The sequence below is a fragment of the Nicotiana sylvestris genome, chromosome 11 (genome assembly GCF_000393655.2).
Source record: "Nicotiana sylvestris chromosome 11, ASM39365v2, whole genome shotgun sequence".
NCBI classification, from domain to species: Eukaryota; Viridiplantae; Streptophyta; class Magnoliopsida; order Solanales; family Solanaceae; genus Nicotiana; species Nicotiana sylvestris.
Window position 1 is genome coordinate 141327928 of NC_091067.1, and position 72089 is coordinate 141400016.

Here is a 72089-nt window from a genome sequence, read left to right on the forward strand (position 1 = left end):
GATGCCACAATTGTTTGGTCTAATTTGCTGAAAATGGGATGCGAGGTTGGGTTAAATAAAATCAATTCAATTGGAGTATGAGTTGAATTTTTCTCTTAGTTAGTTCTCTTTTGTTTATTCATTTATTATCTATTATGTCACCCGCTAGTAGCATGCTTAAGGACATCATGGGTAGGCAAACCTTTAGGCGCATTTTGAATTTATTATCGTGATTATGTACACGTTCGCATGACATGATTACGATTTCTAAAATGAATATTCATAGCTTGATTTAGGTGCGACTTAATCTATTATCGTGATTGTGTACACGTTCGAGGGACATAATTATGATTCTAAAAATAAATCGAGGTATGCATTAGTGCAACTTCGGTCAAACTTTCTTAATATTAATAAAGCGTGATTAATTGTGTACATGTACGCGTGACATGATTCTTGACGCGCCAAACAAAAAGAGTACACGTACGCGTGACTCGTTTCAAGATAATTTCATAAAATGCCCAATCAAAAGCGGTAAATTTTTTAAAGTACACGGGTTCTAAAACACGTAATTAAACAATTTAATTAAGTCAGGTAGGATTAAAAGCGACTGTGCTAAAACTACAGAACTCGGGAATGCCTAACACCTTCTCCCGGGTTAACAGAATTCCTTACCGAATCTTCTATGTTTGCAGACCATAAATAAGAGTCAAATTTCCTTGATTTGGGATTTTAAAATAAACCGGCGACTTGGGACACCATAAATAATTCAAGTGGCGACTCTGAAATAATTAAACAATCCCATTTCGATTATGTCACTTTAATTGAAAAAACTCCCTTATGCCCTCTTATGAAAAAGGAGGTGTGACAGCTCTGGCAACTCTGCTGGGGACTAGAACTTAGAATCTCTGGTTCAGGGTTCAAAAATTCGAGCTTGTTAATGTGATTTTTACTTAGCTTTGTTTATTTGTGATGACCCGGCCAGTCGTCTCATGAGTTACCACTCCGTTTCCCCCATTTTTGCTTCCTATTGCTTTGGTTATCGGTTTGATGAGTGCTCGGGTTTGTTGGCTCGGGTTCGGAAAGGATTTGGTAAGGTTTGAGACACTTAGTCTCTTTTGAGGAAGCTTAAGTTGGATGTGAGTTCCGATGGTTCGGATATCTTGGTAAGGTGATTTGGGACTTCGGAGCGTGATCAAAATGTGTATTGGAGGCCCGGAGATTGGCGAAAGTGGATTTTTGGCATTTTCCGGTTGATAGGTGAGATATTGATATAGGGGTCGTAATGGAATTTAGAGAGTTGCAGTAATCGTGTTGTGTCATTTGGGATGTGTGTGCAAAATTTTAGGTTATTCGGACGTGATTTGGTTGGGTTTTTGATCAAAAGCGAAATTCGGAAGATTTTGGAAACTTAGGCTTGAATCCGATGTGTTTTGGTTGATTCGATGTTGTTTGAGGTGTTTTGAAGATTGGTATAAGTTTGAATAAGGTTATGGGATATGTTTATGTTTTTAGTTGAGGTCCCGGGGGCCTCGGGGTAATTTCGGATGGTTGACGGAAGGAATGGAAGTTTGAATGGCAGCTGAAGTTGGAAATCTACTGTCATAACCGAATCTACGGTAGGGATGCGGAAAAGAGTCGCAGAAGCGGAAGCTGGTGAAGTTTGCAGGAACCACAGAAGTGGTAGAAGAACCACACCTGCGATGGCGCAGGTGCGGGCTAGGCATCGTAGATGCGGAGCTGGGCGACTTAAGTGAGGACCGCAAATGCGGTATCGCAGAAGTGAGAATTTTGCCGCAAATTCGAAATCAGGTTTTGAGCATTTTGGGCGATTTTTGAAGAGGAAAATCAAGGGAACTTCATTGAGGTAAGGATTTTGAAACTAAAACTCGTTCCTATGGTATTATTTCACGGATTAGAGCTGTAATTAATGGAATTTAAGGGTTAATATTGGGGAAACTAGGGCTTGTATTGGAGACCTAGACTTGAGGATTTGAGGGACCATTTGTGGTCGGATTTTGGTACTTTTGATATGTATGAACTCGTGGGGAGATAAGGAATCTATTGATATAAAATTTATCGAATTTCGAGATGTGGGCGTGGGGGTTGGGTTTTGGTAATTTCGGGATTTATGTTGTAAATTGACTATTTTCGCACGGGCTTCGTTCCCTTAGCATATTTTGACGTTGTGATTCTGATTTTGGTTAGATTTGACCCGAGTTGAGGCCGATTTTAGGGGCAAAGGCGTCGCGGGATAGATTTTGCACCGGTTTAAGGTGAGTAATGATTGTAAATGTTGTCCTGAGGGTATGAAACCCCGAATTTGCACATCATTGTGCTATATTGAGGTGACACACATGCTAGATAGAGAGCGTGGGGTCGTGCACTATTGGGGATTGTGACTTAGTCCATCTCGAATGACTATTTTACCGCGTATTTGATTGAAAACTATTTGCTATCATCATATTTTGGGCTGAATGCCATATTTGGGCCTTGTGCCAACTATTTGAACCCTTATGGGATCTTTACTTATATTTCCTCACTTTTTTTACTTTATACTTGAACTCAGTCATGCTACATTCTACTATTTTCATAACTCAGCCATGTTTACTCTATTTTAACACTTAAATGATATTTTAAATGATATTTTGGGCTGAGCATCATGTTTTACTATTGCCCGAGTGGCTTGTGAGATTCTGACTGAGTAAGGCCAAGGGCCTATGTTGTGAGGAAACACTGATTATGATAATGAGGCTGAGAGCCTGAGATTTGTACTCTACGAGGTGGCTTGTTGATATGAGGACGAAAGCCTTATAATGATGCCACGAGATGGCTTGATATTGTGCTTGGGTCGTAAGGGGACCCTCCAGGAGTTTGCACACCCCCAGTGAGTGCGAGTACCCATTGTGATGTTAGATATAGCCGTAGGGACTAGTTTTGTTTCTGAGATATTGCCCGAGGGGCGGATTTGTTGACATTGTACCCGAGGGGCGATCCTTTATGTGTTTATCTTTCCTATTTGCCTATCACTTGCTTGCTTAATCATTAAAAAGGCATTTCATGAAGTTTAAACTGAACTAAAATGACTTTACATATCTTATCTGATTTACTATTTTTTACTGGCTTTTACTGCTTCATTATAGTCTGTAATGTGCCTTACGTGATTTCATATTTTTCAGTCTTTATTTATGATTATTACTCACTGAGTTGGAGTACTCACTTTACTCCCTACACCCTGTGTGCACATTCAGGTGCTGTTGATCCTGCTTGCGAGGGTAGAGAGCTCATAGCAGATTTTGGAGTTCACGAGGTAGTTTCTCGGCGTTCGCAGCCCCGTGTTTCTCCCCCCTTTATCTCATTTCCTTTACCTTATTAGTGATTCTATAGTAGCTTTGTAGATTCTTCAGACTTGTATTAAATTGATGATGCTCATGACTGTTGACACCCTTGTATCGGACTGTGTTGGGCTTATTTTCCGCAACTTTACTATTTTATCTTATCTATCTGGGATAGTTAATGTGTTTAAGACTTACTTGCATTATATTAACTGTTTAAAAATGAATTGGGAATGTGTCGGCTGGCCGTGTCTTCACGAGAGGCGCCATCACGACTGGGTTCGAGTTTAGGGTCGTGACAAGTTGGTATCAGAGCCAAGGTTACATAGGTCGCATGAGTCATGAGCATGTTTAGTAGAGTCTCGCGGATAGGTACAGAGATGTCTGCATTTATCCTCGAGAGGCTACAGAACCTTTAGGAAAAACTTCATATTGTTGAACTTCTTGTTGTGCGAATCTGTTGATCCGAGTACTAAACTTCTGTTATTCTATTCTCTTACAGATGGTGAGGACACGCGCTACCGGTCAGGATGGACGACCACCAGTACCACCAGCTGTGGACACTAGAGGCCGAGGATGCGGTCATGGTCGCGGTAGGGGCAGAGGTGTGGCCTGCATAACAACTAGAGCAGCACCTGCAGATCCACCAATCGCCCCAATTCAGGATCAGGTTCCAGTTGTGGACACTCCAGCAGCACCAGCTCAGGCACCAGCTGTTGCCATTGTGATTCTGGGTCTTCAGAAGGCCTTGGCTCAAATTCTATCAGTTTGTACTGGCCTAGCTCAGGCGGTCTCAATTACTACCGCGCAGCTACTTCTTAAGATGGCGAGGGCGAGGGTGCCCAAGGTTTCTTGGATAAGTGTTAGAGGATTCTTTGTACAATGGGTATTCTGGAGACCAGCGGGGTCGCTTTCACTACTTATCAGTTTTCTGGAGCTGCCTTCACTTGGTGGGAGGCTTTTGAGAGGTGTAGGCCTATTGGTGCAGCACCCCTTACCTGGCAGCAGTTCTCCGTTCTCTTTTTGGAGAAATATGTGCCGTAGTCTCGCAGAGAGGAGCTGCGCAGGCAGTTCGAGTGGTTGCGTCAAGGAGCTGACTGTGACACAGTATGAAATGAGGTTCTCTGGGTTAGCTCGTCATGCGATTTGGTTAGTTCCGACAGATAGAGAGAGGATTATGAGGTTTGTTGATGGCCTCACTTATCAACTTCGTATTCTCATGACCAGGGAGAGGGTGACTGGTGCTACCTTTGAGGAGGTTGTACACATTTCTCGTGAGATTGAGTCTGTTCGTCACTAGGAGCGAGAGGAGAGGGAGACCAAGAGGCCTCGAGGATCTGGTAGTTATAGTGGTGCTCCTTCGAGAGGTGAGTTTCAGCACGGCAGAGGCCATCCATTCAGGCATGCTCAGCCAGCTCGCCCAGGTTATTGTGGGGCTTCATCGGGTCTTGGTTCTCATAGTTCTCATTAGGGCCAGTCATCACTCAGTGCCCTTCTAGCTCAGAGTTCGTCCCGTGCTCCATCAGTTCAGGGCTCTTCTATGCCAGGTGCATCTACTAGTCATTTCGGTACAAGGGGTTCCCTTTAGTCCCCTTCTCCAACACCTGGGAGTTGCTATGAGTGTGGAGAGATGGGTCATATGTGGAGGCAGTGTCCTCGTCGTCTTGCGGGTCCATCTCAATAGAGGTGTCAGTCATCGGCTTCAGCGCCGGTTACTTCATCATCACGCACCCAACCAGCTAAGGGTGGAGGTCAGTCAGCTAGGGGTCGCCCTAGAGGGGGAGGTCGATCAGGTGGCGGTCATCCCCGTTTCTATGCACTTCCAACTAGAACCGATGCTATTGCTTTTGATACTGTTATTACAGATATTGTTTCAGTATGCCACAAAGGTGTCTCTGTATTATTTGATCCCGGTTCCACCTTTTCTTATGTGTTATCATACTTTACTCATTATTTGGGTATGCCCCGCAAGTCTCTTGTTTCACCTGTTCATATATCTACCCCGGTGGGCGATACTGTTGTTGTAGACCGTGTGTATCAGTCGTGTGTGGTGACTATTGGGGGTTTGAAGACCCGAGTAGATCTTTTATTATTGTGTATGGTGGATTTCGATGTTATTTTGGGCATGGATTGACTATCTCTGTGTCGGGCTATTCTGGACTGTCATGCTAAGATAGTGACATTAGCTATGCCGGGTGTGCCATGGATTGAGTGGAGAGGTTTGACTGATTATGTTCCCAGTAGAGTTATCTCATTCTTGAAGGCCCAGCGTATAGTTAGGAAGGGTTGCCTTTCGTATCTAGCCTTTGTGAGGGATGTCAGAGCAGAGACTCCCAATATTGATTCTGCAGACCTACCGGGCATGCCACCTGACATGGATATTGATTTTGGTATTGACCTGATGTAGGGAACTCAGCCCATTTCTATTCCGCTGTATCGTATGGCACCAGCGGAGTTGAAGGAGTTAAAAGAGCAGCTTGAACTCTTTGATAAGGGGTTCATTTGTCCTAGTGTGTCACCTTGGGGTGCGCCGGTTCTATTTGTGAAGAAGAAGGATGGCACAATGGGGATGTACATTAATTATAGGCAATTGAACAAAGTAACAGTTAAGAACAAGTATCCTTTGCCTCGCATAGATGATTTATTCGACCAACTTCAGGGAGCGAGAGTGTTCTCCAAGATTGATCTCCGTTCAGGTTATCACCAGTTGAAGATCAGCGACTCAGATATTCTTAAGACAAATTTCAGGACCCAATATGGTCATTATGAGTTCTTGGTGATGTCTTTTAAGCTGACCAATGTCCCAACAACATTCATGTATTTGATGAATAGTGTGTTCCGGCCTTATCTTGACTCATTTTTCATAGTTTTCATTGATGATATTCTGGTGTATTCGCGTAGTCAAGAGGAGCACGCGGAGCATTTAAGAGTTGTGTTTTAGAGATTGAGGGAGGAGAAGCTTTATGCAAAATTCTCCAAGTGTGAGTTTTGGCTCATTTCAGTGGTTTTCTTGGGGCACGAGGTGTCTAGCGAGGGTATTCAGGTTGATCCGAAGAATATAGAGGCAGTTCAGAGTTGGCCCAGACCGTCCTCAGCCACAAAGATTCACAGCTTTCTTGGTTTGATAGGCTATTATTGCCGTTTTGTTCAGGGTTTCTCATCTATCGCATCGCCCTTGACCAAGTTGACTCAGAAGGGTGCTATATTTGTATGGTCGGATGAGTGTGATGAGATCTTTCAGAAGCTCAAGACAGCCTTGACCACGGCTCCAGTGTTAGTTTTCTCATCAGCTTCAGGTTCATATACTATGTATTATGATGCTTCGAGAGTTGGTATTGGGTGTGTATTGATGCAGGAAGGTAGAGTTATTACTTATGCTTCTCGTCAATTGAAGCCTCATGAGAAGAACTAACCTGTTCATGATTTGGAGTTGGCTGCCATAGATCACGCGTTGAAGATTTAGAGGCATTACTTGTATGGTGTGTATCGTAGCCTCTGGCACTTGTTCAAGTAGAAGGATCTTAATTTGAGGCAGCAGAGGTGGTTGGAGTTGCTAAAGGATTATGATATCACTATATTGTACCATCCGGGAAAGGCTAATGTGGTGGATAATGCTTTGAGCCGAAAGGCGGTGAGTATGGGGAGTTTAGCATATATTCCAGTTGGGGAGAGACCTCTTGTAGTTGATGTTCAGGCCTTGGCCAATCTGTTCGTGAGGTTAGATATTTCGGAGCCCAATCGGGTATTGGCTTGTGTGATTTCTCGGTCTTCCTTATATGATCGCATCAGAGAGTGCTAGTATGATGATCTACATTTGCTTGTCCACAAGGATAGAGTTCAGCATGATGATGCTAGAGATGTGACCATTGGTGATGATGGGGTGTTGAGGATGCAAGGCCGGATATGTGTGCCCAATGTAGATGGGTTTCGGGAGTTGATTTTGGAGGAGGCCCATAGCTCGCGGTATTCCATTCATCTGGGTGCCACAAAGATGTATCGGGATTTGAGGTAGCATTATTGGTGGAGAAGAATGAAGAAGGCTATTGTGGGATTTGTAGCTTGATGTCTCAATTGTCAGTAGGTGAAATATGAGCATCAGAGAGCGGGTGGATAACTTCAGCGGATGGATATTCCAGAGTGGAAGTTGGAGCGAATCACCATGGACTTTGTAGTTGGGCTCCCACGGACTTTGAAGAAGTTCGATGCTATTTGGGTAATTGTGGATCGGCTGACCAAGTCCGCGCACTTCATTCCTGTGTGTACTACCTATTCTTAAGAGCAGTTTGCAGATATCTATATCCGGGAAATTGTTCATTTGCATGGTGTCCCAGTTTCCATCATTTCAGAGGGCACTCAGTTTACTTCACAGTTTTGGAGGTCTGTGTAGCGAGAGTTAGGTACTTAGGTTGAGTTGAGCACAACTTTTCACCCTCCGATGGACGGGCAGTCCAAGCACACTATTCAGATATTGGAGGACATGTTGCGTGCTTGTCTCATTGATTTCAGAGGGTTATGGGATCAGTTTCTATCACTTGCAGAGTTTGCTTATAACAACAGCTACCAGTCGAGTATTCAGATCGCTCCATATGAGGCTTTGTATGGGAGGTGGTGTAGATTTCCAGTTAGTTTGTTCGAATAGGGTGAGGATAGGCTATTGGGGACAGACTTGGTGCAGGCTGCTTTAGAAAAAAGAAGGTGATTCAGGAGAGGCTTCGTACATCGCAGTTGAGACAAAAGAGTTATGCCGATAAGAAGGTTCGAGATGTGTCCTACATGGTTGGTGAGAAAGTTCTCTTGAAGGTTTCACCCATGAAAGGTGTTATGAGGTTTGGGAAGAAGGGTAAATTGAGTCCTCGGTTCATTGGGCCTTTTGAGGTGCTTCAGAGGATTGAGGAGGTGACTTATGATCTTGCTTTGCCACCCAGCTTGTCGAGTATGCATCCGATATTTTATGTTTCTATGCTCCGGAAATATATTGAGGATCTGTCTCATGTTCTGGATTTCAGCACGGTTCAGTTAGATGGTGATTTGACTTATGATGTGGAGCCAGTAGCTATTTTGGGACGTTAGGTTCAAAAGTTAAGGGCAAAGGATATAGCTTCAGTGAAAGTGCAGTGGAGAGGTTGGCCCGTGGAGGAGGCTACCTAGGAGACCGAGTGGGAGATTCAGAGCATATATCCTTACCTATTTGAGACTTCAGGTATGTTTCTTGACTCATTCGAGGATGAACGTTTGTTTAAGAGGGGGAGGATGTGACGACTCAGCCAGTCGTCTCATGAGTTACCGCTCCGTTTCCCCCATTTCTACTTTCTATTGCTTTGGTTATCGGTTCGATGAGTGCTCGGGTTGGTTGGCTCAGGTTCTGAAAGGATTTGGTAAGGTTTGAGACACTTAGTCTCTTTTGAGGAAGCTTAAGTTGGAAAAGTCAACCAGATGTTGACTTATGTGTTAGAGGGCTCGGATGTGAGTTCCGATGGTTCCGATTTGGGACTTAGGAGTGTGATTGGAATGTGTTTTGGAGGCCCAGAGTAGATTTAGGCTTGAATTGGCGAAAGTGAATTTTTGGCATTTTCCGGTTGATAGGTGAGATTTTGATATAGGGATCAGAATGGAATTCCAAGAGTTGCAGTAGTTTCGCTGTGTCATTTGGGATGTATGTGCAAAATTTCAGGTCATTCGGACGTGGTTTGGATGGATTTTTGATCAAAAGTATAATTCGGAAGATTTTGAAAACTTAGGCTTGAATCCGATGTGTTTTGGTTGATTCGATGTTATTTGAGGTGTTTTGAAGATTGGTATAAGTTTGAATGAGGTTATGGGATATGTTTGTGTTTTTGGTTGAGGTCCCGGGGGCCTCGGGGTGATTTCGGATGGTTGACGGAAGGAATGAAAGTTTGAATGGTAGCTGAAGTTGGAAATCTACTGTCATAACCGCATCTGCGGTTGGGAGGCCGCAGATGCGACCCCTGCAGATGCAGAAAAGAGTCGCAGAAGCGGAAGCTGGTGAAATTGGCAGGAAACACAGAAGTGGTAGAAGAACCGCACCTGCGATGGTACAGGTGCGGGCTAGGCATCACAGATGCGGAGCTGGGCGACTTAAGTGAGGACCACAAATGCGATACCACAAAAGCGGGAATTTTGCTGCAAATGCGAAATCCCTAGGCCAGAAGGTATAAATTGTTTCCTTCGTGATTTTTGAGTTATTCCACCATTTCTAAGTCGGTTTTGGAGCATTTTGGGCGATATGAAGAGGGAATTCAAGGGAACTTCATTGAGGTAAGGATTTTGAACCTAAAACTCGTTCCTATGGTATTATTTCACGGATTAGAGCTGTAATTAATGGAATTTAAGGGTTAAAATTGGGGAAACTAGAGCTTGGTATTGGAGACCTAGACTTGAGGATTTGAGGGACAATTTGTGGTTGAATTTTGGTACTTTTGATATGTATAAACTCGTGGGGAGATAAGGAATCTATTGATGTAAAATTTATCGAATTCCGTGACATGGGCCCAGGGGCCGGGTTTTGGTAATTTCGGGATTTATGTTGTAAATTGACTATTTTCGCATGAGCTTCGTTTCCTTAGCATATTTTGACATCGTGATTCTGATTTTGATTAGATTTGACCCGAGTTGAGGCCGATTTTAGGGGCAAAGGCATCACGGGCTAGATTTTGCACCGATTTGAGGTGAGTAATGATTGTAAATGTTGTCCTAAGGGTATGAAACCCCGGATTTGCACATCGTTGTGCTATATTGAGGTGACACACACGCTAGATGACGAGCGTGGGGTCGTGCACCGTTTGGGATTGTGACTTAGTCCATCCCGAATGACTATTTTACCGCGTATTTGACTGAAAACTATTTTTTGGGCTAAATGCCATATTTGGGCCTTGTGCCAACTATTTAAACCCTTAGGGGATCTTTACTGATATTTCCTCACTGTTTTGACTTTATACTTGAACTCAGTCATGCTACATTCTACTGTTTTCATAACTCAACTATGTTTACTCTATTTTAACACTTAAAAACTGATATTCTGGGCTGAGCATGATGTTTTACTATTGCTCAAGTGGCTTGTGAGATTCTGACTGAGTAAGGCCAAGGGCCTATGTTGTGAGGAAATACTGATTATGATTATGAGGCTGAGGGCCTGAGATTTGTATGCCACGATGTGTCTTGTTAATATGAGACCGAGAGCCTAGTGATGATGCCACAAATGGCTTAATATTGCGCTTGGGCCGTAAGGGGCCCCTCCAGGAGTCTGCCACCCCCAGTGAGTGCGGGTACCCATTGTGATGTGAGATATAGCCCGAGGGGCAGGTTTTTTTCTGAGATATTGACCGAGGGGCAGATTTGTTGACATTGTACCCGAGGGGAGATCCTTTATGTGTTTATCTTTCCTATTTTCCTGTCATTTGCTTGCTTAATCGTTAAAAAGGCATTTCATGAAGTTTAAACTGAACTAAAATGACTTTACATATCTTCTCTGATTTACTGTTTTTATTGGATTTTACTGCTTCATTATAGCCTGTAATGTGCCTTACGTGATTTCATATTTCTCAATCTTTATTTATGATTATTACTCACTAAGTTGTAGTACTCACTTTATTCCCTACAACCCGTGTGCAGATTCAGGTGCTGCTGATCCTGCTTGCGAGGGTTGAGAGCTCCCGGCAGATTTCGGAGTTCACGAGGTAGCTGCTCGGCGTCCGCACCCCCGTGCTTCTCCTCCCTTTATCTCATTTCCTTTCCGTTATTAGTGATTATGTAGTAGCTTTGTAGACTCTTCAGACTTGTATTAAATTGATAGATGCTCATGACTGGTGACACACAGTATCGGATGTGTTGGGCTTATTTTCCGCAAATTTACTGTTTCTTCTTATCTATCTGGGATAGTTAATGTGTTTAAGACTTACTTGAATTATCTTAACAATTTAAAAAATGAATTGGAAATGTGTCGGCTGGCTTTGTCTTCACGAGAGACGCCACGACCATGTTCAGGTTTAGGGTCATGACATTATTGTTGATATTATTGTATTTTGTGGGCCTAATATGCTAATTGCCGCTTATTTACCACTTTGATATTATTTGAACTGTATTAAACTGTCTTCTTACGCCTCTTTTATGAGTCTTCTAAAAATAGTACACACGTTCGCGTGGCCCGCTTTTCTGTTAAAGGTCGTACCAAATAGAACGAGGATGGATCAACCACTAGGTCGGGTAGACTTTTGTGCTCCCGGTACGTCGCTCCCACCTCGGCTCAAGTTGTCCTCTTGGGTAAGCCAGGTTTAGAATACAACCCTAGGTTTAAACCTAGAAAAACATAACCTCATGCTGGATCCCTAGTAGGAACGTTTGTTTGCATCAAGTGCATTTGACTTTGGGGACTTAACATAGGGGTTGGGTTCGTCTAGGACAGGTGTACCCGAATTGAAAGACCATCCTGATGCATCTTATGTGCTATTTGTACATTTATTTATTTCAGTTTGTATGTTGATCGGCTAAGGAAATAAAAACAACAAAAAAATCAAGAGTGGGGTAGGATAGAGAATTCACCCGGTTATGAAAACCCCGATATTTGAAAATGCCTCGAAACTCTGCCAAAATTTTTGAAAAAAAGAGGAAAATAAAATATATTTCAAAAAAAATTAAAGTGAGTCAATATCATGTTTTTTCAATTATATCAAAACTGACCGAACTACGCGGGTCTGATTTTCACTGGATGTGAGATACGTAGGCAAGCCTCATCAGTTCCGGCCCCCAATTTTCAAAAATCCAAAAATATTTTCCATTACTTCCTTCTTTAGAAAGTCTTTCTTTTAGACCCCAAATTTTAAAAATACAAAATATTTTCATTTTTCTTTCGAAAATTAAAAAAGAAAATTCAAGATTCAAAAAAATATTTTCTCTTTTCTTTAGAAGTATTTCTTTCATAAATTCAAATAAAAGTCCAAAATATTTCCTTTGAAGTTTTTCTTTTGAAATTCCAAAAAAAATATAGTCAAAATTCAAAAAAAATTCTTGTTTAAAAGTCTTTCTTTCCAAAAATTCTCCAAATAAAAACAAACAAATTTAAACCCAAAAATATTTTCTTTCTTCTTTATAAGTCTTTCTTTCGGCAATTAAAATAAATAAATAAATAAATAAAAATTCAAAAAAAAAGAGTTAGGTTATTCACTTTATTCCCGATCTTCCCGAACTACGCAAGATGTGATTCATGTTCCCATATGATACGTAGGCAACTCACATCAGGTTCGATCGAATGGTTAAAAAAAACAGAGAATGAAAGAAAAAGAAAAAGAGAAAAGGAAAAAAAGAAAGAGAGTGTTTATTATAACATTCTTATTGTTTTGGAATAAAAGATAGTCGAGGGTGGTCGGTTTATTGGTTTGCAATGGCATGTCACAAAAACAATCCAAGATCTCTCGGAAATAAAAGCATCTTCTCAACCAATGGAATAAGCACCATTGTTGTTGATCCAAGGTCACAAAAAGGCAAGCAGACAAGTTGGCGGTGAAAAATAAAAAATGGAGGCAAATGTGGGGTTGACTTTACCCGATTTGAGCAATAGGATATGTGCTACTCGGGATGATTGTCAAAATTTGAGTGTTGAATCCAAAGCAATTAAAATGGTCAAATACCGTAGTAATGCTAATGTGCGAATGTGTGGCTAAGATGTCACTTAGTAACTAGAAAGTCGCTCCTCCTTTAGCCATGGTAGCTTATTTTGTCGTCTTTTCTTCTTCTTTTTGTGTTATCGGACCCTGCTATCCTTTATTCAATAAAAAACAGTCAGTCATTTCATGCATAGTTCTTTTCACGCAAGTTTTAGTGACATGACATGCATGAAGAATTTTTGGCCAGATCTTAGAAAATTGATTTAAGCTTGAATTGGACAACTGAGGAAAAGACACTTTTGAGGATGAAAAAGAGTTGAAATACCTTGGAATTAAGCCTGAGTAAAATTAAAGTGGAATAGAATAGTCAGACCCATGGAGGTTAAGAATCTTTACATTCAAAATCATTGTGAAGATAAGATTGAGGAAGAATCAATTGAAGTCTGTTGGAAAGTTTGACATTAAGGGATGAAAAGTGTCTTGTGACCACGACATACCAAGAAGACAGACATGTTTGTCAATTTTGTGATCGCAAAAAGATAATATGTTTGGCGTTCTCGAGGCTGGGAGGCCCTTTTTCTGCTACCCAAAAACTTTATACCCTTTGTTACCCCTTTGTGCCTGTGTCATTTTCTTTGACCACCCTCTTTTGAAATCAAGTTTAGAGTTAAAAGTTAAAATAAAAAATAAAAAAATAATAACAATAAAGGTCCATTCCCTTAGAGTATAAATTAGGGCAGTTCTTTGAAAGTTCAAGTGAAAAAAAGAAGAAAAAGAAGAAGAAAAGAACGGTCGAAAGTCCATGCCCTTAGAAGATAGGAGCTGGGGCAAACAAAAAGGAAAAAAAGTGAAAAAAGAAAAAAAAGAGAAAAAGAAAAGGAAAAGAAATAGAGGAACATAAAAAAATTATAGTTAGGTCAGATGTTTGAACTACGTTAGACCTGATTCCTTAAAAAAAGGATACGTAGGCAGCCTTAAATGGTTCGGTCCAACCAAATAAGAATTCAAAAAAAATCCAAAAAAAAAATCCCCAGTATCTGAAACTAGGGCAAAGATTTTATTTCACTTTTGAAAGAGTCGATTTCAAGAGTTGTAAGTCTACGACCCTTCATTTTGAGTCTACTTTGAGCCTTCATGCTGACCCTTCTGTCCAACCCTATTCAAAACCTTCCAAATAAAGACCTCCCGATATGCCTTCAAGAATGCCATAAGAAGCATGCAATGAGCAACGGTTGTCACGCGACATAGAACACTGTCAAGTTGCTCACCAAAAAAAAGAAGGGGAAATAAAAGGAAAAGAAAAAATGAGAGAGTTTTACTAGTGAAAACCCTTAAGGGCACTGTAAGGCGATAGGAAGAAGAGATAAACAAATGAGAGAGATTTATTGGTGAAAATCCCCCGGGGCACCACTAGTAGAAAGTGAGTCGTGAAGCTGATACAAAGGATTGGCACGAACAAGCCCGACTTCAAAGTCATAAGAATGGTAAAAGGGAAGATTTGGTCAGTTTGATAGATCAGACGTTAAGTCCAAAATGCATGTCATGATCATTAAGGCTAGTTAAAAAAAAACTCCTCCTTCTGTCCTTTCCGACAGGGGCATTTCTTGTTAATACTGTTTCTTTCCATCATTGTGCCCTTCACTCTGAGTCAGTCCTTCTCAAAACAAGCAAGAAAAGATTTCAAAATCTGCAACCAGCCTTTCAGTTGCACACAGTAAATTTAGCCAGCACACTCAGGTGTTACAGTCAACATGACTTGAGGAATCATGCAAAGGCTTCCCCCCAAAAGACTCTTGTCAGCCTACTTGCACAAGCAAAGATAACTTGTGATTCTCTCTGACAGACAAATTGCTCAAAAGCAGGAAGTCATTGAAGACATCAGAAAAGGTCACCTGAGCAAAGATCTCCAGTCGGGATAAGGCTGATTGAGCCACTAAACACCAATGGCATTGGGAGTGAAAAATTAGGATTGATTCAGAAAGAAAAGGCCCCTTTGAAAGCAACAACAGAGTCTCCCATCAATGCAGCCAATTACCAATACAGTCAATTTTCTGAAAGCGAATGTGCACACAGCCAAGCTGCCAAAGATCAAGTCCACAAACCGACCACCACCTTTCAAAACTGACAAGTTTTTATTTGTTTGAAACAGGAACAAAGCAGTGCAAGGAAAGTGGTTAAAAAAAAGATGATGAAAAAAAAGAAAGAAGAAATGAAAAGAAGAAAAGAGCCGACAAAGGGAAGTTTCTCAAATCTTTGTCTTTATTTGTCTTGCTAGTGTGCATAAATTTTGCCATTGCTCTTCATATTTTTCTTTCTAGCATAAAAAGTCCTAGTCTGATGGATTTTCTCCCAATAAAAATCTTAGTGTGATGAATTTTTCTCCTAAGATAGAAAACCTAGTCTGATGAATTTTCTCCTAGGATAGAAATCTTAGCCTGATGAATCTTTCTCCTAAGATTAAAACCTAGTCTGATGTATTTTCTCTTAGGATCGAAATTTTAGTCTGATGAATCTTTCTCCTAAGATAAAAAAGAGACCTAGTCTGATGAACTTTCTCCTATGATCAAAATCTTAGTTTGATGAATCTTTCTCCTAAGATAGAAGACATAGTTTGATGAACTTTCTCCTAGGATAGAAATCTTAGTCTGATGAATCTTTCTCCTAAGATAACAAAAATGGACCTAGTCTGATGAATTTTCTCCTAGGATCGAAGTCTTAGTCTGATGAATCTTTCTCCTAAGATACAAGACCTAGTCTGACGAACTTCTCCTAGGATATAAATCTTAGTCTGATGAATCATTATCCTAAGATAAAAAAAATGGACCTAGTCTGATGAATTTTTTCCTAGGATAGAAATCTTAGTCTGATGAATCTTTCTCATAAGATAAAAAAAAAGCCTAGTCTGATGAAATTTTCTCCTAGGATAATTTTTTTTGTAAAAAAAAAGGAAGTCTGGATTTGAAAAAAAAAGGGTCAATATTTAGTTTTCTTAAGTTATTAATCTTTAGTTTTCTTGAAATCAGGGTCCCCGCCTGGAGAATAGGGTCAGTTTTTACTTTAGTCAAGCTTAGTTTATAGTTTTATGCAATCTCAATCTCAAATCTAGGAGACACATTTCCTAGATTGGGGTTTCCAGATTTTATTTCTTTAGGAGACGCACTTCCTAGTCTGGTTATTTTAGGTTACAGTTTTTGGAGACGCACTTCCTAGTTTGGGTTATTCAAGTTTCATCCCTAGGAGACGCACATCCTAGTCGAGTCATTAATTTTACTCTCATCATTCCATCCTTCATCAACAACGTAGGTGATTTACAGTTTAACTAACAACTCATAAATCTTCCTAGTACAAACTGGGGCATAAAAGTTTCTTTTGTTTTGTCTGTTTTGTTGTAGTAGCAGGCACCCACCTGGAGAACAAGGGAATTCGTTTTAGAATTGTTTCAAGTTTCAAGTCAGTAGCAGGCGCCCACCTAGAGAACAAGGGAAGTCATTTCAGAATTCAATTCAAGTTAGAAGTAGCAGAAGCTCGCGGCAAGAATGCGAGTCAACAATCCGAGATGACCAACAGAAGTAGTCTCAATCCAAAAAAAGAAAAAAAGAAGTGAATCCAAAATGCAGAAGCAGAAAAAAGATGTGAACTGCTCAAGACTAGTCACGAGTACTGCATGTCTGATCTTGACCCGAAGAAGCCGTGTAAGAATGAACTAACACATGTAGCTAACAAGCATCAAGATTCAGATTAGAGTCTGCATGAAGAACCAACCAAGACTCAAGATCAAGCTTCAGAAGACTCATAGATAGGAATCTTGTAACTCGTAGCTGATAGGCCTAGTTAGTCTTATAAATTTTTGATTTTGATGTAATAACAGGACAACGGACCAAAACCTCGACGGAACGGAACCTCACTCGACTCTCCACCTCGGTACATTCCATCACTGTTCCTACTTCTGAACTACACGTGGCCTGATTCCTTTTTAGCCAAGGATATGTAGGCAGCTCAGATACCAGGGCTCGGTCACATTCTCCTTTCTTTTAGTTTTTGGTCTCTCTAAATAAGGGTCAGGTCAAAAACTTGTCTCGTCGTTCTTTGTCTGAAAACTCTTTGTGTTTCCAGTCAAAGAAGGGCAGTTGTAGACATGTAATTTTTTATCCTCCCCAATATTTTACATATTTTAGCATTTAAATATTTAGTTTAGACCTAATATTGCTATTTCAACTAGTTTTGACTCTTTTACTTTATTTTGTCACAAAAATAAAAATTACAAAAATTATTTTTCTTTTATTTAGGTAATTGATATTTTATATTGTTAATTTTAGTTTACCTACCTTTCATAAAAGACAAAAATAGTTCTACTTCATTTTCAGGAATATTAGTAGTTTGCTAGGAATATTATTTTAATTTTGCAATGATTTTAATCTAATTCTATTTTAATCTTTTAGTATGATATTTGAAAAATACCAAAAATAGGTTTGTTTTAACGGTTAGTTTTATTTTAATAGTTATTTTTCTTAAGTTGAATTAGTTAGTAAATGGGGTAGTATTTTTAGTCTTGTTCAATGAGAAAGAATAAAATTTGGGCCTAAACAACCCATTTTAGGCCCAATTTTCGGACCCTTAGCCCATAAATCCAAGCCCAATACCCAATATCCACTAAGCTAACCCTAGAGACCCTTCTGGACTCTTCTTCTTAAAAATAAAAACAGATCCCAACCCTAGTCTTGAAGACCCCAGCCGTTGCTTCTTCTTTATCAAAGAGACAAAACAAAGAAGCCTAGAGACCTAGAACCCCTCCCAGCCGTCCCCTCTTCTTCTTCAACCAAGACAACACACACAAAAAAATCCTAATTCTTCTTCAGAGCTCCAGCCGTCATCCTCTCCAAGCAGCAGCCGCCATCGCTCTTTGAAAGCCAACAGTCGCCGTCGCTCTTAGAACCAGAAGAGTCGCTGCCGCCCCCTCATCTCCGCCAAAAAATCCGCCGGACCTCCTCACTATCCACATCACCCACCCCCTTCTCTCTTTCACACCCCTTCCAACGCCAGCGACAGAACCCTTGCCAACCACACACCTACACACCCGCTCATCTCCTAACCCCTCTGTCGCCAGCCACCACTGATATCGCCAAAAACCAGCCCCTCCCCTCCCCTCCCCCCGTCGCCGTCTCTCATCCTTAACCACACCTCCTTCTAACAGCCGAGCACTCTTCACCTATAGATTCCCTTCTGTCGCTCTTGTTCAAGAAAGGAAATACCTCCAACCTATCTGCATACACAAAACAGCCGCACAAAGAGTCGAGTGAATTGCTTGGTTTCGTTTTTGAAGTCGAACATATCATTATAAACACAAAGAGTCGAGTCAAGGCATTCGTTGTAGCCGAGGTCTTGTTCGATCTAGTTGCTATCCTTGTTTGTTTTCTCATATAGTAGATTGGGCTTCATTATTTGTGGAATCAATTTAATCAAATCAGAAAGGGAAAGTTTACTCAGGTCCATCTTGTCCCTTTCTCTTCTATTTGTGCTGATTATTTTCTTATGTTATGATGGAATGATATGATGTTGCCTTCTTGATTATTTGTATGTGTTAAGTACAAGTATGAATAAGAGTATTTAGATACCATAATTGTTTGGTCTAATTTGCCGAAAATGGGACGTAGGGTTGGGTTAAATAGAATCAATTCAATTGGAGTATGAGTTGAATTTTTCTCTTAGTTAGTTCTCTTTTGTTTATTCATTTATTATCTATTACGTCACCCGCTAGTAGCATGCTTAAGGCCGTCATGGGTAGGAAAACCTTTAGGCGCGTTTTGAATTTATTATCGTAATTATGTACACGTTTACGTGACATGATTATAGTTTCTAAAATGAATATTCGTAGCTTTCTTTAGGCGCGACTTAATCTATCATCCTGATTGTGTACACGTTCGCGTGACATAATTATGATTCTAAAAATAAATCGAGGTATGCGTTCGCACAACTTCGGCCAAACTTTCTTAATATTAATAAAGCCTGATTAATTGTATACACGTACGCGTGACATGATTCTTGACGCACCAAACAAAATGAGTACATGTACGCGTGACTCGTTTCAAGATAATTCCATAAAACGCCCAATCAAAAGCGATAAAAAGTTAAAAGTACATAGGTTCTAAAACACGTAATTAAACAATTTAATTAAGTCAGGTAGGATTAAAAGCGACTGTGCTAAAACCACGGAACTCGGGATGCCTAACACCTTCTTCCGGGTTAATAGAATTTCTTACCCGGTTTTCTGCGTTCGCAGACCATAAATAAGAGTCAAATTTTCTCAATTTGAAATTTTAAAATAAACCGGTGACTTGGGACACCATAAATATTCTAAGTGGCGACTTTGAAATAATTAAACAATCCCATTTCGATTATTGTTACTTTAGTTGGGAAAACTCCCTTATGCCCTCTCGGTAAAAAGGAGGTGTGACAGATATCCCCTATTAAAGGGTTGAATCTAGAGATAGTAAGACCCGACTTAAGCATTTATCACTTGTTTTGTGCAATACCCATTTAGATTTGAGAAAGCCAAATTGGGCAAAATCATTCAAACTACCGAGAGGTATAGAGTGAGTAATCGAGTATGATTGCTATATTACAATGCCGACCAATCAAACTTGCCCTAGAGTTTACAACCTATTAGGTAACCACCTAGGTGGAAGTCACGACCCTAGACCTTTTATCAACTTGAAAAACAACAAAACCAAAAATATTGTCTCTTAACTTTTCACTTGCAAACATTAGCATAATTAATAGAAGTAGAAAGAAACAACCAAATATGTGAAAGTGTAATCTTGGGCACATCATACACCTAGTCTAGACATATACCTAATCTCATATCTAACTCCCTGTGGATTCAACCCCGACTTGCGTTAGGTTTTTATTATTGCTTCGACTGCCTCACAACCTATATTTGTGGTGTGAGTTTGGGCGACATCAATGTGGCACGTCAGTTCGTCCATCACCAGAGCAAATTAAAAAGGGCTGAGTGCCGACCCCTAATGCAACCCTATTACCACTGAAAAATGGTCTGAGTCCCCACCCACCATCTTCACTCAGATCATTACTCCATCATACATGTCCTTAATCAACCCAACTTAGGTAGCAGGTACACCTCTAGTCGCCAAACATCTCCACAAAACCTCAATCGGAACTTTATCGTACGCCTTTTCCAAGTCGATGAACACCATATGCAATTTCTTCTTTCTCTCCCTATATTGCTCCATCAATCTCCTAACAAGTTGGATGGCTTCTGTTGTCGAACACCCCGGCATAAACCCAAACTGGTTCTTAGAAATAGATACACTCCTCCTTACCCTTAGCTCTACCACACTCTCCCAGACTTTCATAGTATAAACCCTTGGATATCACCCTTATTCTTGTATACAGGAACCATCGTGCTCCACCTCCACTTTTCGGGCATCTTCTTCGTTCTGCAGACAAGAAAGTAAATTTTTAAAAATTGAAAAAAAGTCCTTTTACTCACTTATTTATCAATTTAGTCATTACTAACCATTACATTTATATATGTTTATTTTTGCTAAAGGACAACTTATTTTAGAAGAGATACAGTTAGAAGTTATAATATTAGTACCTGCTATGAAATATGTTGGCTAGAGCTCTACTTATGAAAATTACCAAAGTCAAAGAAAACATCTTTAATATTAATGCAAGATGGTGTACTCTCCTCAAACACTATAACATTTCATAGCAGGTGCTAATTTACTCCACCTAATCTCTGCACATATATTTATACACATATGTTCAGGCGCGGACCTAAGATTTGAGAGTGGCCGGGTACACTAGTAAACCGTTCATCTAGTACCTTCATCGGACTTTTAATTTTAAAGATTTTTGATAAAAATTGAATATATATATATATTCAGAATTTTTGTTGAAAGCATAGGTCCTCCATCTGCATATGTTTGAATTTTGAAGGGTAGATCGTCATGATAAGCAATTTTGATATACTCGAGTGTGTATTTACAAAGGTCTGAACATGTTGGCAGGTACGGCAAAACTCCTATTATGCTCTATGCCCCCAGCTACATGTCATTAATATTCGGGGAGGAGCTAGAAGCCCGTATTCGGATTCGGGCGAATCCAGTACTCTTCTTAAATATTATATTTGTGTTAAAAAGTTCATTAAATATATACAAATATTGAATTTAGAACTCAGTTAATAGCACTTAAAGTCCTCGTTTTAAAATTTTGAACCGATAAAGCTGAAATCCTAGTTCCGCTTCTAATAATATTATACCGACTTTCGTAAGAGTTTTTACACCATCGTTATACTTTAATTAATGCAATAAATTATCATTGTTATTACTATTTATATTGAATTATTAATTAATATTTATTATAAAAATTTATCTATAATTACATTATAAATATTGTAGCCGTATAAATATATTTATAATGTCAATGCATAGAACTTAACAAAAAAAATAAAGATCTAATACCCACCTCCCCAAGTTCCTTTTCAACTTCAAAAATCAACAAGTTGGCAGTATAGAGAACCTACCTAAGTATTATAGCTCATTATTTTCTGGGTTACATGTTTATTTTGTGCTCATATACGATAGATATATAGCATTATGGGTAACCTACTAGTACGAGACAATTAATAAGGCACCTACTTCTTTCTTTTTCAGTACCTAAAGTCTCTCTGCTATGTTCATCAACTAAACAGGCTTATAGTTTGTTCCAAATTTAGTGAAAAGCGAAAAACAAAGACAGTATTTGAAAAATAAGAAAGAAAAAAGAGAATCTAATTTGGAAAAAAAAGATTTTGTGATGAAAACAATAAAAAAAGAAGAACAATATTGCAGAAAAAGAGAGGAAATTCTTATTGAATTTTGGGATGAATTACAATGGAATAGAACCCTCTATTTATAGGGAGAGAGTGACTTAGCCACCAAGTAATAAACCCTAGAATCTCTCTAAATATAGACATTCACCATAAATAAAATTCTATTTATAACACTCCCCCTTGAATGTCTATTCAACAGATAATGTGCCTCGTTAAAACTTTAACTAAAATAAAACCTAATGGAAAAAAAATTCTAGAAAAGGAAAAAGAGCACATATCTAATAATACGCCTTTTGATTGTCTCGTTAAAAACCTTGCAAGGAAAATCCAGTGAGACAAAACCTTGTAAGGGAAAAAGAGTGCAACACATAGTAACTCCCCCTGATAAGAGCATCAGTTCACATCCTTGAGCCTTCATATCCCAATCTTGTACACTAGCTTCTTAAAGGTTGACGTCGGTAGAGACTTGGTGAACAAATCAGCCATATTATCACTTGAACGAATTTGTTGCACATTAATATCACCATTCTTTTGAAGATCATGTGTGAAAAATAACTTTGGTGAAATGTGCTTTGTCCTATCTCCTTTTATGAATCCTCCCTTCAATTGGGCTATGCATGTTGCATTGTCTTCATACAAAATCGTGGGTAGTTTGTCACATTTCAAACCACATTTGTCTCGAATAAGATGTATTATAGACCTCAACCACACACACTCTCGACTTGCTTCATGAATAGCAATTATCTCAGCATGATTAGATGAAGTAGCCACAATTGATTGCTTAGTCGGTCGCCAAGATATGACAGTGCCTCCACATGTAAACACATAACCTGTTTGAGATCGAGCCTTGTGTGGGTCTAATAAATACCCAGCATCAGCATAACCAACAAGATCGGGATTGCAATTATTGCCATAAAATAAGCCCATATCGGTAGTTCCTTTTAGATACCGCAATATGTGTTTGATTCCATTCCAGTGTCTCATTATAGGAGCAGAGCTATATCTTGCTAAGACATTAACTGAAAAGGTTATATCAGACCTTGTAGTATTGGAAAGATACATTAGTGCACTAATTGCACTAAGATATGGTACTTCAGGACCAAGTAGCTCTTCGTTCTTTTCTTTAGGCCGGAATGGATCCTTATTCACATCAAGTGATCGAACAAACATCGTAGTACTTAATGGATGTGCTCCATCCATGTAAAATCGTTTCAATACCTTTTCTATGTAGGCAGATTGATGAACAAAAATTCCGTTTGCCAAATATTCAATTTGCAAACCAAGACATAATTTTGTTTTTCCGAGATCTTTCATCTCGAATTCCTTCTTTAAATAATCAATTGCCTTTTGGAGTTCTATAGGAGTTCCAATAAGGTTTATGTCATCAACATATACGGCAAATACAACATCCGATGTTGTTTTCTTTATAAAAACACATGGACAAATGACATCATTTATATAACCTTCCTTTAATAAATACTCACTAAGACGATTATACCATATTCGTCCTGATTGCTTTAGACTATACAAAGATCTTTGCAATTTGATTGAAAATATTTCCCGGGACTTTGAATTATGTGCGTTAGGCATTTTAAACCCCTCAGAAATTTTCATGTATATCTCATTATCAAGTGAGCCATAAAGGTAGGCTGTAACCATATCCACTAAATTCATGTCAAACCTTTCATGGACAACAAAACTAATGAGATAACGGAACGTTATAGCATCCATAACGGGTGAATATGTCTCTTCATAATCGACACCAGGTCTTTGTGCAAATCCTTGTGCAACAAGGTGTGCGTTATATCTTTGTACCTCATTTTTCTCATTCCTCTTGCGTACAAAGACCCATTTATAGCCAACAGGTTTAACACCATTAGGTGTTTGGACTACAGGACCAAAAACTTCACGTTTTGCAAGTGAATTCAACTCTGATTAGATTGCTTCTTGCCATTTTGGCCAATCACGTCTTTGTCGACATTCTCCAACATATTGAGGTTCAAGATCCTTACTATCTTGCATAATGCTAGATGCAATATTATATGCAAAGACACTATCCACCACTATATCCAATCGATTCAAATTTGTCTCAATATCGATTGGATTTATTGATAGTTCCTTATTTTCTTGAGTCTCGGGCTCAGTAGTTTCCTCATGAATCTCAGAATTTGTTAAATTGGGATTTCTTCATGAGATTCTTTCGTAGTATCATTTTGATTATTTGTTTTCCTTTTTCTAGGATTTAGATCTTTGGAACCCAATGGTCTGCCACGTTTCAGGCATGCTTTTGACTCATTAGCTATGACACTTGAAAATTGTCCAATAGGGACAACAATACAGATTGAAACATTCTCTGCAGGGATATATGATTTTGTTATCCTTTTCAAATCCGTAAATGCGTCTGATATTTGATTTGCTATTCTCTACAAATGGATAATCTTTTGAACCTCTTTTTCACAAATAGAGGCACGTGGATCAAGATGAGACAATGATGGATTTTTCCACAAAATTTCCTGTTTGGTTTCACCATTTTCTCCCTCTAATTTTGGGAAAAGTGTCTCATCGAATCAACAGTCTGCAAATCGAGCAGTGAATAAATCCCCCGTTAATGTTTCAAGATAGTGAATAATGGAGGACGATTCAAACCCAACATATATTCCTAAACTTTTTTGGGGACTTATTTTGGTGCGATATGGCGGTGCTACAGGTACATATATTGCGCATTCAAAAATTCTTAAATGGGGTATATTAGGTTCATGACCCAAAACTAATTGCAACGGGGAATATTTATGATAATTTATTGGTCTGAGACGAACTAGTATTGCTGCATGTAAAATGGCCTGACCCCAACCACAAGTGGGCAACCTCATTTTTATGAGTAACGGTCTTGCTATCAATTGCATACGTTTAATTAGGGACTCTGAAGGCCATTTTGAGTGTGAACATGAGCTACAGGATGTTCCACTTTTATCCCAATTGATAAGCAATAATCATTAAATGCTTGGCTTAAAAACTCAGCAGCATTATCAAGTCTACTAGACTTAATTGGATTATCGGGGAATTGCGCCTGTAATCGAATTATCTGTTCCATTAATTTTGCAAATGCGAGGTTGCGAGATGACAATAGACACACATGAGACTATCTAGAGGATGCATCTATTAAGACCATAAAATATCTAAACGACCCACTAGGTGAGTAAATAGATCAACAAATGTCCCCTTGTATACGTTCTAAAAACGCAGGGGACTCAATCCCAACCTTTGTTGGTGATGGTCTTATAATTAACTTGCCTTGATAACAAGAAGTGCAAGAAAAATCATTATTTAAAAGAATCTTTAAATTCTTTAATGGATGTTCATTTGAGTTTTTTATAATTCGTCTCATCATAATTGATCCAGAGTGTCCCAATCGATCATGCCAAAGTACAAAAGTATTGGAATCAGTAACCTTTTGGTTTACGGTAGAATGTGCCTCAATTGCACTAATTCTTGTCCAATACAGGCCACAAGACAAAGATGAGAACTTCTCAATAACCCTCTTTTGGACAGAGACATTCTTGGTAATGATGAGATATTCAAGATTATTCTCATCTATTGTCTCAATATAATATCCATTTCGGTGGATATCTTTAAAACTCAACAAGTTCCTCTTGGACTTGGAGGAGAACATTGCATTCTCTATGATAAGTATTGTTCCTTTAGGCAGAGTTATAGTAGCTCTTCCAGAGCATTCAATTAATTTACTACTACCAGAAATTGTAGTAACATCCGCCTTACACATACTTAAATGAGAGAAATATTTCTTCTCTTTGAATATTGTATGTGTCGTACATGAATCAACTAAACAAATATTTTTATAATTGAACTTTGATCCAAGTTTGCTTTGTGAGATATCTATATCTGCTTCCCATTATTTGACATACAAAAGAAATATATAAACAAATATTAATATTTTTAGATATAAAGGGAAAGAAACAAAAATAAATTGTTGATTCAATAATGACTCTAATGCAATTTCGGGCAAATTCTCATTATGATTCAAACCATTATGTAGCTAAAAATGCAATCGTACTTTATTTACACTTATCACTTTCTTAAATATTTCCATCATGCTAGTAATAGAAAAGTGGTATTTTCACTTTCAAAGTTAGCTCAAACTCAAATGAACAGTAAAAGAGCAAGGCAATCAATGATTCACTTGGTGCAGCAATAAAGAAATAATTTACATTCCATTCAAATCCTATAATCGGCAATTGGGCACTAATAACGTGATTCACTTGCAAATATGCTCGCATTAATTTGACGTCATTCTCTAATTACGTGAAATTTTTCAAAGTTAATCCTTTTGTTTTCAACTCAAGTAACTAAATATTCTTTTCACATCACAACCTTAATTTAGAAAAGAATATGTTAATCCTTGAAAAAACTAAGCAAACTGAAACATTGTTTAAAACGAATACTATAATTATATTTAATCAAAATTAACTAACATTATCCTATAAAATAAATAGTACTAATGACTACTATTCATGTAAAGAACTATGATTACATGATGTTTATTAGCTACTACGAATATGTAAAAATAAAAAATAAAACTACTCAATCATCTTTAACCACGGATCCATCACCAATCAAGTGGTCTATTTTTTCATCAGGATGCTCAAAGAAGTCTGCCACATCCAAGTGGGTGATGTCAAAATCATTGTCAAAGACAAAATTGGCTTCAGGAACTTTATTCTTTAGATATGCTTGATAAAGCTCAACCAAATGTCTTGGTACACGATAAATATTTGCCCAATGCCCTTTTCCACCGCAATGACAACATTCAGTTTATGAATCATTTGCTTTTGGCTTCTCATCTTTCCCTTTCCACTTTTGGTGGTTGTTTCTCTTTGTGGGATGATTAACACCAGAAAAATTTCTTCCTTGTCTACGGCCACGACCACGACCACGAATAGAGTCTCGGCCTTTTCCATGCTTAGTATAATGGGAATACACCTCATCCACTTCAGGCAATGGTGTAGACCTAGTGGGTCGATTTTCGTGATTTCTCATGAGCAAATCGTTGTTTCGTTCAACGACAAGGAGAAGAGAAATCAACTCAGAGTACTTCTTGAAACCTTTTTCTCTGTATTGCTGTTGCAAGACCATATTGGAGGCATGAAACGTTGTGAATGTTTTTTAAGCATATCATAATCAGTGATAGTATCTCCACAGAGTTTTAATTTAGAAGTAATTCTGAACATTGCAGAATTATATTCAGAAACAGACTTAAAGTCTTGGAGCCTCAGATGAGCCCAATCATATCGTGCTTGTGGAAGAGTGACCAACTTTAAGTTGTCATATCTTTCCTTTAAGTCATTCCACAAAATAAGTGGATCATTGACTGTGAGATATTCTATTTTCAACCTGTGAGCACATGATTTTTACCCTATAGGAATTACTCTCATTGATTCAAAACAAAATAATTTCTTTTCGTTATTTGCAATTTTGCGGATTTTGTGGTATTTTATGTTTGCATTTGTCTGCGGATATTTATTTTATTTAATTAATGAAAAGTACAAAAATATGTTGCATTTACATTTAGGATTTAATTGTACACCTTTTTAGATTAATTAATAATTTAGTGTTTTATAAAAATGAGAAAATCACAAAATAGTTCATTTTTCGCACTTTAATTTTAATTTTTCGAATTTTGGTTAGTTTTCTTTAATTTGGCATTTAATTAGTAGATGTGAGCATTATTTAGAGTTAGCTTATTAAATTTGATAGGATAATTTGATTAGGAATTAATTTAGGTCTTATTTTAATTTTTAATTTTTAATTTGATTTTTAAAAGAAATTAGAAAAAACAAATCAATCAAAAAAATCAAAAGAAAGGAAAAGAAAAAGAGTTGGATTTAGAAGACCCTGATTTGGGCCATTTGTATTCGAAATTCCCCAGGCCCAAGTCGTTCATCCCCGTACTCGTCTAAACCCCCTCACCCGGCCCAAACCATCTTAACCCGGTCCGGTCTTCCCCCTTTAATCAAAATGACCCCGTTTTGTTGGCAACAGATCAGGACCGTCGAGGTTTCTTGATCGGACGGTCCTGAAGCTTGGGTCAGTTTGATATATCAGTGTCCAAACAGCCCCCCTTACCCCTCTCATCTCCTTCACCAGAGCCTCATCACCCCCGCCGGAACCGCCTACCGGAAATTGTCTCCGTCGGTGGCGGTACTCCAATCGACCCCAAATTTACACCCTTGATTCCCCTCCATCTCCCCATTCCAAAACCCCAAACCATCTCCCTCGAATCTCAGCCAAACCCTTTGAATATTAGATCGAAGATCGGACCCAAAACATAACTCCTCCCAAATCACTCCAAAAATACACCACAGAACCACCACGTCTTCCCCATCCCAAATATCCAACCCATTACCCTCGAATCTTAATGGAACTCCCCGAATCTTGAATATAAGTTGAGCCCTAAAATCCTAATCAAGATTCTGCAGATGTTTTGGCTCTAGTGTGATTTTATTCGTTTGTTCTCTATGAGAACATGCGATTAATATCACATTTGACCGGAAATCCGAAGGTTTGATGACTCAAGACTATCTTCTCTTGATCTGAACTGTAGTAAGTATTCACTCTTCTGCCTCTGGTCTATTCTTTCCTCCTTTTTTTAGTCTCTGTTCTTTCCTTTCTTCTTGTGTGGTTTTTCATTTTTTTTCCGTCCCAGAGTTCTTCAATTCATGCATGAGTAGGTGGAGTTCTGGCCTAAAATTGTTAGTTTGGTTAATGTTGAATTAGTAAATTACTTAGGCTAATTTCTTAAGTTGATAAAACAAGTTGGCATGTGCTATTTTGGGTTGGAATTTGATAATGGGGCAAGTGATAATTGGAGCTGTTTGGGTTTCTGATCTTGCGGGGTGAGTTTGGGTTAAAATCCAATTCATTTTTGTTTCAAAAAATTGGGTCATTGACCCATGGCCCATACCCACAGGTTTTAGGGGTAATAAACAGGGATATGGAGGGTAGTTTGGGTAGTCTTAGTAAGGGAATCTATTTGCAATAGAATTGGGAAGCTTCTAGGAAGCTGGGATGGGGGCTATTTTGGAATTCTGAAGTTTACACCAGGGTTTGCTAAGCTAAAGTGAAAACTTCAGAAGGTTTTAAGGGCAATTTCGAATTCTTTAAGGGAGCCCTAGTAGCTTGCCTATAAAGGCATTGTTACTTAGAACTCAAGGCAGATTGGAGAGGGCTAAAAAAAATAAAAAACAGAGAAACGGCTAGAGGGGAGAAAAAATCTGAAAACTAAAATGGCTGGGAATTTTTTGGGGAGTGCATTCTGAAATAACACTTGATGTTCTGGGCTCTTTTGTTGAAGCTGCTTGAATTACATTAAAATTCAGCTTCTGGATTTCCGATGTTGGTTAAAAAATTTGCTGAAAATGTTATTTTCATGTCATAGCTCGGATTAGAAAGATCTTGAATCTGGGACTTCAAGAGTTGGTTTAGAGCTGTTTTTTTTTGGGATTTTTTTCCTAATGTTCCATTGACATTCATGAGCTAATTTCATTATTCAATTGGTTGAATCTGGGGCTGTCTTTTGCTGCTGTTTACTGTTGAGTGTTCACTTCTTTTCCTTGTCAATTTCCAGGTACACGCTCTACAACTTGTATAAGGTGAATGCTTGACTTGAAGGGTGAAATGAAAAATGGAATTGTAGCGCTTAGCATTAGTTTGTTATTCATAATTTAGTTCATCTCCTTCCTTTTTTCTGAATCTTTATTCTCTGAACCTATAGTAGCAAATCTGTTTTTGTAGTGATAAATAAACTATGAACTCTAGCTATTTAGTTTTCTTCTAATGAGTTCGAGTGTGTGCTGGGTAAAGGAGTTGTTAAGGCTTTGTCACAGAGGTTTAATTTAATGCTTTGGGGGTTGTATACCTTTGTTTAGTTTATGCTGAAGATCAATGTAGTTTTAGGTGTGATGACCATTTGAATTCATTGAAATGCTAAGTATTGGCTTGTATGTATATCAATTTACCCAGACTCTATTTTGTAAGCATGTTCACTCTCGAAGTCAAGGTTCAGATTCATGTTGAAACTAGTTAAAAACTGGTTTCAAGCGTAATGATCAGATGATTGCTTGATTTGGAAATTTGTGGTCAGAATGTTTATTTGGTCATTTCATGTTGTAATAGTTAAGATTAGAAAGCTAGATAGGTAATTGGTGTTTGATATTTCAAAATTGGAGTTTAAGTTTGCTAAGTCAATTTCACGTTCCAAATTAATATCATTAATTTTCATTCCTTGATTGGCATAAAAATTTGGGGTATAAAACTAGGGCCTAACGCAGGCCCAGCTGAATGGTATGTCGAATACAGACCCCTAGGCGCCTTTGCTTCATCAAATATTGGGCTGGGTTTGAGCCCAATTTCTAAAGACATTTTAAAAGGGGTCTGTTCAATGGTGTTTGAAATAGTTTCCCTTTGGGTCTTTAATTCTCTAATACAATGCGTTTAGTAACTTGTAGGGTAGAACCCTTAGTTTAAACAAGTAGAAGTTTCCGCAAATTTTCCTTAGTTAATTAATTGGGCTTTTCAAATATAGATCGGAGGTGCGCCGTGCCAAATAAAATCTTAAAATACATGGCCCTCTACTAATTTCTTATGTTTTAGATATAAAATAACAAAGGTTCGTAGTTTGCTTTAGGTCCGTTTAATATACCAACGTGATTGTGGACACATTCGCGTGACATGATTACGATTTCTAAAAACAAAACCGGAGTATGCGTTCGCACAACTTCGGTTAAACTTTCTTAATAATAATAGTGCGTTATTAATTGTGGACACGTTCGCGTGACATGATTTTGACGCGCCAAACAGATGGGTACACGTACGCGTGACTCATTTCACGATAATTTTTCTTCAAGCTGTAAAAGGTAAAAGCACATAGGTTCTAAAATCGAGTAATTGGACAATTTAGTAAGCCAAGTATGATCAAAGCGACCGTGCTAGAACCACGGAACTCGGGAGTGCCTAACACCTTCTTCCGGGTTAACACAATTCCTTACTCAGATTTCTGGTTCGCGGACTATAATACAGAGTCAACTTTTCCTCGATTCGGGATTTAAACCGGTGACTTGGGACACCATAAATCTCCCAAGTGGCGACTCTGAATCTTTTAATAATAAATCCCGTTTCGATTGTCCTTTAATTGGAAAAACTCCATTATACACCCTTTACGGGGTGTAGTAAAAAAGGAGGTGTGACACAACCCTTCATCAATGTGATGGCGCAAGAAAATCAAGGCCTTAGCACAGTCTTGAGTGGATACTTTATTTCTGTCTTTAATAGCGTCTCCAAGACCCATGACATCTAAATGGATTTCAACATCCAACACCCATGTCATATAGTTCTTGCTAGAAATTTTAAGGGCAACAAACTTTCTTTTCATAATGTCAGTCATAATTAAAAAGAGGTGAAAAGTTGTACCTTAATTTTCTCAAAGAGATTCTTGAGACGGTAGAGTCTTGTGCTGATAACGTGTGATGAAAACAATAAAAAAAAAGAACAATATTGCAGAGAAAGAGAGAGAGAGAGGGGAAATTCGTATTGAATTTTGGGATGAATTATAATGGAATAAAACCCTCTATTTATAGGGAGAGAGTGACTTAGCCACCAAGTAATAAACCCTAGAATATCTCTAAATATAGACATTCACCATAAATAAAATTCTATCTATAACAGATTTCTTATATTCTCTAGTTATCACCTCCTATCAGGGGTGGCTCAAGTATGCGCGGGGCCTAAAATCAAAGTTTAATATGAGGCCTAAATTTTTTTAAAAAAGTTATGTGATATTTTTTGATTTAAAGTCTATTTTTAGCCTTTTGAAATACAAAGTTATTAACAATCCTTTTTATAATCTATTAATAATATAACCAACTCATTTAATCTTTCTTGAGATACTGTTAATTTTAGATAAGATTTTATAAAGCAATAGAAGTATAGAATAATTGGAAGCTTATGTTTCTTGGAGAAAGAAGATGAGTAGGAATATTAAAGAGAAATATGTAGGGGTTTATGAAATATAAAGATATCTGGGGAAAGAAAAACTGACTTGGACAAATTAAGAAAAGGTAGAGTAAAATATTTACACGTTATCTAATGAAGGAGTAAGAAATGAAAATTTGAAACTATATTGGTGCTGAAAAAGAGCTACACGTGGAATATTAGACTGCTGACATGACATAATATGTGGAATAATAATATAACAATAAGTGGCAGTCTTATTTGATAGAGTGAGAAAGGGCACGGGAAGAAATACCCATAAGACAGTATCGGGCCTAACAACTGGCAAAGAATGAATATAGCAAAAAGAAGGAAAGATATTTGGACAGGAAGGAAATAAAGAAGGGGAATCTGAACAGATATAAGGCACTTATAGCAATAGATGCGTCAATTATAAAAATCCAAAATAATTGGCGATCAATATCATTAATGCCCATAATTAGCTCAAATTATGAGGGAAAATCGTTACTATTGTATATTCCTATAAAATGACGCAAAATACTATTTATAAGGACATCTGAGACAATATTGAAATATACACTTTACTTTTCTACTTTCTCGAAATTCTCTGCTTTGACCTTGCAATCAATTATTTCCTTAGTTACTCTTGTTATTTTCCTTCAATCTCATTTTCTTCTAAAATTATACTTTGATCGAAAGACATATTTTTGGTTAAACAAATTGGTTCCGTTACCGGAAATCTGATAATCTTTTCACTTTCCAAATTCATTTTTCTGTCAAACAATCATGTCGATTTCTAGACAACAACCAACTGAACCAACAGAACCAATAGGAGGGAGGAACTCCAATCCCTTCACCTCAAAATTCTCCTCGACAGTCCCGGGAAGGGACACCTCAAAGATCAACATCACACACGAATGATCAACAAGGGGACGAACAAACAACTGAGGACGCATTAAAACAACTAATTGCGGAACACGTCAACAATGTTCTTCAAGCTTTTGTCAGTGGATTTCCAACTGCGTCACCAAATCCACCTACAAACAACACTGCAACTATAGAAAATCCACGCTCGGGACTTGCTAATTTGGAAAGCGGAGGAACTCCCAGTGAATCTCGCGATGGAAGGTCTGGTACACCCAATAATTCTAATTTACAAAGTTTAGTGCTAACTTTGCAGAAGCAGCTCAAGGAGTAGAATGATCGCATATAGCAAATACCTGGTGTACCACCCGTGATTAAAGGAGTGGATATTGACAAATATTCACAACAGCCCTGAAAGCCAAGTACAGCTCCCTTGCCGATTTCAAAGAAGTTTAAAATGCCCGATATTCTAAAGTATGATAGAATAACCTACCCATGAGATCATGTAACTGCGTTTACAACTGGCGTGAAAGGCAATAATTTAACCAAGCAAGAATTTGAGTTAGTGCTGGTCAAAACATTTAGCGAAACACTCACGAAAGTAGCACTAACATGGTATTCTCTTTTACCAGAAATTCTATTGATTCTTTTGCTGAGCTTGCAGATTCATTTATAAAAGCACATTCGGGAGCTCAAAATTTTGAGAAGAGGATGTAAGACATCTTCAAAATATAACAGGGAGATACGGAGCTACTCAGGAAATTTGTGGATAGATTTCAACGTGAAAGAATAATATTACCGCGGGTACCTGATAGTTGGGTGGCCATGGCGTTTTCAAGTAACTTAAATGAAAAAAGCTCAGAAGTCGCGAGGAGACTTAAGGAAAGCTTATGAGAATTCCCTGCTACAACTTGGAATGATGTTTACAATAGGTACAGTACGAAGCTGCAAATAGAAGAAGACACTATCACTCGGTCATAGGGTGATGAAAGAACAAGTTCGAGGCGACTAGAAACCGAAAAAGGTCAGGTAAGAACAAGTACGAACCTTACATGGGACTAGCAGGACAGGATTCACGCTCTAAATAAGAAAATCCAAGGTATAGTTCTAGATCAAGAGACAGAGATGCGGGTTCATTATCCATGTTCGGTAAAGAGCGAGATGCGCGGGATAGCAATGTTAATACAAAGGCAAAGATTGGTGATTATAGTTTCAACATTAGCATTTCTGAGTTGGTAGTTGTTTTAAGAAGTATGGGAGATAAGGTGTGGTGGCCAAAAGAAATGAGATCGAACCCTAGCAGGAGAAATCCAAATTTTGGGTGCGAATTTCATAACTACCACGGTCATAAAACAACATATTATAGATTGCTATAAGGTGAAATAGAGAATTTGTTAAAAGAAGGTTATTCAACAGATTTGTTCAATTAAAAGGGTAATCAAACATATATGAAGAATAGACAAGAGCCTCCAAAACCTCCATCACCAAAAAGGATGGTTAATGTAATAAGCGAAAGTGAGGAGGTCAATGGTGTGACATATACGGCTGGAAAAAAAGACATCGAATGTCACAATTACCCACGGAAAGCGAGTTCTCCAAGTTTTGGAAGAACACAGTATAACGTTTGATGATGCAGATGGCATGATGATCCCTCACGGCGATGCATTGTAATATCTTTACTTTTACATGATACTAATGTGAAACGAGTTTTGATTGATCCATGTAGCTCCATGAATATTATTTTTGAGAGTGGCAAACGAGATGCAAGCTGATGACAAAATGGTGCCGAAAACACGTACCTTATCAGGATTCAATAATTCAAGCATTGTTAAGAAAGGGGAAATAGTGCTTACCACAGTTGCAGAAGGAGTCGTCAAAAATACGAAATTCCAAGTGATAGATACGGACATGGCGTTTAAAATGATTCTTGGCAGGCCTTGGATTCAAGATATGGGTGATGTTCCATCTACTTTACATCAAGTTATTAAGTTCCCTTCACAATGGGGGATTAGACAAATCTGTCGATATCAACAGGCTCCTAGATATATCAATTCTGTGGTGGATTCGAGCATAGCAAATGATGGTGCAAATAAAAAATAGCAACTACAGAATTCAGTGTAGGATTTAGTGATAATTAGGGATTATGGTTCGTTTTACACTCTTTCTTACTTGAGTTTTAATTAAAAATGCATACAAAATAGTCCCAAAGGCTTACATATTGTACTTGTTTGCAGGGTTTGGTCAAAAAGGTGACAATTAGTCAAAACCAGCTCAAAAAGGAGTGAAACGTGCACAAGTACCAAGAACAAGTCCAAGCACAGTGCAACAGTTCCACTGCGGCCACATTCTATTTAGTGCGGTCCGTAGTGAGGAGATTCAGAGAGTGCATATTTTGGAAACTCAAGGACTACGGCTGCAAAGCATTTTGTGCGGACCACAGTGGCCTCTTTGCGACCGCAACCCATTTTGTGCGGTCCGCAAAGATAGGGTTCAGAGAGCTGGGAGTTGTCATGACCCCAAACTGGACCCGGTCGTGATGACGCCTCTCGTGAACACAAGGTCAGTCGACACAATTCCCAAATCAACCATTTTTCAGTAAAAGTTATTTTATACCATTTATAAACCGATAATCTCATAATGAACATCAAAAAGAAAAGTGCAGAATAATTACACAAGCCCGACATCGGGGTGTCACTAGTCATGACATCTACCAAGGTATGAATATAACAAGGGTCTAAAATGTACTAAATACAGTAATAAAAATGAGAGGGAGGAAGCCGTGCTGCGAACGTCGTACAACCACCTTGCTAACTCTGATGACTCCGCGTCTGAGCAATCAACACCCGCTACCGGGTTCCGAAATGCCTGAATCTGCAAACGAGGTGCAGGGAGTAATATGAGTACTCCAACTCAGTAAGTAATAAGAGTAAATAAAGACTGAGCAGTAGGAAACAATGAATCCACATTTATGATAACTCAATAAACACAACGGGCTTGCAAATCCGAAGACGAGTCAATCGTCTCATTTTAAAATCCAGATTTTGGTAAAAATCATTTGAAAATGCTTTCCAACAGTTCCAATAGGGGTTCAATACCATTTATAATAAAAGAGATGAAAACTATAATAGGCCCCTCGGGCAAAACCTAGTTCGTATATAGCCCCTCGGGCAAAAACAAAATTTGTACCCATTTCATAACTTAAAATTTTTAGTTTGAATGAAAGATTATTTAAAATGTTTGTTCAACATTTTCAATAGAGGCTCGATCTAAAGATGAGTGAAAGCAATAATTAAATCCACATATTCGATAAAAGCTCCCTTTAAGGAGTGAAAAACAGTAAGTTCATAACCAGGCCCCTCAGGCAAAATATCACTCATGTACCTGTATATATATATATATATATATATATAGCCCCTCGGGCAAGCCTCTCAGTCACTCGTGACTCAACTCTTACCAATCAACGCTCATACTCAGCACTCACACTCAATAGGTACCATATAGTAACCGCTGCAGCGTGCAGCCCGATACATATATATAGTCGACTGTACTCACTAGGGGTGTGCAGACTCCGGAGGGGCTCCTACAGCCCAAGCGCTATATCGCTGCGGCGTGCAACCCAATCTATATATATATATATATATATATATATATATATATATTGTTGCGGCGTACAACCAGATCCATAAATATATAATCCTCACAATTAGGTCCTCGGCCTCTCTTAGTCATTAACCTCACAATCAGACTCTCGGTCTTTCTCAGTCATCGACCTCACGATCACTCGGACCATCAGTAAAACAGGGAACTCAGTCCAAACAGTTTTCACATTTTTAAGAAATAAAGTGATAAAACCAGATTTAAACGATAAACAGGTAAAACATGACTGAGGATATGCTTTCAAAACAAATAGAGTGAGGAAAAATAGTGAAAGTGCCCCTAAGGGTCTCAGCAGGTCGGTACAAGGCCCCAAACATGGCATACAACCCAAAATATAACATAAATCTCTAGAACATGGAATATCATAAGATTTCAAATAAAATACGCGACTTAACAGTCATACGGGATGGACCAAGTCACAATCCCCAATGGTGCACAACTCCACGCTCATCATCTAGCATGTGCGTCACCTCAAAGTAACACTACGATGTGTAATCCGGGGTTTCAAACCCTCATGACAGTATTTACAATCATTACTTACCATCCGGTCCAAACTCTAGCCCATGATGCCTTTGCCCACACGAATCGACCTCCAGATGCTCCAAATCTAGCCACAATCAGTACATAACTATTAAAATATGCTAAGGGAACAAAGCCCACTCGAAAATAACCAATTTGCATCAAATATCACGAAATTGATCCAACCCGGCCCCCGAGTCCACGTCTCAAAATCTGACAAAATTAACATCAATGGAATTCTCATCCTCTCACGAGTCTATACATACCAAGAACATCAAAATCGAACCTCAAATGGCCCCTCAAATCCCCAATTTAACTCTCCAATTTCAAGCCATGATTTTCCCAATTTTTGCTACTGATTTTCCATAGATTTCAAGTTCAAAATGTTAAAATTCATCATAGAAACAAGTTTAGGGTCCAAAAATCTTACCTCCACGAAATCCTCTTGAATTCCCTCTTCAAATAGCTCTCTCAAGCTTTCTCCCAAATGAAATATGGTGAAAACCCTCACAAAATCACGAAGGGTAAAATATATACATTCTGACCCAGGCATTTTCGCACCTGCGGTCAATGCACTACATCTGTGGTACCGCATTTGCGGTCAATTAGCCGTTTCTGCGGCTTTCACTCAAAATCCAAAAATCGCATCTGCGACCACGTAGCCGCACTTGTGCCATCGCAGGTGCGGTCATCCAACCGCATCCGCGGCTTCTGCACTTCTCTTCCTTGACTGCTTCTGCGGTCATTTCCTCGCATATGCGGCGTCACACCTGCGGTTCCCAATCCGCAGGTGCGGAAATACTAGAACAGAAAAATCTGCAGCTTCTCAAATTTCCCAGACTCTCCGACATCCATCCGAAATTACCCCGAGGCTCCCGAGACCTCAACCATAAGCACAAACATATCCCATAACCCCCGAGACCGAAACCAAAAGAACAAACATATCCCATAACCTTATTCAAACTCGTCCCAACCTTTGGAATGCTCATAACAACATTGAAACACCAAAAACACATCAAATTCAAGCCTAGGATTCCAAAATCTTCCGAATTCCGTTTTTGATCAAAAACCCAACCAAACCACGTCCGAATGACCTGAAATTTTGCACACACGTCATAAATGACACAACGGAGCTACTGCAACTTCCGAAATTCCATTCCAACCCCTATATTTAAATCTCACCTATCAACCGAAAAATGTCAAAATCTCAATTTCGCCAATTCAAGCCTAAACCTTCCACGGGCTTCCAAAATGCATTCCGATCACGCTCCTAAGTACCAAATCAAGTAACGGAGCTAACCAAATCATAAAAATTCTAGTCTAAAATCATATACTGACAAGTCAAATCTTAGTCAAACTTTTCAAATTGAGAACTGTTCTTCCAAATTCATTTTGATTACCCTGAAAACCAAAACCAATGATTTGCATAAGTCATAATCCATCACACGGGGCAAGTCATGTGCGAGAACTGACGAGCAAGGTGTAAAATCTCAAAACGACCAGTCGGGTCGTTACAAGAGTTTGGAGGATAATGCTATTGCGGTCAGCGGTCCTTTTTGTGCGGACCAGAGAAGAAGCCACCACAGCCGTGGTGCATTTTATGTGGCCCATGGTGGCCGAGTTCAGAGAGCAGATATCTAAATCCAAGAAGCCTCACCGCAGCTGCACTCGATTTTGTGCAGACCGCACTACCCCCACAGGGGTATTTTTGTCCAGAAAATTTGGCCTAGTATAAATACTTTATTTTCCCATTTTTAGGTCATCAGTTGTAATCTAACTTTGAGCTGCGCTCATGAACGGTGGTTTTTGACCATTTTGAGTAATTTGTAGCTACTTTAACACTGAAGTTTCTTTATCTTAGTTTGTAATTAAATCTTATGGGTTGTTCTTCATCTATTTCTTTGTTTTCTTCCATTATTATGAGTATCTAGGACCATTAGCTAGGGTTGTGCATCAACCCTAGTGTGAGTATTTGATGGGTCTTGAGTTTTAAGGCTTGAATATCTATGGGTGTTTGATATTTGGACTAATTTGTATTTTCTATGTTGAATTAGTGGTTGCAAACACTAATTTGTGCCTTTTTGACTTGGGCTCTTCTTGAGAAAGAGAGCTTGAGTCTAGGAAAATTAGTCCAACAAAGAATTGGGGTGTATTCAAGAGATTGCTAGCCCCAATTAGACGGGTTAAACCTAGAGATAGTAATACCTGACCTGAACCTAAATTGCTTGTACAAATTATCATACCCAATTGGTCTTGAGAAAATCAATTAGGGCAAAATCACTCAAACTACCGAGAGGTATAGAGTGAGAAGTTTCGTGCATCGGTTATATCATAATCCCCAACATGACAACCTTGCCTTAGATTCGAGAACCCATCAAGTATTCACCTAGGAGAAAGTCACTTCCCTGGTGCCTCTTTAGCTAATTAGAACACCCTACAAGCAATCATTCTTAGTGTAATTTAGCATACTATTAGCATAAATATTAGAAGTAAAAACCAACCAAAAGATGACTAGAAGAGTAATTAAGAGCAATACACATCTCTAGTTTAGATATGAATCCAATTCCCACTTCTAGCTCCCTGTGGATTCGATCCCGACCATCTCGGGTAAAAGCTGTTTTGACCGCTCTCGCCACTTTATAGTGGTGTAGGGTTGGTTCTGATCACTTTTTGGCACCGTTGCCGGGGAGCTAACGGTTCTGGCTATCTATCTAAATAGTTTTGTGTATTGTTCTTCTTTCCTTTTGCATTACTAATTTATGTGTGTCACAACTTCAGGACAAAAGGAGAGGCCATCAAAATGTTGATGATGAGGTTCCTATTGTACCTCAAGGACAAAGGAGAGGCCGTCAGGCCAATGATAATATTCCAGACCCTCCCCAGCTACCTCCAAGAGTGGCTCCTCGAATGCTCCCCAACCAAGGATATGCAAGTGCAATTGTCCCACCCCGGATCCAGGCAGACAATTTTAAAATTACAAATGTGATGCTGACATTGTTGGAGCAACGAAGGTATTTCACGGGCGCTACCAATCAGAATGCTTACAAACATCTCAGGGGTTTCATGGATACCTGTTGGGGGAGCAAGCAAACTAATGTGTCAAAGGATGCACTTCGGTTGAGACTATTCCCTTTCTCACTTAGAGGGAAGGCATTGGATTAGCTTGAACGACTTCCCAACCATTCCATCACTACTTGGGATGAGTTGGCGGATAAATTCATTGCAAAGTTTTTCTCGCCGGGGCACATGGCAGTATTGAGAGATGAGATCTTAGCTTTCAAGCAGGAGCCCATCGAACCATTTCATGAGATATGGGAGCGATATAGAACCATGGTAAAGGAATGTCCTAACAATTATATGACTGAGGAAATGATATAACAGACATTTTACCGGGGCATTAACACAACAAATCAGTGCATAGTGAACCAACTTGCTATGGGTAATTTTATGAAGTTGTCTTATGATGAGGCTTGTGACATTCTTAACGAGATGGCTGACATGTCCTCCACTTGGCAAAGTATAGCCAATATGCCACAGGCTGACCCCACAGTCACTCACTTGCACAAAGAGCTACATGATCATGGGCAGGCTATAGTAGAGCTTACAACAACAATTAACCAGCTAGCAAAGGCACAATTACAGCAGGTTCAAAATCCGTGCCAAGTAAATGCTATGGAGGGTGTCAACATGTTTGTGAACAAAAGAAGACAAAGAGGTCAACAGAATCAAGGAAGTTTGGATCAATATGACAGTGATTGTGGTGGATTCCAAGATGATGGTTATGATGGGCAGAATGAAGAGGTGCAAGATATGAATAACTATCAAGGACAAATGGCAATTCTTCCAACCAACAACAATGGAGACCCCAAGTCAATTGGGGCAATCAACAACAATAAGGGAATAGTAATTGGGGAAAAAACAACCAAAATTCCAATTGGGGCAATCAAAACAATTAGGGCAATTGGAATGGCAACAACAACAACTGGGGTGGTAACAACAATCAGGGTGGTTGGAACAATGGCAATCAAGGAAATCGGGGGCAAGGCTTTCAAAGGCCCCAATGTATTAACAATCGAACAATCCACCCCCATTTGCATCCCAATGTCCTAGTTCTTCCAACAACGAATTGGGGAGAATTGAAATGATGTTTGAACAGATGATAAAAAAGAGTGCGGACTCTAATGCTCAGTTGGCTTCCCACAATACTTCAATCAGAAACTTGGAGGTTCAATTAGGCCAAATCTCACAATCCTTGAATAATCGCCCTAAGGGGGCTCTACCAAGTGATATGGTAGTTAACCCGAAGGGTGGGAACAATCATGTTATGGTGGTAACTACAAGAAGTGGACGAGGCAGTGATGTGCATGCCTCCAAACAAAATGAAATTTTGAGTGATGAAGTTGAGTTGCAAGAAGATGGGATTCCTTTGGCGGTTGAAAATGTGATTGATGGGAACGTGAATGAGGAAGTGAGGATTGATATTCAAGATGCCGAGGTGGAGACTCAGAATGACGTGAACCCATCTAGGGAACACGTAATAGACATGCCGGAAACGGTTGTGCCTAAAGCCAAGGCTCATTTGCCAAGTGCACCTCCACCTTATCCTCAAAGGCTCGCAAAGCAGAAAAATGAGAATCAATTTAAAATTTTTATTGACATGATGAAGAACTTATCCATTAATGTGCTTTTGGTGGAGGCTCTAGAACAAATGCCGGGCTATGCTAAATTCATGGAGGACTTGGTGATAAAGAAAAGATTCATGGATTGTGAAACTATCAAGATGACCCACCAAGTTAGTGCAATAGTGCACTCAATGGCCCCGAAGCTAGAAGATCTCGGTGTTTTCACCATTCCTTGCACTATTGGGAGTGCGGACTTTGCTAAAGCTCTATGTGACTTAGGGGCGAGTATCAATTTGATACCCTGCTCAGTTTTCAATACTTTGGGTATTGGGCAACCGAGGCCAACTTCCATGAGACTGTAAATGGCGGATAGAACTATGAAGAGACCATTGGGTATTATTGATGATGTCCTTGTCCGGGTGAACAAACTTATCTTGCCAGTTGATTTTGTGATCTTGGATTGTGAGGTAGATTATGAGGTTCCAATCATATTAGGAAGACCTTTCCTTGCTACTGGGAAGGCCTTAGTTGATGTGAAAGCAGGGGGAAATCACCTTCCGGGTGGGTGAGGAGAAAGTGGTCTTTCATGTCTGTAAGTCAATGAAACAGCCCAGCAGTTCAAAGGTGTGTTCTTTTGTGGACCTTGTCACGGTAGTGATAGTTGATGATACAAGTGCAATGATCAATGTGGAGGACCCTCTAGAGGCAGTATTATTGAATCTTGATGTAAATGAGGATGAATGCCGAGTGGAGTGCGTGAATGCTTTACATGGAATAAGCTCTTACTCTTATGAGCCTAGGAAACTCTCTTTGTATCTTGAGAATAGGAAGACTCCACTAACAAAACTTTCAATCAAGGAACCTCCGGTGTTAGAGTTGAAGCTGTTGCCTCCACACCTTAGGTTGATGCCACATTGGTGGTGCTTCAAAAGCGGAAGAAGGCAATTGGATGGACCTTAGCTAATATTTGGGTGATAATCCCCGCATTCTATATGCACAAGATTATTCTAGAAGATGATGTAAAGCCCTCCTTGGAACATCAAAGAGGTTGAACGAGGCAATGCAAGAAGTTGTGAAAAAGGAGGTTATCAAGTGGTTGGATGTCGGGGTGGTGTACCCCCCTCTGATAGCTCTTGGACTTCGCCTGTGCAATGTGTGCCGAAGAAAGGTAGCATGACCATGATTGCAAATTCGCAAAATGAGTTGATTCCTACCAGGACCGTCACTGAATGGAGGGTATGCATGGATACCGCAAGTTGAATAAAGTGACCCTCAAGGATCACTTTCCATTTCCTTTTCTTGATCAGATGTTAGATCGACTTGCTAGGCGTGCCTTCTACTGTTTCTTGGATGGGTATTTTGGGTACAACCAAATTTTGATTACTTAGGAAGATCGGGAGAAGACCACCTTCACTTGTCCATATGACACATTTGCCTTTTCTAGGATACCTTTTGGGTTGTGTAATGCACCGGCTACATTTCAGTGGTGTATGATGGCCATTTTCACCGATATGGTGGAAGATATTTTGGAGGTATTCATGGATAACTTTATTGTTATGGGTGATTCATTTGATGAATGCTTGAAAAATCTTGATAGAGTGTTGGCCCGTTGTGAAGAAACCAATCTTGTTCTTAATTGGGAAAATGCCACTTCATGATTGAGGAGGGCATAGTTCTTGGGCATAAAATTTCAAAGCATGGTATAGAGGTGGACAAAGCAAAAATTAATGTGATTTCAAGGCTCCTCCCCCTACCTCTGTCAAGGGAGTTAGAAGTTTTCTTGGGCAGGCAGGGTTCTACCGAAGATTTATCAAAGACTTTTCGAAGGTAGTGAATCCCTTATGTAAGTTATTGGAAAAAGATGCCAAGTTCGTGTTCGATGAGAGATATATGCAAGCCTTTGAACTTCTCAAGCACAAGTTGACCACCACTCCTATTATCACCGAACCCAATTAGAGCTTGCCTTTTGAGCTCATGCGTGATGCAAGTGATGTTGCTGTTGGGGTAGTTTTGGGTCAAAGAGTGAATAAAATGTTTCATCCAGTGTACTACACGAGCAAGATAATAAATTATGCTCAAGTGAACTACACGGTGACTAAGAAAGAGCTTTTGGCTATTGTGTTCGCGATAGAGAATTTTCGGCCGTATCTCACGGGTGCCAAGGTCATAGTTCATACTGATCATGCCACACTCCAGTACTTGATGACGAAGAAGGATTCCAAAGCTAGACTGATGCAATGGGTCTTTTTGCTTCAAGAGTTTGATTTGGAGATTGTGGACCGGAAGGGTAGTGAAAACCAAGTGGCGGACAACTTGTCCCGCTTGGAGGATAAGGGAAGGCCTCGTGATGACCTAGAGATCAATGATTCATGGTTTGTGGATGTTGCTAATTTCCTTGTGACTGGTATAATCCTGTGTGAGCTCTCTTCTAACCAAAGGAAGAAGCTCAAACAGGATAGTTTGGATTTCTATTGGGATGAGCCATACTTGTTCAAGATCTGCACGGATGGTGTGATCCAAAGGTGTGTCCTGGAGGAGGAACAATTGAGTATCTTAGAGACTTGTCATTCCTCTCCCTATGGTGGCCATCATGGCAGGGCAAGGATGGCTTCAAAAGTTCTTAGTTGTGGGTTTTATTGGCCAACTTTGTACAAAGATGCAAGTGAACTTGTGAAGAGATGTGACGAATGTCAAAGAGTGGGTGGAACTTTGAAGAAAGATGAGATGCCTCTCAATACCATTCTTGAAGTTGATATTTTTGATGTATGGGACATTGATTTTATAGGCCCATTTGTTAGTTCGTGTGGGAACACATACATTTTTGTGGCGGTTGAATATGTTTCAAAGTGGATTAAAGCCGTGGCTTTACCCAACAATGAGGCCCGGAGTGTTGTTACGTTTCTCAAGAAGAGCATTTTTACAAGGTTTGGCACTCCTCGTGCAATCATAAGTGATGGGGGGTCTCATTTTTGTAATAGAACTTTTGACACTTTACTTGCAAAGAGTGGTGTCAATCACAAAGTTTCTACTCTTTATCATCCTCAACCGAGTGGCCAAGTTGAAGTCTCAAACAAGGAAATCAAGAGTATATTGTCAAAGAAGGTCAATGCAAATAGGACCGATTGGTCAAAGAAGTTGGATGATCCTCTATGGGCTTATAGGACTGCTTACAAGACTCCGATTGCTATGTCCCCATATCGGTTGGTGTTTGGGAAAGCTTGCCATCTGCCGGTTGAGTTAGAGCATAAGGCCATATGGGCTTTGAGGAAGCTGAATCTTGAATGGGATGTGGTAGCAAATCTTCATGTGGAGCAGCTTAATGAACTTGATGAATTCTGATTCCATGCCTACTCCAGTTCGTCCTTGTACAAGGACAAGATGAAGTACCTTCATGATAAATATACTCGTGGTAATGAGTTCAAAGTGGGTGATTAGTTTTCTTGTTCAATTCTCGGTTACATCTGTTTCTGGGAAAGCTTAAGTCGAAATGGAGTGGACCTTTTGAGGTGGTGTTTGTGACTCCGTTTGATGAAAATGGGGAGATTTTCAGAGATAATGGGCATAGGGTCAAGCACTACTTGGGCAAGATTGATGACAGCCACATGGTGGCATTGCTCCATCTAAAGTGATTTGATGGTAACTTGCGTCGTGCCGCGACGTTAAATCAGGCGCTTCTTGGAAGGCAACCCATGTGTCTTTCTTTTTGTTTTTCTTTGATTTTATTTGTAGTATAGGATTTGCTTTTGGACTAACTAGTTGTGAGATGTTGTAGGATTGTTTTGATGTAGTGCAGGACCAAGTTGAGAAAAATGCATACTCTCTGAAGTTTGCACTACGGCCGCAATGCATTTTGTGCGGCCGCAAAGGCCTTAGTGTGGGAGAAACAATTCAATGCGGACCGCAGAGTTAATTGGTCAAAAATGAGGAGTCTCTGAAGTTTGCCACCGCGGCCACAATGCATTTTGTCCGGTCCGCGGTGGACCACTGCGGCCGCATTGCATTTCTTGCGGTCCGCAGTGGACATCTCCCAGTGCCTCTTGATTCTGAGTACCGCAGACCACGGTGCCATTTTGTGCAGTACGCGGTGGGTAGGTGAAGTGGGCCCCAGGTCCTTTTTCTATAAATAGGGCTCGAGGGCTTCATTTTGAACTTTTCGCTCTTTTGTGCACTAAATAGAAAACAAATCACTGTTCTTCACCGATACCTGCTTGAATTTAACTGCTAAGTCTCATTAATCTACATTGCATCTCACTTCTGGTAATTTTAATTTTTTTCTTAGTTGTTTAACTTTGTTATTTTCTTTTAACTTTTATTTTTCTTAGTTTTTCTTCGTTTTCTTCCCGTTTTCTTTCAATTTTGTATCGTAGTGTTGTTTAATCATGTTGGGATTAGGGTTAATTAGTGACAACTAATGATTAAACACATGGGGAATTAATGATATATGATTTTAGGATTAAATTGAGAAAAACAAATTTGAAAAACCTAGGTTGGTATTACTGTTCCTGGCTTACCGCGGTCCGTGATGGTATTTTGTGCGGTCCGCGGTGCTTCTCCGTGGTCTGCGATACCATTTTGTACGGACCACAATGGTATAACTTCAGAAAGTGGAGAGTTAAGGACCGTGACCGCGGTAGATTTTGTGCGGTCCGCGATGCCTTAATGCGAACCGCAATACCATTTTGTGCGGTCTGTGGAGGCCTTTATCAGAGAGTGGGTAGTCTGACCCCCACCTCAGTGCGGACCGCAGTGCATTTTGTGCGGTCCACAGTAGCTTCTTTGTGGCCGCACTTCATTTTGTGGGGTCCGCGGTCTGCAATTCTGCTTTTCATTTTCAACTGCCTGCAATCTTATTTTGCCTGCTTCATCTAATACTGGGATACTAACAAGAACAGAATGCATTCTCCTTGCAGATAATAGTGAAATCACGAGGCAGAGGCGATAAACAGACAGGGAAAGGAGAGTTCTCCCGGGGTAGGGGACGAGGCATGATTTGATTGACCCCTCAAGCCCGACAAGCTATCAAGGATACTAGAAGAATCATAAGGGCTGCTAATAGAGCTGCTTCCTAGTCGGGAAGTGAGTATATGTCCTCTTGGGAGGCATCCGACTCCGACTCCGTGCCAGAATATGTTCCTGACTGGCCAGAGAGGCCTAGATTGAGGGATACACCTCTGGGCACCCCTATTGTCCAAGCATTATTGCACATTTCTTCTGAGTCGTCTAAGGGCTCAGCTGCGAGCAATATCAATGCATATTCTACCCCACCTACAGCTTCACTATCCGGTGATCCCATAGAAGAAGAATGAGGGGGTGAGCCCCAAGTAGGAGGAGTGGAGAGAACCAGGAACCTAGAAGTATGGCAAAATAGACTTGTGAGTGAAGTGGCCTACCAGAAGTTCAGAGAATGGTTTGCCCGAGAGGAAGTTGATACCTGAGCGTAAATTCATCACAAAGGACCTTTTGCCTCATAACCCCAATGTGCTGAGGCAGTTCAGAGAGAGAGCAGGCTGGGACTATTTAATAGGCCACATGGAGGATGCAAATGAGCACTTGGTGAATGAGTTTTACACGAATGTTGCCCACATAAAAAAGGGCACTACAGTGACCAAGGTGGGAAATTTAAAAGTAAAATTTGATGGAAAAATGATCAATGACTACCTGGGCTTACCGGAGGAGGATGAGGCATTGTACTTAGAAAGGTGGCATTGGGTGAGGCTACTCGTACTTGGTTAGCAGAGTACCTGGCAATCCCAGGTACCACCCCAGCTTGGTTGACCGCGGGAGTAAATATTCTGCGGAGAACCCAGAACTTTGAAGCAAAAGGGTGGGAGACATTTGTTTGTAGCAGGATAGACCCCACCACTCACGATAACTCTCTTCCTATCTCCCGGGCCATTTTGGTGGTATCTATCATGGCGGGGTTCCCGATCAACATCGGGAATGTGATGTCTAGGGTGACTATGTAGGTGGTGAACAAAGGTGATAGATCCTACCCCTTCCCATATTTCCTGACCATGCATTTTGAGGATTTAGATGTGGAGAAGAGAAGATTTGATGTGAAAGTGAAAGTCAAGGCACCTTTCTCCTGGTATAACACCAAGGGTCCTGACGACCTCAAGGACCCTAAGGGCAAAGCCACTACTTCAACTGGCCAGTCTGAAGAGCCAGTAGTAGTAGTGGCTCCTACTCAGCCTTTTTCAACCACACCAGACATGGCCCCAGGATCCTCCACTTCTATAGTTCCAGATATCCCCTCATCCACAGCATATCCTTTGACTGCCCACCGCCTGAGCTAGACCCTTGCCAGTATCAACAACTATATGCAGACAGCCACTTCTAAGTTGTCTGTACTTTCTACTTCGGTGGCAGCCTAATTTGTACCTTCTTAGCCACAGGTCCCCAGTCCATGGAGGACACTCTCAAGGAGCTTCTGGAGAACCAGAAAAAGCTCCTGGAGAACCAATAATTAATATTGGACGTGGTGGGTTCACACGGAAAAGCATTGAAGGATTTGGCCAAAGAAGCAAAGAAACTGAGGAAGACTCGGGCATCCAAGGAGTCGGTGAAAGAGTTGAGAGTGGAGGTGGAGAGGTTGAAGGCGTATCACTTGCCTTTGGACCTTCTATTGCATGACCCGGCTCCAGCAACCCAGCCTGAGCCGGAGCAGGAGACAGAGAGGCCACCCAAGAGGAAGAGGGTAATTCCCCGTACGGATGATGCTAATAGGGTTGGAGGACCCGCAGGGAGGCTCCTCTAACCACTCCCAGATTCCAGTATAGGCCCAGGACTCAGTACAGGCCCAGGTCCCAGTGGATACATAGGTTTCAGGGAGCCAGTCACAGGTTCCCGAGCAGTCCAACGACCCAGGGACCCAAACTCAGGATCCTATCCAGATGGAGGGCCAATAAGGAGTTTCTTTTTACTCTATATCTTTTCTTGTGCTTATTTTGGTTAGTTAGTATTGAGGACAATGCTAGCTTTCATTTGAGGGGGTTAACCCTATTTAGATGATTTGGGTTGTATATATAACATTACTTTCTTTTTATGCTTTCTTTTTACTTTTGGTATGTACATAATTTTATCATTTTATTGCACTTTTCGTACTTTTTACTTTTGGTATGTATATAAAGTTACGTTCTAATGTATATATTCATTCTCCCTTATGTATATTCGACTAAATCCCCTCTTGTATATATTCATTTTACTTTCCGCATTTTTTCCTTTTATAGCTTCTTATTTTATTTTCAATCGACAAAAGCGGCCAATGCAGGAAAGTTGAGTCCAAATTGGGAAGGACCCTACAGGATTCACGGCATTGCTAGAAGGGGTGCGCATAAGTTAGAAACAATGGAAGGAAAGGTACTTCCATCAAATTGAAATGATGTTCATTCAAAGAAGTATTACTTCTAAGCAAAGGAAGAACACCCCAGTTAGATATCATTTGAGTATGGTTTAGTTTTGTTCTTTTTTAATTATACTAACTATTTTAGATTATAGGCAAAATGCTAACCCTTTACAAATGATGATATTAGACCCGAAAGACACGAGGAACACTGTATTATTCCCGCTCTAGGTTACAGCCCTTCTGACGAAAAAAGGGGTTAAGTAGTCATCATCTAAATATATACTTCTGAGTCCCGTCTGTATTTTACTTTTTAGGGAATGGACCAAAGAAAGATACGATCTAGCGCTCGAGATTTCATACTTCAAAAATCTAACACTGGGGGACTATATACATATGAAGAGGCAAAAGACAAGAAGACAAAAAGTGGTGTCAGGAATTCAAAAAGACAAAAAGTGGTGTCAGGAATTTGAGAAGACAAAAAGTCAAAATTCAAGCCTGAATCAGCCTAAGAGCAAAAAATTAAAGACCTCCAAAATATTTGAAGAAACTCAGAAAAGAGACACAAATGGATTCAAGATGTACTCCAAGTTCTTATGAGTTTTTAGTCATGGGTTTATAAAAATCTAAAAGTTTTGAACTTGTTGTAAATAAAACAGTTGTGAAAGAGTGTTGCATAAACAAAGAATGATGTACAAAGTTTTAAAGTTCAAAGAATAAAACTTCCTCAAATTATTTCTTTTTTATACTTCTTTCAAATATTTATACCAATATGAAGATGAGATGTCATCTTCATCAATGTCGTTTATAAAAAGGCCCTCTTTTATTAGAATTTCGTGTCTATCAAAATCAAGGAATATTGAAGCATTTTTAATGTAGAATTAAATAACAAAGGGTGAAACAAAAACCCAATTATTAAAATAGGCGAAAAATAAAGCCGAAATGTATATATCAGGCTTTGAAAACATAAGGAAAACATTTGTCTTCAAACCCTGAAACAAGATAGAGGTAAACTAACCACTATTCCAAAAGGATAAAAAAGAGAAACTTTCCATCAACAAGTTCTAAGAAAAACCATAAAAAAGAAGAAAAACTAGGAGGCATAATCCACTGGAACATTCACTGGAACATCAGCAACGGGAGCATCATTGGCAGAGGTAGGGAGATCAGCTTGGGAAGAAGAGGCTTGAATAGCAGATTCACCAGGAATAAGTACATCACCCTCAGGAATTCCATCTTCAGGTGAAGGAAAGTCTTGACTTTGCTGAGTTTGTTCGATTGCCTCTTTAGCTTTAGTAATCTCAGCGTTGAGATCAAAACCCTCCTGACTGGCTTCCATTAAGGTCTCGAGGCGAGTATTCAGAAAAGCTCTACTCACTTTAAGTGACATCTTATCCTCGAGAGCCTCATAATCTCTTTCCCACTGATCAATTTTAGTCATCAACTCCTCATTTTCCATTTTAGAAGTGTCAAAAGTTGTCTCCAAAGGAGTTAGGGAACTTTCCAAGAACTTAACTCTATCAGAAGAGGCACGGAGGTCTTCTTGAGTTTGAGTTAAAGTTTGAACCAACTCTCTGGAATAAGCCTCTTTCTAGTTAAGGAGTTCCCTCAAACCCCTTATCTCCTCAGTTGCCTTTGAAAGCTGCTCAACAAAAGAAGACTCAATGATATCCTTGTCTTTACCAACATGGCTTGAAGAAGCTTTTTCAATTACCAATTCAGCAGCGATCATATGCATTTGTTGCTCTAAGGCATCCTTCTCCTCTGCTAACACATCCTTCTCCAGTTGAAGACCTTCAAATTGCTCTTTCCAATTGTCAGCTTCGGTACGGTAATAAGCAATTTGTTGGTTAGCATGGACGATTCTTTTCATGAGTTCCGTGCCTATCAAGTTGATCTATTAAAGAAGAAAAGGAGTTATTAGTAGAATGAAAAGGGAAAATAGAAGTAGTAAAGTCAAAACTCGAACCTTCAAAGATAAAACAATATCATTCATCCAAGTCAGAGAATTGTGACTCTCTAACTTTGCCTTCTCCATGGGGTCTAACAAAGTCTTCAACTACATGTCGGCTTGGCCCGATTTGTTCAATAAATTCACACCTTCAGGAACTTCAACAACAATTTTCTACATCATTTTTTTGCAACTAGAAGGATCAACTTCCATGTGAGAAGTGGTAGCAGTCGAAATAGCAGATGAGGTAAAAACAGTCGCGGGGGAGCATCATTAGCAACTTCTGGCGACGGGACTTGAGGATAATCAGTAACTAACGGTGGAAAAGTGGTAAGGAGCAACTCCTTAGAAACGGGCTCAAAGGAACCTTCACTTTCGAAACCATGGATAAACAACTGTTCAACAGAAGCAGGGGGGGTCATTCACTTCTTCATCAGAAATTAGTAATGGAGCATTTTCTGGTTCATCTAAAGGCCTAGGAGGAACCAAGATTGAAGGAAGGGTAGTTTCATCATCGGAAATACCACGTCTCCTAACTCGGGGTCTACGAACTAAAGAACCTTCCTCTGGTTCTTCTTCTCCCTCCGAGCCACAGGCTCCATCAACCTTCCTATTTGAAGAGGAGCTCAAAAATCTTTCTTGAGCAAGACTCACCATAAGTCTTGTAGATGAAACAGAAGCAAGACTAACACCACGAATGGGAAATCCTAACAAAAGAAAGGAGTCATGGTAACAAACTCTTAAGTTAGCAAAAGAGAAAAAGAAGAAGACTGAGCGGGAAAAAGTACCGTGTGTTTTAACTTTCCACCCAAATCTCTAAGAGAGATACTTCCAAGATCTTCTGTCCATAGGGGCAACAAGTATCAACTTTCCTACCCAAGTACGGAAGTTGGGGATTTTCTCAAAAACTTTCATAATTGCTGAAAAAGTAGGGGTGAGAATACATGAGAATCAATTTTGAGAAAGGAAAAAGGTAAGATACAAATACTTACGTGCAAAATTCCACTTTTCTGGAAAAAATGCATGTTTTCTTCACCCACCAAAGCACTAGTAGGACAGTAACAGAGCGAACATACCAGCCTCGATCTATATCATCCTCAGGGCTAATTAATACTCTCTTACTTTTGGCCACAAGGGAAAAATTCCCTTCACGAAATTGTTTTGGAGAGTAAAGATGGAGTAGGAAATGAAAAGTAAAAGGCATAGAAGCCAAGTTTGATAAATAACGGAGGCATGCAACAGCTCTCCAAATAATAGGACCAATCTGTCCTAAACACACATTGAAGTAACAATAGAACTCAATGATTATGGGGTCAATATGAGGTTTAAAACCTAGGGTAAAAGGATATGTATAAACGAAGGCATAGCCAGCTTGGTATGAAATTATACTTTGGTTGGAACCAGGGACTAAAATTGGGAAGTCAGATTTCCAATTACATTCTCTTCAAACCAGAGCGAGAAGACCGGTGGTAATCAGAGTTGGGTAACGATCAACACGATCAAGGGAAGCAGCCGTGGAAGAGACTTGACTCTTCATGGATTCACTATCAATCACAAAGGATAGCTCTTGAGGAACGATTTCATCAACAGTGGGTTCACGTAGAGCTTCAGTTGAATCTTTATCTTTAGAAGAAGGTCTTGGGGTTGCAGAAGCCCTAGGTCTAGACGGAGATGGATTGGCAGCACTACTTTAGAGGGGGAACCACAGTTAGAAATAGAACCGAGGCTACACAATCTACAATCTCTTCTACTTCTAGTAGGTACATTGGAGGAAGCAAATTCATCGACAATGATGACTTTGCAAAGATCAGGGGAAGCCATGATTAACCAAAGAAACACAAGGAAAAGATACAGAAAGAAGTAAGACAAGAAGACGAAGAAGGAAAGGCTTTAGAAAATCGGAAAAAGGGGTAAAGTATTTATAAGAAGACACGACTATTGAGGTCATTATGAAGCGTCATAATAGAACCGTCACTTCGTGACTGATGCAGTTGTAGGAAAACACTAAAAGACGCTGAAGAATAGAAGAACCAGTTGATAAAATCCATGTGGCATGATCATTAAATGAAAAGTGATGAACGTCATATCGATTCAGAAAATGGTATGATTATATTCGAAAACGGCGGCAGAGAATTCCCGTCATAATAAAAAAAAACTTTTCACTTCCCCGAATATTTAGTAGAGAATATTCAAGAAAGTGTGGGACTATCTGTAATGGTGGTGAAAAAGAGCTACGCGTGGAATATTAGGCTGCTGACATGACATAATGCGTGGAACAATAATATAGCAATACGTGACAGTCTTATTTGATAGAGTAAGAAAAGGCACGGGAAGAAATACACACGAGACAGTACCGGGCCGAACAGCTAGCAAGGAATGAATACATAACAAAAAGAAGGAAAGATACATGGACCGGAAGGAAATAAAGAAGGGGAATCTGAACAGATATAAGGTAGCAATAGATGTGTCAATTATAAAAATCCAAATTAATGGGCAATCAATATCATTAATGTCCATAATTAGCTCAAACTATGGGGGAAAATCGTTATTATTGTATATTCCTATATAAGGGCACATAATATATTTGTAAGGACATCTGAGACAATATTGAAATATAAACTTTACTTTTCTGCTTTCTCGAAATTCTCTGCTTTGACCTTGCAATCAATTATTTCCTTAGTTACTCTTGTTATTTTCCTTTGATACCGTAATAAAGTGAAGCTAAACTTGGTTATCAGTAACCCGTTTTCTTCTAAAATTAGACTTTGACCGAAAGACGTATTTTTGGTTAAACAGAAACGTTGGGAAAACTATTCATCTACCCGCATTTAAGTAAGTCAAATTATTACTTTATTTATGTATCTAAAGAGCTTTCTTTCCTTTTATATTAAAACTATACTTTTGAATTAAACGTATTAAATATTATTTTTTAAATACCTATAAACCTATTATTTTCAAAACTCTAAATTGTTTCCTATAATATCTACAAATAAATCATCTACTACTTTATAAGACCAAATTAAAACAGATTGATAAATGTGTTACCAATCTAGCTGTTTGAAATTTACATAAAGTGGTACACATAATTAAATATTGTGATAAGCATTTATAGCAGTGTGAATCATGCGCTCCAAAATTTCTTTTCACTTATAGCAGTGTGAATCATGTAATTCTAAATTTTGTTTTAGTTGTCTTACATCTAATTAAAGGACGATAATGTTGATAATAATGTTCATAAGAAAAGTTTAGCGTGTGAACCTTCGAATTGAGAAAATGACTTTGATTAATCTCTTTGTTAAAGTTCGTGTCTAATCAAATTATGCCATATTATTAAAATAAAAATGCCCAAACTTCAATCTGCACATACCTAATATGTGCCTCTGGAGTTAGCGTACCTCTTGTTTTTTCCTCCTATTTTGGAACGTATACATATATGTATAGTTAATGGAACGGAAAAATTAAGGACCATATTATTCGAAGAGTTTTAAAGAAAGTAGGAGCTGTTCCTGTCCGTTAATTGTGAGAATTACGGTCCCAAACAGGGGTGGAGGTAGCTAAGGAATATAGGTTTATTTGTACCCAGTACTTTTAATACAGAATAACAATATATATGTAAAATTTTGCTATAATTGCAGAAGATGTTGATGTGAAACACATAATTGTAGGAACAAAATGGATTTAGCGCAAAAAATCTTAAATGTAGAATCATAAAACTTAAATTCTGAATCCGTCCATAATCCAAAACTTAAAGTTAGGGTTGGTTCCGATGGTCCCAAGGAAAAGCTATTACTCCTATGAAGGTTGGTTTTGATGGTCTAATTAAAAGAAAAGCTATTGCTCATTTATGTAATATTTTTCGTTTTTCAAGAGTAAAAATACTTAATTTTGACTATATATATTGTAGACACCAAAATTTTAACGGATCAAGTAAAATTCTAAATTCAACACACAAAACGACTCTTGAAATCCTAGGAGTCTATTAGGATTGCTTGGCGGCTACTTTACCAAAACCCTAACTTGAAGTCTACTCTATCTTAACCCTAGGTCACTCCTATAAAAAGGGTTACGTATTCTCTCAAAGAGGCATCTCAAAAATGGAGATCATATATCCCATAAATTTACGGGATACTCACAAAGAGATCAAGATGTGGCCGGATAATTCTTGATATTCAAATACTTCAAGAAGATCCACAACATACTTCCATGGATATCAGATACATCCAAAGAGGTATGCATCATCCTACGTTCGAGAAACATGCTACTCCAAATCATGGAGATAATTAGGAGAGAAGAATCAAGGGAACAAACAAAATTGTACCCGCATCCTTTTATCAATAAAATTGTGTTTCTTCATATTTATATTGTGGTTGCAATTTATTTTTGTATCACTGCATAAAATTGTTGCAAACATATATTTAAATATAATATTTTTTATAGTTTGCCAAAGTAAGTTTTATATTTGAAAAATATGTAAAAAGTACTACTATAAATCATAATAACTACTCCCCGGTCCACAATAAGTGATCAATTTGCCTTTTTATTTTGGTCCAAAATAAGTATCTATTTATATAATCAAGAAAAAATTTAATTTGTTTTTCTAAAATTACCCTTATGTCCTAAAAAGTCTTTTACTCCTTACATTTGAGAAGAGAAGTAAGTGCTACTATAACTATGCTGCAATATTTAATTAAGGATAATTTAATTACACTAATTATTTTTTATAAAATTTAGTATTTTCTTAATGGATGTGATCAACGCAAATTGATAAGTTGTGGACAGGAGAGAGTAGTAATTACTAACATGTCAAAATAGGCATGATTCACGTTCCCAAACAAGAAAATAACTGCTAACGATGATAAGCCTACATGCTCTTACAACGTAAGCCCCACATATTAATGGCATACACAAACAGGATTTAATTTTGTTACTCTCTAACAAAATTATTATTCCTTCCGGTCTAAAATAAGTAATTTTTTGGTCTTTTTATTGTGGTCCAAAATAAGTGATTTTTTCAGATTTCAAGAATGAATTAATTATTTTTTTCTTATATTGTCCTTGAAGTAAATAGTGTTGGAATATGTGTTAGGAGTATTTATGTGAGATAGTAAGAGTTAATATGGTCAATTCTATTGCTAATTAATGTTAAAAAATGGATTTCTTAATCTGTGTGAAAACATCCAAAAAATCACTTATTTTGGACCGGAGAGAATATTATTAGGGAACTTGAAAAGAAAAAAAACAGGTGTGAAATAAATGTTGTTTAAGATTTTACGATTTTAAAAGGTATTGAAGGGATTTAAATCCTACACTGAAAAAGTAGTCATGAAAAATTACAAGAAAATCAGAAACAAGAAATATTATTTTCATTTTATTGGGAGAAATACAAATAGGGGCGGATACACTTTACGGCAAGCGGTGTTACGTGATATCACTTCGTCAGAATTTTTAATATATATATATATTGTTTGACTCAAAAGATGTTAAAACCTTTTTGAACAAATTAATCAAATATGAAAGGGTAAATCGTAGTCAAACTTAGTTAATTCCAGACCGAAAAATTTAATAATGATGATTGCATATGGGATGAAGGAAATATGAACAATCTTATTAAGATTCAACATTGTCTTCCTCATCAATCGACGAGGAAGGAGAATTACAAATGTTTCCCTTTTTAGGATAAAAGAAAGGAATTCTTTTGTCTTCTTCTTTTTCGGAGAATGGAGAAGCCCCCAGATTGAAAACTTTCCTTGGCTATATATAGTCGAAGTCTCTTTACCCTTTGTGTGACTCGACGCTTTCTGGTCGATAGTGCATCTTGGTCGTGACTTTAGGCGTTACTCTTTTCGATTCGTCGGATGTCTCAGTGGAGAAATAGAGTGAGCTTTATTGACTTCCACTATCCGATTGCTGAGACGGGGTATCGAGCAACCTGGTCGTGGTGGTCAGATTTTGACCAATACAGTTATTCCCTCCATCTGTCGGGGTCGTCCTATGTCAGATTCGACAGACGGATCATGTGTGTTACGAAGTCGAGAGAAATCTGTCCGGCAACTTTCCATTCCTTAGTCGCATTCTGTGGGTTTTCGGTGGAGTGGTGGTGTCCTTTCGATCTTCGTGGACCGTTGCGGCAGTTTCGAAATCGAAACGTCGGTTGGCATTGAAGCATTGGTTCGTGATTGTCACCATTATGACACACGTTTCTTGGAAACTGAAACGTTTCATGCCCTATCAGATTCAAATGGCGAGTTTTGGGTTTCGTGCTTGGGGAATTTATGTCCCTTATAAATAGAGGAAACTTGTCATTTGATTGATTCACTTCATCTTTCACTTGAGAGAGTTCTTCAGATATTTCTCTTTCTGATACCTCGAATTTCCGCTTACCTTCTTGTTCACTGAAACTTTTCCTCTCTTCTTCTTATTACTTCTTTTGGCGCGTTTTCTACTAAAATGGCTGATGATTCTTCTCGCGACAATCTTCCTGCCGCTAATCCGGTACCAGAGAGTTCTATTCAGGTCAGCAGAGGGGTGGATGTGGCAGAGGATGAGGAGGTTCCCTCGGTGGCTGAGATCCTGCCTCTCCCTGGGAAGGAGGCAATTGACTTTAGTTTTAGTGGTGGAGCGGAGCTGAAACCCGTCGCTTCCATTTTGAGAGAAAGGGGGATCGTAGAGTTGAGGAAAAGGTGGGGAATCCCCAATTATGTCAATATACGGCCGGTGGAGGAGGACAACAGAGTTAACTTCGACCGTCCTGGGTACTGCGTGTTCTATGCTTACCCCTTCATTGTAGGGTACACACTTCCTCTTCCCATGTTGGTGGTGGATTTTTGCCGTGCAGAGGCATAGCAATCAGCCATGCCGGGAACCAAACTCGACCCACAAATAGAGGCCATCAAAGACCTGGATATTATAGAAGCCTGCAAGGAAACTATAGAGGATCTTGACCCCGTCCAATTGGATGACGTCGACAACACAAAAAAGGCTTACATAGGGCACAACCTCTCAAATCCAGGTAAGTATCGTAAATTTTTAACTAACAACGCCGATTTATTTGCCTTCTCCCACTCAGATATGCCAGGAATCCCAAAGGACGTCGCCACTCATAGACTGAATGTCGATCCACTCTATCCGCTAGTACGGCAAATGAGGAGAAAGTTCAATGCCGCAATCAATGAGGCGGTCAACGAAGAGGTGGATAAATTACTCGCTAACGGTTCCATCAGAGAATCGAAATACCCCCAATGGGTCGCTAATGTGGTCATGGTCAAAAAGAAGAACGGGAAATGGCAAATGTGTGTGGACTTCATCGACTTAAACAACGCATTCCCAAAAGATGCCTTCCCGTTACCCCATATCGACCAACTAATCGATGCGACAACGGGGCATGAATTGTTGAGTTTCTTGGACGCCTACTCCGGTTAAAACCAAATTCTAATGGCCGAAGAAGATCAAGAAAAGACGACTTTCATCACTCATCAAGGGACTTACTGCTATAAAGTGATGCTGTTTGGGCTTAAAAATGCAGGAGCCACGTTCCAGAGGTTAGTCACCAAAATGTTCAAAGAGCAGCTCGGCAAGACCATGAAGGTCTATATCGATGATATGCTGGTAAAGTCGGCAAAAAAGGAAGATCACATTAGCCATTTGAAAGAAGCCTTCGAGATATTAAGGCAGTACGGGATGAAGTTAAATCTGGAGAAGTGCGCCATCTGCATGGCCTCGGGAAAATTCCTATGTTTCCTTGTGTCGTGGAGAGGAATCGAAGTCAAACCGGATCAAATCAAAGTCATCAACACGATACCAGAGGTACTGACCAGCAAAAAGCAGGTGCAGAAACTAATGGGGAAAATAGCCGCCCTATCAAGGTTTATTTCACGATCCTCGGATAGATGCCACAAATTCTTCAATGTGTTGAGAAAAGACCACGGGCTGCAATGGAATGAGGAATGTGTCGACGCCCTAAGAAAACTAAAGGCATATCTATCTTCGCTGCCACTACTCGTCAAAGCGGATCCAGGTGAGTGTCTGCTCGTGTACTTGGCAGTTTTAGAAGTTGCGGTAAGTGCAGTCTTGGTCCGTGAAAATAAAGGTACACAATCTTCGATTTATTATATCAGCAAAACTTTAATCGATGCCGAGACAAGGTACCCTTACCTTGAAAAGTTAGCTCTGGCACTGGTCGTGGCTTCACGGAAGCTTAGACCGTATTTTCAATGTCACCCCATAAAAGTAGTAACGACCTTCCCCCTAAGAGGTATCCTGCACAAACCCGAACTATCAGGTAGACTCACCAAATGGGCCATAGAATTAAGCGAGCATGACATAACATACCAACCGCGAACTGCTATTAAGTCGCAGGTGCTCGCAGACTTCGTTGCTGATTTCAGCACGGAGATATTACCCGAGGCAGAACAAGAAGCACTCCGCGCCTCCACACATACCGACCTCTGGGTCCTCTACACCGATGGCGCCTCCAATGCCTTAGGATCGAGACTGGGACTCGTCCTCGAGGTCCCTACGGCGAAGTGATTCGCCAGTCCATACGATGCCCCGAGATGACTAACAACGAGGCCAAGTATGAAGCTGTGATTGCAGGATTGAAGTTAGCCCTCAAGTATGGCACTCGACGACTCGTCCTCCACTGCGACTCCCAACTCGTGGTGAACCAGGTCACCAGGACTTTCCAAATCAAAAAGTAGAGGCTATAAAGATACCAGTCAGAAATCCATAAACTACTGCCAGAGTTCGATGAGTGCCGCCTCGACCAAATACCCAGGGCGCAAAACATCAAAGTAGATGGCCTTGCTAAACTGGCTGCAGCCACCAAGAATATCAACAAAGAAAACGTGTTCACACTCCTTCATTCCGCAATCGACCACGTCGAGGTACATTCTATAAACTTAACTTGGGATTGGTGTAATCGCTTCATAGCCTATTTGTAGGATGGAACGCTTCACAAGACAAAAAGGAAGCCAAATAACTCCAAGTACAGGCGACCCGATACAGCCTAATAAACCATGATCTCTACAAAAGAACATTCGGTGGTCCCCTAGCAAAATGTCTTAGACCACACCAAACAAGGCGAGTACTAGAAGAAGTACACGAAGGGCATTGCAGAGCCCACACGGGAAACCGCGCCCTCATTCGATGCCTCATCCGCGCTGGTTACAACTGGCCTACCATGAAAAAAAAAGCCGTGGACTATGTCCGAAGATGCGAGCAATGTCAAAACTACGCTCCCATGATACATCAAACGGGAGAACTCCTCCATTCCTTCACTTCGCCATGGCCATTCATAAAATGGGGAATGGACATTGTAGGCCCCCTCCCAGCGGGACGAAGTATTATGGGCATACCGCACTATGCCAAAATCCAGCACAGGAGAAACGCCATACTCACTGGTGTATGTAAACGATGTAGTTATACCTATCGAAGTCGGGAAGCCCAGCTTAAGATACTCTAACGAGAGCGGAACAAACAACGACAAAAGTAGGCTACAAGATCTGGATGAAGTTGAAGAACAAAGAGACATGGCCCATGTAAGAATGGTAGCCCAGAAGCAACAAGTAGAGAGATACTACAACAAGAGAGGCAAGGTGCGACCACTCAAAATTGGTGACTACTTCCTCAAGGCCAAAACACAAACATCGAAGGACCCTAATGAAGGAAAATTGGGAACAAACTAGGACAGACCATATAAGATAGTAGCAGTAACAAACAAAGGAGCATTCCAGCTAGAAACAATGGAGGGAAAATTGCTCCAAAACAACTGGAACATTACCCACCTCAAGTACTTCCACTTCTAAAAGAAGGCGTCACCTAAGCCGCACTCTTTTTTCCTTACCCAGGTTTTGTCCCAATCGGGTTTTCCCAGGGAGGTTTTTAACGAGGCGGTGAGGGGGACACTTTATAGATCGACATACTATTCATTACCTCGACCCGTCAATGTGATCTCCGGATCGAAGCAATGAAGGGACTACATTTAGATAATCAAAATCTCCATTGTATGAGCGGAATCGTATCTCCATTGTATGTATAGAATCGAATCTCCATTGTATGAGCAGAATCGTATCTCCATTGTATGTACATAATCGAATCTCCATTGCATGAGCGGAATTGAATATCCAATGTATGTATGGAATCAAATCTCCACTAGTCGACATATGGTCTTCCTATGGGAATGCAACCATCGACACAAATCTAAGTTCAACATCATCGACATGTGATATGTTCCTACAGGAAGACAACCGTCTCCAAAAGTTTAAGTTTGACCTTGTTCGAACCACGATGGGATCCTACTTCGACGACAGTTCGAAGCAACATCCCAATGGCTAAGGCCATTGACAAAAGTTTAAGTTCGACCTCGTCGAACCACGACGGGATCCTACTTCGACGATAGTTCGAAGCAACATCCCAAAGGCCAAGGCCATCGACAAAAATTTAAGTTCGACCTTGTTCGAACCACGATGGGATCCTACTTCGATGACAGTTCGAAGCAACATCCCAATGGCCAAGGCTATTGACAAAAGTTTAAGTTCAACCTCGTTCGAACCACGATGGGATCCTACTTCGACGATAGTTCGAAGCAACATCCGACCTTGTTTAAACCATGATGGGATCCTACTTCGACGACAGTTCGAAGCAACATCCCAATGGCCAAGGCCATCGACAAAAGTTTAAGTTTGACCTCGTTCGAACCACGACGGGATCCTACTTCGACAACAGTTCGAAGCAATAACCCAATGGCCAAGGCCATCGACAAAAGTTTAAGTTCGATCTTGTTCGAACCACAATGAGATTCTACTTCGATGGCAGTTTGAGCAACGTCCCAATATCCAAGGGAGTCAGTATCATATGCAATAAGCAAAAGAAAAAAACAACAAACAAACAAACCGACGAAAGTAAAATTTACATTACAGCAAAATATCATTTACATTTGCCCTTACAAACAGGCCCTAGTACGGCCCATGCCAAAAATTCCTAAGCAAAAGTAAAATACAAACCAAGACTACACATCATCCTCAGCGGGGTAAGCGTCTTCATACCATGAATTCGAAGCAAGGTAATTCGCGTCATCAGAATTTATACCTTCCATGTCAGGAGTAAGAGGGTTGTATCCACATGACTCACGAGCTGCATGCGCCTCAGCATGCACCGCCTGAACCTCCGCCTCTGTTGCCCTGCCCTTAGCATAAAAAGACTTATACACATCGAGCCAAGCTTCCACATGGACCCATAACTCATACAAGCAACGAGGCGAGCCCTGATCGGCTGAGTCATGAGACGTAGAGAGCTGAGAACATCGATTTGTCTCCTCCGCCCTCAGCGAATCCATTTGCCCCTGCAATGCGGCTAACTCCGCCTCTAGCTCCCTAACACGCCCTTCGAGCCCTGCGATTTGATGACTGAAGGCTTCCCTCTCCCTAGTAAGTTGCGACCTGGAAATACGGAGAGCATCCTCCAAAGATACTTACTCATAAATAGCGGCCGCCAACTTATCAGCACTGGTGTTCAGCTCGCCCTTGAGCCCGTCGACCTCCGCTTCCTTAGCATTCAACTCAGCGGTCAAGTCGGCCACCTTAACCTGTAAGTCGGCATTCTCAACCATTACCCCCTTGCTCAACTCGAGCTCGTCCTCCTTCGCCTTAAGGAAGGCCTCCAGTTCGCTATTACGGGCGATAGCCCTCACAAGCTCCTCGTCCCTCTCCTTCAGCTCCTCTATCCTACGCTCCAATTGGTCCTCCCACTGCTTAAGCCCCTCGCGAAACACCTGGAACTCGGGATCCTGATGATAGATGTCAGACATCGCCCAATGTTTAGCACGATACTGATGATACTTTGATGACATCTTCTTATAGAGGCCCGTCCTCTTTCGTTCACGGCGCTCCCTCTCCACCTCCAGGATGAGGGTCTGACAAAAGAGAAGGGCAGAGTTAAAAAATAAAATACACAACGCCGATTGTCACAACGACCTCACGACAAAAACGAGAAGAAAAGGAACCTACCTGTAGGGCCATACCGACGACCTTCTGAGATAACTCCGCGTCATTGATCGCTCCAAACGTCTTGCTTTCAGGAGCGGCACATAGAGGAGCGAGGGCCGACACAACCTGCTCGCTATCAGTAGCAAGTTGTATCTCCCCAGGACTACCATATAACGGTCAGATCCGTCCATCCTAACCTCCACATGGGTATGGCGACCCAAAAATTCACTGATATCCTCCGGGTCGATATCCGAACCCAAACCGTCACCCTCTATACGAGGTCCTCCAACATTAGATGATGCGCCACCTTCAATGGAGCGCAGTGAACCGGACCCCGGGCTAGTTCCCTTCACTAAGGGAGACCTTCCTGACAAAATAGCATTGACAATAAATACGGGCACCGTGGCTGTCCGGGAGGCTCCGCTTCCGTCGGCATCTGTAGCCACGCCCTTTCCCAGCTCCAACATTCTCCTTTCCATCCTTAACGGCTCTTCATCGTTAGAAGATTTATCGACGGGATGTGAGGCCGGTACCAACGAGGCTTCTTCCCTTGTGGCCACAGTTCGAGACAAATCTCCCAGTTGAGTACGTTGAGGACGGCCTTCCCGAACAGACTCACATAAGATAAATCGTGTGTCCGCAGTAGCAATGGATTGTCTAAAAGCGGGAACTGGCGCCCTCCATTTAGAAGCTCGCCGACCTGCCATCACAAAGGGTTATATGGTTAAGTAGGGTCACATGGCCAATAAGGTAGTAGAGCAGATTCTTACCTAAGAAAACCCTAGGGCCATAACGTTGCACGAAGGCAGACCAAGTCCGAATTTCCTCTGCATGAGGCAACGATGAACTACCCAGTTCTTGAGACCCGCAATGGGGCAAGGCGGGCAGCCCATAGCTGCGAAACGGCTAGTGAGTAAAAGTTATAATAAGTACAGAAAATAGGGAGACGTAATGGACGTCAGTACTTACGAGTTTTGTTCCATCGCTCTGGAAATCTGGCGAGGTCCGAAACTACGTGTTCAGTTTTGATAAAGAAGTACTTGTACCAAAATTTACAGCTCGCCCGGTCATCCGTCCTGACTACCGGCCCTTTTGTACCATGAAGTCTCAAGTGCATCATGGTGCCCCTGAGGAAGCTAGGCGTGAATAAGTGCAAAATATGGTGGAAGGAGACACTACATTCCGCCAACTCTGCATACTTAGTCAATAGCAGAAGCACCTTAAGCGTGTAAGGCGAAAGCTGAGCCGGGAGAACCTGGTAAAATCTGCAAAATTCTTCCGCTAAAGGGAAGAAAGGAAGGGTGTAACCGATCACAAAAGGATACTCGTAGAAAGCACAGTACCCAGGCCTGTGAACGTCAATGTAATCTTCCCCCGCCAGAATCATCTATACATGGGCGGGAATACCGTACTTTATGCGGAGGGCGTCAAGGTGAACCTGCTTCGTCTCAGAAAGTACGGGGTTCGGAGTAAGGGGTGGATCTTTGAGGAAATCACTCCGGGATAGGGGATGCCTCGGTAGTAGCGCCTCCACCGTAAGAGGGCTATCACCTTCTTCTACCTCTACCTCCCCGCTCCCGAAAAAAGACGTTGTGGTTGACAGGGCAGCTTCAGGAACCTCCTCATTAGCACGACGAGACCTTGGCATAGTTTCGTGTATAGGAGTGGCTACACAAAGGGAGTGAAAAAGAAGAAAACTTCCGGCAAGGAATAAAAGCGGGGACAAGAAGGTGTAAGAGCAAATGAAGAAGACTAAGAGGTTATCAATAGGGAGTGGCTAAAGTTTTTCAAAAAATCAAACCTTTCATCTATTTATAGGGTTGTATAGCCCCAGAATCAAGGTGGCAGGCTTAAAATCAGCGTAAGAATCAAAGCGCCAAACCGTCAGTCCTTGCCTCAAAAATCCGCGTAATGATGACGCACGTAAAGCTGACGTCACCCCCGGGTGGCATGTACTCTTCGGTGCTCCGCCGAACATGATAGCCACCTCTCGTTGGCCGCATCGCAACATCCCAACGAGTCAAATTCCTCCCAAGGAAAACATAAAGTCCGCTCATCGAGGATGCACCCGGTGCGTCCTCGACGAGCGGAGGGACTAACTGTATGGGTCGAATTTGATCGACCACGACCTACAGCGAGCATGACAAACGACCGAGTACCTGCGAGTCGACGCCCAGAGAGATACGACCTTGTAGTAAAAGAAGAGACAACATGACCTCGACAGTAGAATCAACCCATTAGGAGACCTAGAGAATATTCCTTAGATAATTCTTGAATATCATTGCTTTGGCACGGTCTTGGTTTGATGCCTGGTTTTTATCCTTGATGGTGTCTGCCAGACCCATCGCATCAAGATGAATTTCAGCATCAAGTACCCAAGACATGTAGCTTTTGCCCGATATATCCAGGGCTACAAATTCAAGTTTAGAAAGATTTGACATTATTTAGGAAAAGAAAGTTCTTACCTCAGATACTTTCAAAATATTTGCTCGAGATGGCAGAGTCTCGTGCTGATAACGTGTTATAAAATAAAGACTATAAAGTAAAGACAAGTATAGAGAGAAACTGATATATTATTCGAATTCAAACTGATGTACATAATGAACTGAAATCTCTTCTATTTATAGAAGAAAGGAAGCTGCTCTGTAAGCTGCTACTACAAGCTGCTGTGTAAGCTGCTACTACAAGCTGCAGTGTAAGCTACTATAAGCTGCTGTGTAAGCTGCTACTACCAGATATGGATAATCTTCTACTGAGAACAATATTTATCCATAACGGAGTACTGAATGGATAAGCTTATTATATCCGGTATGGATAATCTTCTACTGGGGGTAATGTTTATCCATAATCGGGTACTGAAAAGATAAGCTCATTATACCCGGTATGGATAATTTTCTACCGGGGATAATGTTTATCCATAACTGGGTACCGAAGTGATAAGCTTCTTCAGGAAGCTTATTTCCAATATAGTACTAAATAGATAAACATATTTACGGTGGAGTCCCATATAGATAAGCTTCTTCAGGAAGCTTATTTACAACGGAGTACTAAATGAACATCCATAATATAATATATTTATAACACTCCCCTTGGATGTTCATTAAAAAGATAATGTGCCTCATTAAAACCTTACTGGAAAAAACCACGTGGGAAAAAAATTCCAGTGAAGGAAAAAGAGTACACATATTTAGTAAGACGCATTGTTAGGTGCCTCATTAAAAACCTTATAAGGAAAACCCCATTGGAAAAAACCTTAGTAAGGGAAAAAGAGTGCATCGCGTATTTTACTCCCCTGATGAAAACCTTGTTTCAAATATTTGAGTCTCCGCATTCCAATCTTGTATGTCATCTTCTCAAAAGTTGAAGTTGGCAAAGATTTAGTGAATAAATCTGCTGGATTATTACTTGAACGGATTTGTTGCACATCAATGTCATCACTTTTTTGAAGATCGTGTGTGTAGAATAATTTTGGTGAAATGTGCTTCGTTCTATCTCCTTTTATCAATCTTCCCTTCAATTGGGCTATGCATGCAGCATTGTCTTTGTATAAAATTGTGGGTCTTTTCTCACATTCCAACCCACATATTTCTCGAATGAATCACTGATCTCAATCATATTCACTCCCTGCTTGCCGGTTTGAGATCGAGCTTTATGGGTATCGGATAAATAACCTGCATCTGCATTATCAATACGATCTGCACCACTTTTGTTAGCATTAGCAAGATAAATAAGTGCAACATCTACACCGAGATAGAGTATTTCAGGACCAAGGAGCTCCTCATCCTCTTCTAGAGGTTGGAACAGATCCTTATTCACTTCAAGTGATTGAATATCCAATGGTGTACTTAATGGGTACACTTTGTCCATGTAAAAACATTTTTAAGACCCTCTTGGAGCTCTTCTGGAGTTCCAATTTATGTCACCAACATAAACAACAAGTGTAATAAAGTCTGATGATATTTTCTTTATAAAAATACATGGACAAATAACATAATTTATGTAACCTTCTTTCAGCAAATATTCACTAAGGCGATTATACCACATGCGCCCAGATTGCTTTAAACCGTACAAAGATCTTTATAATTTGATCGAGTACATTTCTCAAGACTTTGAATTATATGCTTCGGGCATTTTCAATCCTTCAAGGATCTTCATATAGATTTAGCCAAATAAGTCATATAGGTTAAGACTTGTATCTAAATGGTACGACATCTTCAAGTGTCTGGACTGCTAGTTCGATCCTCACAATTGTTTACAATATTGTGCACTATATTTTATTAAATATATCGTCGACGATCATTTTGTGTCAGTTCCAAAGCGACATAACTTGTGGAGATCTCATCACTTTCTTTATTTTCAGGTACCTGAACTTTTTCGGGAGTTTCATGAAATGTTATGTCGTGGGCTCTTCTAGAGCTTATTTCCTCCTCATTATGATCATTTCGATCATTAGCTCCTACTATTTTTCAAGGATTGTTACCTTTGGAACCGATTGGTCTATCACGCTTCATGCGTACAGTAAACTCTATCCTTCAGGGACTTTAATTTTAATAGGAGCATTTGCAGCTGAAATATGATATTTAATTTTGGATCAGCAAATGCTTCTGGCATTCGACTTGAATTATCTTCTAAGTGAGGATCATGATAATTCGATTCATATAACATATTTTTCAACTGTTTATTTCATCCCTCAAATGTTAGAAAAACTAACATATATCCTCAATCATCTTTGGGAAACATATCTTTGTATATTATGGTAGAGAAATTAATCATATACCACACAACAAAAGATAGTAAAAATATTTGGTTTCTGATCCTAAACCAATTGTGAAGGGAGGACTTATCATATATTGTTGATCTGATGCATACAAGTGCTGCTATATGCAATTTAGAAAATCTTAGACCAACACATGAAGCTTTGTTCTCATAAGCAATGGTTTAGACATTAATAGGAGGTATTCAATGCTAAACCAGCTTGGATATAAACCAGCATTATCAAGATGAACTGTCTTGATTTCATAATCTGAAAATTATGCTCTTAATCGAGAAAAGCAATTCCAAATGCCAAACTGCAGGTTGACAATAATTACACATGTAACCATCTCATATATGCACCTATAAGTGGTTCACATGATAGGTGAACGGGCCCATATTCACCTTTTATATATTTCAGAATCAGGGGTCTTAGTCCCAACTTTAGCTGGTATAATCAATTCATTATGAGAACAAGCAACACATGAGAATTCCTGAAGAATCTTCTAGTTCTTTAGTATATGCTTATCTGAATTCTCAAATAGCTCATTTAAAAATGGCAAATGAAAACTTCAAGTTTATCATGTCATGTGCTATCTCTTAGTAAACTTCTGGTTTACTATGACATAAACTTTTGCTTTAGTAAACTTCTGGTTTACTGTGATACATGATATAGTATAAATTAAAGAATAAGGGTAGGTAACTTCTCACATACATATTATTTTACTCCCTATGATTGTGGAAACATGAAGATAATCAATCTTCCAATCATTTGTAGTCTCAATATGATAGCCATTTGTATTAGTAAACTTCAGGTTTACTACAACATATGTTTTGACCATAATCATATAATATGAATGACATATTTGTATATAAGCTCTTCGAGAGCCTTAATTTATTATCCACAATCTAATATTTATCTGGCACTACTGGTGTCATGTATTCTTTAGGCAAACATTTAGCTCTTCAGGAGTTATTGATACATTTTGTACTATCAAATATTGCTCAGACACTGCTGGTGTCATGAGAGAAAATCACAATCAAATAAACAATGTAAAACAATTGTTTAAGCACACGAAAACTCTTCTTTATAATATTTTTCCACTTCAAGAGGCAATTTCAACTGTGTTACTTCTTCAGGAGCAAATTTAAAATACGAAATATTGAGTATATATTCTCTCAATTATATTAACTCTTCTGGAGGTGAATTGTAATGTATTCACATCAAGAGCGCGTTCATATTTACCCGACTTATTAGTATTGTCACATTCACTTCAGGGAATGGATTAATATTATCAAAAGTTCTCATCCTTCAGGAAATCGAACATAATTATCTGAATGCGCATTAATCACATCAAATTGTGATGCCTCAACCTCTTTTAAAATATTTACTACTTCAGGAGCAAATCGAGGCGTGCATTTAATATAGAGAATATTTATGTAGCTTATCTTCAATTGTAACTATAGAAAGCCTAAATTATCACTTCTGGTGATCATAGACATATACCACTTCTGGTGGTTAACAAAATATAATTACAATGAGATGCATGAAGTCTAAATTATCTTCAGAAATAAAATTTGCTTCAGCATTTTTCTCTGTCTTCTTTAGGGAGGCTTAATAAAGCTCAACCAGGTGCTTTGGCGTACGACAAGTACGTGACCAGTGCCCTTTTCCTCCACATTTATAGCATGCATTTTCTACATTTGGCGCTTGCACCGCTTCATGCTTTTGTTCCTTCCTTTTCCACTGCTGGTGGTGAGGAGGCTTCTTTGGTGCATTATTATTACCATGATTGGGGTTTCTTCCCCGACCACGGCCATGACCACGACTGGGGCCACGACCTCTTCCACGTTTAGCTTGGTGGAAGTTCGTCTCATTCACTTCAGGGAATGGACAAGAACCAATAGGTCGGCTTTCATGATTTTTCATTAATAGCCCATTATGTTGCTCTGCTATAAGAAGATGTGAGATAAGTTCAGAATACTTTTTAAATCCCATCTCTCGATATTGCTGCTGCAGGAGCATATTCGAGGCATGAAAAGTGGTGAAAGTTTTCTCCAACATATCATGATCATTAATATTATCACCACATAACTTCAATTGGGAAATAATTCTGAACATAACAGAATTATACTCACTGATAGATTTAAAATCTTGTAGCCTTAAATGAGTCCAATCATATCGTGCCTGTGGAAGAACGACCATCTTCAGGTGGTCATATCTATCTTTCAAATTATTCCACAGTATGACTGGATCTTTAACAGTAAGATATTCTATTTTCAGGCTCTCATCAAGGTGATGGCGTAGGAATATCATTGCTTTGGCACGGTCTTGGTTTGATGCCTGATTTTTGTCTTTGATGGTGTCTACCAGACCCATCGCATCAAGATGAATTTCAGCATCAAACACTCAAGACATGTAGCTTTTGCCCGATATATCCAGGGCTACAAATTCAAATTTAGAAAGATTTGACATTATTTAGGAAAAGAAAGTTCTTACCTCAGATACTTTCAAAATATTTGCTCGAGATGGCAGAGTCTCGTGCTGATAACGTGTTATAAAATAAAGACTATAAAGTAAAGACAAGTATAGAGAGAAACTGATATATTATTCGAATTCAAACTGATGTACATAATGAACTGAAATCTCTTCTATTTATAGAAGAAAGGAAGCTGCTCTGTAAGCTGCTACTACAAGCTGCTGTGTAAGCTGCTACTACAAGCTGCAGTGTAAGCTACTATAAGCTGCTGTGTAAGCTGCTATTGTACCAGATATGGATAATCTTCTACTGAGAACAATATTTATCCATAACGGAGTACTGAATGGATAAGCTTATTATATCCGGTATGGATAATCTTCTACTGGGGGTAATGTTTATCCATAACCGGGTACTGAAAAGATAAGCTCATTATACCCGGTATGGATAATTTTCTACCGGGGATAATGTTTATCCATAACTGGGTACCGAAGTGATAAGCTTCTTCAGGAAGCTTATTTCCAATATAGTACTAAATAGATAAATATATTTACGGTGGAGTCCCATATGGATAAGCTTCTTCAGGAAGCTTATTTACAACGGAGTACTAAATGAACATCCATAATATAATATATTTATAACACTTATTTATTTATTATAAGTGATTGATACATTCAGTTGTTCTTTTAATTTTTGACACCACTTCCTAACAATTCTGAAAGGTCCGTAAATACAAAAACCAAAAAAGAGACGGACAAGATCTTTGCAAGTAAGAGAAGCGTCAGTTTCCTTCATTGCCGACCATAACATGAATGGTAAAGTTTAGTATAAAAAAATGTGATTGAAAATGAAACGTTTGAATATGACTTTATGTTGGACAGGTAGGCCATCTTCATCAAGCACGAGCCTAAATTCCACCTTACAATACAATAAGTGTCGCCCCCCTACTAGAAAACAATATTTCGTAGGACTAGAAATTACCACGTTGCTTGACCTTAAAATGAACAAAACCATGTCACAAATTTTGACAGGCAGGAATTGGATTTCATGGACCAATAAAATCTACTCTACTTTATCCATTTTGGCAGTTGCGATAAGGCCAAACTATCCAAGAAGTACTCCCAGCAACCTTTATCGTAATACATAAGTTATGAAAGTTAAGGTTATATTAGAGACAGAATTAGAATTTGAAGCGTGAAATTTAATTTATGGTTCTCCGCCTATGGAGTCTTGTGATAACCCAAAGGGTCATCTTCTGTTTTAGAACTCGAATTCGTATTTCGAAGCCTTAAAAATCTCGTTTTGTCTCTTTTTGATTTGCGTGCGCAATTCAGAATTGTATTCGGAAAGCCTTTATATGAAAAATTTATGAAATGATAATTTTTGGCCTAAAAAATTAATTTTTGTTGACTTCGATCAACATTTTGGGTAAACGGACCCAGACCCGTGTTCCAACGGTCCCGGAGGTTCTGTAGTAAAATATGGGGCCTGGGTGTATGCCCGGAATCGAATTCCGAGGTCCTTAGCCCGAGGAATAATTTTTTAAAGGAAATTGATAAGACTGAAAATGTAATAATTTAAAGGATTTGGTCTTATTGGTATCAGGCCCATATTTTAGTTCCGGAGCCCAGTACAGGTCCGTTATAATATTTAAATCTTATCTGTGAAATTTGGTGAAAACGGAATTGATTTGACGTGATTCGGACCTTTGGTTGAGAAAATAGAAGTTTTGAAACTATATTGAAAATTTTATGCAATTTGGTACTAAATTCATAGTTCTAGGTGTTATTTTGGCGATTTGATCGCATGAGCAAATTCGTATGATGTTTTAAGACTTGTGCGCATGTTTGGTTTGGAGCCCCGAGGACTCGGGTCAGTTTCGGATAGGCCACGAATTGTTTTGGAACTCAGGAAAAATTTGCTCGTATTGCTGCACTTGTTGCAGGCCTCTGATCTCGCATTTGCGAGGTCAGGCATCGCAATTGCGAACCCTGCAGGTTCCGCATCTGCGAGGCTTCCATCGCAATTGCGATTAAAAGCTGGGTCAGACAGTCTTCAAATTTGCGATGTTACGTGGGGAGGGGCAGCGATCGCAAATGCGATCATTTTGTCACATTTGTGGAGGTTCTTGTTCACAATT